The sequence below is a fragment of the Nylanderia fulva genome, unplaced genomic scaffold (assembly GCF_048542155.1).
Source record: "Nylanderia fulva isolate GAGA-0341 unplaced genomic scaffold, ASM4854215v1 Scaffold54, whole genome shotgun sequence".
In the NCBI taxonomy this organism is placed as follows: Eukaryota; Metazoa; Arthropoda; class Insecta; order Hymenoptera; family Formicidae; genus Nylanderia; species Nylanderia fulva.
Genome location: NW_028190632.1, coordinates 13650 through 74597, shown reverse-complemented (window position 1 = coordinate 74597; position 60948 = coordinate 13650). Strand labels below are relative to the sequence as shown.

Genomic DNA, 60948 nt, shown 5'->3' with positions numbered 1-60948 from the left:
TCCCTTGTCGACTTCACTCCGAGAGGGAGGAGAAGCGAAGCAGGGAAGTTATTTCCTCCTCGTTCATCGAAAAGACACGAGTTTATGCGCCGTGAACGACGCGAGTTTCGCGTTCCCGAACTATCTCAGAATCATGATTCTGCTGCGAAAAATGACCTAATAAGTGCAGCAAAATCGCATTCTTCTCTTGTAATAAAATTTTCTCGCGTTCCAAGAAAATATTTTATAAACCCTTATATCTGCTCCAGTACGTTTACACAATATGCGCAAAATGTTGACATGATTATAATAATTAATTATAAAAATCATATTTCGATCATTTTTATATAGATATTGCGTTTCTGTTCTTTTATCTAGTATAGAAGCTTATCTAAACAAATATCTAGTAATGCAATTTAAAAACTATGACTCTCGAAGAGCTGGCCAGAATCGCTTTCGCGGAAGCTTTGGGATTTTTTCCGTCACGACGATAGACGACGACGTGTCCGGCGTCGTGAAGGGATTCTCCCTCCATCATTCTCTTTTCCCGAGTCTTTTTCTCTCTCTCTCTCTCTCTCGCTCTCCTCGCACCGCTCCTTCTTACTTGCCTCGGTGAGCTTCGCCTTCATCATTTAATATTCATACCGCCGCTGTGCCGAGAGCGACATACTAGGACGCCCGTGGCTACGGCGCTCTCTCGGAGCCAGGCTTGAAAAATGGACGACGCTTTTGATAAAATACGAAAAACAGTTCTCCACTCTTCCTCCCCTTCTCCTCCACCCGTCAACCCCTGTCTATGACGCTTTGAGTCGCGCGCATCGCGCCACTCACCTCGAGATCACAAATTGGACGAAACGCGCGGCACCAACGATATATCGCTCTCGTGTCTGAGTTGCTGCGCGTTGAATCTTTCATTAGGGAACTCGCTGGAAACTGCCGCGCGCGCGGCAACTACCCACGGGATTGCTAAAACTGAAAGCGCCGTCGCTGTGTCATTATTTCATCCATTAACGACGTATAACGCGAATTCACTTGAGTCCTCTACCAGGCTCTTCCATTTGATGATGACACTACCGAGAACACGAGTTGTCTTAGTTTTCAAGTGTATAAGCGGGTTCGTCTGTACATTTTTCGCGAACTTGTTGAAAATTATTATGAGTTTTTTATGTAAGGAATTATTTCAAATTATCGTGCATTTAGGTGCCCCTCCATCCTTGGAAGCAATAAAAAAATAAACATTATTGCTCTCTTTGTGAATAAACACTTGGAATTTATTTGCAATTTTATTTAATATAAAATAATATAAAATATTAAAATAAATTAATAAAAAATAAAGAAAGAATAATAAGAAACAAAAAGAATGTAATCATGCCCCTCCCTAGAAAAATTTGTTTTGTGTATAAAATAATAAATGTATCAGTGATTTTCTCCTATGTGTGCGATAAATACCATATATGTACATGCGTAAGTCTAAAAGTTCGCTGTACCAGAGGGCAAAGATATTACGATCCTCGCACAGCAGACGTTTCGCACTTGAATTTTAATAGGCCCTAGCTATTCTCGCATGTCCGTTTCTGAGACAACCTGTATCCTATGCACGGCATGCAACTGCACAGGTAATCCAGCGTCCATCGCGTGGGCGGGAACACTCGCCGTAGCGAGTTGCGCCTCTGCGGTGAATGTGGGCTCCTCCGGTCTCCCGTTTGCATCCCGCCCCTGCAACTGCACGGAGATGCATCCTGCAGCAGGAGAGCGAGAGAGTGTATAACGAGCCGGAGAGCCTCGGACAAGCTCTCGGGTCGATGGCTCACGGTTTCGCCTTGCCCTCTCGAACGACCCACCCCTTTCCTGTCACTCTGCGCCCCTCTCGGATCCTCTCTCATTACCTCTCTTTCCAGCCGTTATCCCCTGCTCTTTTCCCACTCGCCCTAACCCACCCACCCTCGTCCACCCCCGTTGTCGACCGTTGCCCCCGTCCAGGCGGCCAGTGGCGTAACTTTAAATTCAGGGCCAGCCGCAATCGTGACGCGGATGTGTCCGGAAGAGTTGACGTCTAAAACGCGACCTACGTGCGTAAAGAGGACAGGAAGTTCTCGCGAGGGAAAACCTCGATTGCGCGACCATTTCGCTCTGGCTGCGAAGCAGCTGTCAGTTGTCAGTTGTTCGGATATCAAAGCAATGCACGCACATTTCTGTAGCAATTATTAAAATTGTAGACACCCGATTCGAAAAAAAATTATATATTAAATATTTTTTTTTTCTGGTAATCTCTCATCTACCTTTTTCACTTTTGCATCTTCGGAATTAATATATCAGCGTCGATAAAAATATTTGCAATTAGGAAAATTGAAAATTGTGTTTTATAATATGATAATACAAGTTAATCAAAAATCATCGAGAAACTAATAACTGTTGGCGCGCAGTTTAAACGATCCTCAAATACTCTTATGAATTATGAAGCCGTGCCTATTACGAGGAATTAACCTAATTCTCTCCTAATCGCTCGTAATAAAGCGCACTGGTGCAAACATCGGTAATAAATGGCGGCTGTTTCTAGCGATTTCCCAGCAGCTGTCTAGCGAAACGGATTGTCACCGAACGCTGAATACGGACCCTTCTCCGTAGGTCGAAGGCGCCGGAAGAAGGCGTCGGGACGCCTTCCTCGCGTAAATACGACGCAAATTCGATACCAGAGGCTTCTCGTCTGTCCCGATTCCTCCTAAGTTCCGACGCTCACGTCGCTGGTGAGATCCGACACGAGAGCACCTGGGAATAACCGACATCTCTCTCTCTCTCTTTCTCCATCCTCCTATGCGTTCTTCGCATATATATATATATATATATATATATATATATTTCTCACTGTACGAGGCTTTCTCCTCATCCCCTGACATCCCATTTAGCTTTCTCTCTCATTCTAAAGTATTTCTTGCATATGCCATGTTTGTTGCTCCTGCGGCTTTACCTATCCATCCACCTGTCTCTCGCAGTAGTGACGCGACCGCCAAAGCAACACCGTCGTCGACGACGCTCGTCGCTTCTCGCTGTAAGCGTCCTCAGGGAATTACATTCCTGTCTGAACGTGTACGTAAACGTAGATCACGAGAAGATTCGCTCCTCGAAACTAGGGTAACCGATGCGTTATTATAATCAGAGTCTCTCAAGCAACTTCGCGGCCAAAGGGGAAGAAATGCCGAGTACATACTGACATTGAGATTCTCTCTTTCTTCGTAAAGACTTATATATTACTTTAGATGGGCAGAAATTTTAATTGAATAAGAATTTTGAGAACAAGTCGTAAATATTATTAAACACTAAGTAACAGTAATACAGGTAACACATCGATGTTATAATTTCCTACACTCAACAATGTAACCACACTATAACATGCACTGTAATACATCAGTTATATTGTTGAGTAGAAAATTATAACATCGATGTTATATTACTGTTACTTAGTGTTTAGTGAGATATTAATTTTTATAATACATAAATATAACAGAAAGAATGAAAAAAAAAAAAGAAAAATTATGGAGAAAGATCTTTTCATCTCTCAGATGTTTTACATTTTTAATCTCAATATCGAATACAAAACTATTAATTGAATACATTTTCCACGACAGTTTGCAGAATGAAATATAAATTCGCGAGAGTCGAATGTAAATCGTCTGTTCGATCGCAGCAAATATCTCGCGAAATTCTAGCCAGCAGCTGAATGATAACGGAGATCCTTTTCATGAGGAATCCGTACTATTTATTCCACACTTTGATCACAAAGCGAGACGCGGCTCTGGTTGACAGTCGCGCGTTTGTAACTGTTTGAGATGCAAAATAATTCTTATCGCCAGTTAAATTATTTCGGCAGTAAAATGTAATTAGGATTTTCATATATTATACGTTTTCAGTCGAGACAAGGTTCGATCTCGAAAATAGTTATTGTTAAATTCTAGAATCTTCGATCGGCAATAATAAAGTCACATTTGTTTGTAATGGAATAAAAAAGAGTCGTAAATTGACAGCTGTCATATAAAAAAACGCTCAAATACACAAACAAGTAACGGTGTCGCAACCGTTCCGCCGAATAATTATATGCTATTGAGCATGCGCCACTTTAAAATCACGCAAAATTATTGGCGCTTCACGCGAGGGTGGGCTCCTCTCCGAAAATGATAAAAGAGGAGCTCACACCCGGTTTGCGGTCTTATCGCTTTCCGCCGTGTACGCATAAGAGTAAACCGCTTAGAAAAACCGCAGAACATTAAATCGACGACCACCGCCTTTTCTTTTGATTTCGAATTGTCCGCTGAAACTGATTAGATTTTGTGTTAATTTTTTGTGCGTTTAATTGTTAAGTATTGTACATTATATTTCCGTAAAGATTCGTATATTAAAAGTTTCTTTTATACTAAAAGTGACTCATCCTTTTTTTGGTGTCGTTCGATTCCTCTCACGCAGCGCGTTCGCGAACATATTTCTGGTCCTTCGAGCCGGATCTTCTCGCCGGCACCCGCAAGTTTGTGAACGTGTCGTCGTGTAGTTCGTGAGTGCTCGTAGTTCACCATGGATGTGAACACGTTGATCGATTGCCAACGTGAGATCCAGGTCCGTATTTCGCGCTCCGTGGAATACCTGAAGAAGCTGGGCACGACCAACATCACCGCCAGTGCCGTATCTACACGCACCAGAATCTTAGATCAGCTGTGGACGAAATTCGAGGCACAGCATGATCTCATTCGCGCAGCTCTGAAAGAAAAATATTGTGAGAGCGAATACTACAAGTCGGAGTTGCATGGAGATACGGAAAATCTGTACGTTGCACAACGCAGTACCTTGGATAGTTATGCCGAACATTTCCGGAAGCCGAACGTATCTCCAGCCGTCGACGTCGCATCGAAGTCTTCGCTGCCGCGCATCAAGTTGCCGCCGTTCTCTGGCGCCTACGCCGATTGGCCATCCTTTCGCGATCTTTTTCTGTCCATTGTGAGCAGCAATTCGATCTCGAACATTGAGCGGCTCCACCACCTCCGCTCGTGTCTGACAGGTCCGGCTGAAAGGTTGATAAAGTCACTACCTGTCACGAGTGACAATTACGATCGCGCTTGGGCAATCTTGGACAAGCACTACAATAACAAAAGAGAATTAATCCGCTCCAACTTTGCCACGTTTACCGCCGTGCCAAAGATGAAGGGAGATACCGCCGAGGAGCTGAGCCGCATCCACAACGCTGTCACCGCCGCAGTCAACGCACAGGAGAGCATCGGACGTCCTATCAACTCGCATGGGATGGACCTGTTCAACCACCTGGTCGTCGAACTGTTCGACGCACGCACTCGTCTCGAATGGGAGTCAACCACTTCAGACTCGACCAAACCACCACAGAACGAGGCACTTCTCGACTTTATTAATCGACGAGTATTAACGCTCAACGCCGCACGACCGAGGAGTGTCACAAAGGGACCTGGAGAAACATCACGATTCGCCAAAGCGCACGTCACGAAGCACCAAGGCGCGGATTCACCTCACTGTGCACTGTGCCGTGAAAACCATACCTTGATGACGTGCAAAAGCTTCAAGGCCAAGACTGCGGTTGAGCGGAAAACGTTCGTGGAAACCAACCGACTGTGCTTCAACTGCCTAGGCAATCATTTCTTAGCACGGTGTCAGTCAAAAAAGAATTGCCTCACCTGCAACGCACGACACCACACCATGCTGCACGGGGCATCCACATCAACACCATCCGCTGAGGCCACTTCACTTGCCACCACACTGGTCACTGCACGGCAAGCTAAGACGCACAAGGCCGCCCTTCTCGCAACCGCTCGCGTCAAGGTCGCTGATCGATACGGATCACCACACGAGGTTAGAGTCTTGATAGATCAGTGCTCCGAGGTGTCCATCATCTCTGAGGCTCTGGCTCAGCGTCTTCGGCTGCCTCGAGCTTCAACGGATCTGTCCATCTTCGGCATCGGAGGGACTCGCTCTGGATCAGCGCGTGGCAAGGTCACGATAGACATCACATCTGACGTGACCAATGCCGAGCTTCGCGTGGTGGCCTTTGTGCTGCCGCGCATCTCATTGCAACAAGGCACCGCTCAACGTGAAGATCGTAGCTGGCCTCACATCCACGGACTTCGATTGGCCGACCCGCGCTTTCTGGATGACGATCCTGCGGAGTTACTTCTGGGAGCAGAAGTCTACTCGCTGATCCTCGAGGAAGGCCTTCGCAAGGGCGGATCACGGATGCCGATCGCCCAGCAGACGAGCTTAGGATGGATCTTGTCCGGAGGCTACGACGCCGCAGCACCCGAAGGCCATCGCCGCACGTTCCAGTGCACCACAGACCACGACCTCGCTAACATGGTTCGACGCTTCTGGGAGCAGGAACGCGAGCCAGTAGCTGGGACACCGCTCACCGCCGACGAAGCCAGGTGCGAAGACTTCTACGTGCGCACGGTCACTCGCACGTCCAGTGGCAGGTACATGGTGAGGCTGCCATGTACTTCACCGCCGCCGACATCGCTCAGCGAGACTCGTCGACCCGCAGAGCGCCTCCTGGAAGCCATGGAGCGGAAGGGAGCACGAGATCCTCGCTTCGGTGACCTCTATCGAGATTTCATGGAGGAATACGAGAACCTGCAACATATGGAGGTCAGCACAACTTCAACAACCTGCAGCCCTAGGTGCTACTTACCGCATCACGGGGTCCTCAAGGAGTCAAGCACGACCACGAAGCTCAGGGTCGTGTTCAACGGCTCCCAGCGCACACGGTCCGGAGAGTCGCTGAACGCACACCTCCTCACTGGAGCCAATCTCTTGCCAACACTCGCTGATGTCTTACTTCGTTGGCGTTGGCATCGGTACGTTCTTGTCACGGATATCGAGAAGATGTACCGACAAATTCTTGTACATCCGGAGGATCGTCGCCTGCAAACCATCTTGTGGCGCCACACCAGCTCTGATGACGTCCACGAGTACGAGCTGAGGACCGTGACCTACGGGCTAGCGTGTGCACCCTTTCTCGCCATCAGGACTCTTCATCAACTCGCAGCAGACGAAGAGGCACGATATCCACGCGGAGTCAAGGCACTGCGACACGACTGCTACGTCGACGACGTGGTCACCGGCGCTGATAGCTTGGAGGACGCTATCGACCTTCAGCAGGAACTACGGAGTCTTTGCATGGCGGGCGGATTTCCTTTGAGGAAGTGGGCTGCCAACGATCAGCAGGTGCTCACCGGAGTTCCACCGGAACATCGGCATCAACGCAAACCGCACTCATGGGAGGGAGAGAGTCACGCTACCTTGGGCCTCCGATGGCATCCGCAAGGTGACTGGTTCTCCTTCACCATACGTCCGCGTGCAATCACCGACTTCACGAAGCGACGAGTTTTGGCCGAGACGGCTCGACTCTTTGACCCGATGGGGTGGCTCGCACCTGTCGTCATCAGAGCCAAAATTCTGATTCAGACGACGTGGCTTCAACGGCTGGACTGGGACTCCCCGCTGCCTGATCAGGACGCACACCGCTGGAGGCAGTTGTTGAATCAGCTTCCTCTTCTAGATGACATCCGCATAACTCGCTGGCTCAACACTGGGACCGACCATTCACAACTGCAGCTCCATGGGTTTGCCGACGCATCAGAGCGAGGGTACGCCGCCGTGGTGTACATCCGCAACGCTGCAACAGAGAAAACATCAATCAACCTGTTGATGGCAAAATCCAAGGTCGCACCTGTCAAGCAGGTGTCGTTACCTCGCTTGGAACTCTGTGCAGCAGCTCTACTTACCACGCTCATGCTCCACGTGCGCTCTACTCTCGGTTTGACAACGACGCCAGTGCATCTGTGGTCAGATTCAAAGGTCACGCTCCACTGGATTCAAGGACACAGCACCCGCTGGAAAACCTTTGTCGCCAATCGAGTGTCTCAGATCCAGACCCTGCTGCCAGACGCTCAATGGAGACACATCGCTGGACGAGAGAATCCTGCAGATTGTGCATCACGCGGTGTTACTCCTGACGAACTCATTAAGCATAAACTGTGGTGGACAGGACCTACCTGGCTGTCAGGAGACGAGACTGCATGGCCTTGTTCCGTCATCGAAGCCGCAGAGGATGACCTCCCGGAGCAGCGAGCCACCAGTTTGGTGGTCAAGGCACCGATCACGGCCGAACCTGACCTCCTCCTCCGGTTCCCGACGCTACAAAGGCTGCTGCGAGTTACTGCATGGTGTCGGCGATGGCTCAATCCGGCGAGACGCGACGTCATACTTGGCCGCACTTTGCATCCGGACGAGCTGGACGTCGCCTTATTTCGATGGCTGCGAGTGGTGCAGGCGCTCCACTTTCCTACGGACGTAGCTGCGGCCTCTGCTGGACGCACTAGTCCACCGCGAAGCCACCTAGCGAGGTTGAGTCCGGTCCTCGATGATCAAGGCGTGCTGCGCGTCGGAGGACGTCTCAAGCATGCTCAGCTACCACTCGACGAAAGACATCCAATGATCATCCCGGCGGCATCATGGTTGACTCGGCTGGTGATTGATTCCTGCCACCGACGGACACTGCACGGAGGTGTGCAACTGACTCTCGGCTTGCTCCGCCTGCGTTTCTGGGTGCCCCGAGGAAGGACCACCGTCAAACAGCAGCTACACCGATGCGTGACCTGCACTCGATGGCGCGCCGCAACACCACAGCCTCCGATGGGTAACCTTCCTCGGGACCGAGTAACGCCAACTCGACCGTTCCTCAGCACCGGTTTGGACTACGCGGGACCAATCCTCCTCCGGACCAGCAAGGGGCGTGGACACCGTGCGCACAAGGGATACATCGCCGTCTTCGTCTGCTTCTGGTCGAAGGCCATTCACTTAGAAGTTGTCTCGGACTACACCTCGGAGGCCTTCATCACCGCGCTGCGCCGCTTCATCTCCCGCCGGGGTTTGTGCGCTGAGATTTACAGCGACTGCGGCACGACTTTCATCGGGGCAGATCGGACGCTGCGAGGTCTTTTTAACGCAGCGACAGCCGAAGGTCAAAGTGTCATCCTTGCCGCCACCGCTTAAGGAATCCGCTGGCACTTCAACCCGCCAGCGGCCCCGCACTTTGGTGGTTTGTGGGAGGCCGCCGTAAAGTCGACCAAGTTTCACCTCCGTCGGGTGATCGGCGAGACCACCCTCACGTTCGAGGAGTTGAGCACACTCCTCGCCCAGATCGAAGCTTGTCTGAATTCACGTCCGTTACAGGCACTCTCAGATGATCCAGAGGACGTCTCGGCGCTGACCCCCGGTCACTTCCTCGTTGGGGCACCGCTCCTCGCTTTGCCGGAACCGTCATTGACAGAGCAGACGGTGTCCACCTTGTCACGTTGGCGTCACCTGCAGCGGATGAGGGATCACTTCTGGCAGCGATGGTCATCCGAATACGTGCACGGACTCGCCCCACGCACCAAGTGGCTCAAGGATGCACCTGCACCCCACGTCGGCGATCTCTGTCTCGTGCGCTCCGAGATCACCCCTCCGAGCCGATGGCCTCTCGCTCGCATATTGCGTTTGCACCCCGGAGACGACGGAATTACACGCGTCGTGACCATCCGAACGGCCACGTCCGAGCTCGTGCGCCCACTCGTCAAGCTCGTGTTTCTTCCGGGCGTGAACGACGCGCCTACACCGCACATTGACACATAGCATCACTCACTACACAATCATCACATCATGCACCATATCAATTGTCACACATCACTTGTTTCGCTCACCACCGCACTAAAACTTGTCTCATTTTCACCGCTCACTGCATCTCACACTCGCCGTTCACATCTGCCACATGTTTTCGCCGTTCCAGCTGATCGATTCACATCACGCGATCACCACGTGTTTTCGTCGACTCAGCTGATCGATTCGCAACACGCGATCATCACGTGAATTTCGCCGCGCCGACGCGAGCCCGCCCCACCATCAATCACCATCGGAATGTGATCCGCGCCGAAATCATCATCAACCATTTGTCACGTTGCGACAAGGCGGGCGGGATGTTTGAGATGCAAAATAATTCTTATCGCCAGTTAAATTATTTCGGCAGTAAAATGTAATTAGGATTTTCATATATTATACGTTTTCAGTCGAGACAAGGTTCGATCTCGAAAATAGTTATTGTTAAATTCTAGAATCTTCGATCGGCAATAATAAAGTCACATTTGTTTGTAATGGAATAAAAAAGAGTCGTAAATTGACAGCTGTCATATAAAAAAACGCTCAAATACACAAACAAGTAACGGTGTCGCAACCGTTCCGCCGAATAATTATATGCTATTGAGCATGCGCCACTTTAAAATCACGCAAAATTATTGGCGCTTCACGCGAGGGTGGGCTCCTCTCCGAAAATGATAAAAGAGGAGCTCACACCCGATTTGCGGTCTTATCGCTTTCCGCCGTGTACGCATAAGAGTAAACCGCTTAGAAAAACCGCAGAACATTAAATCGACGACCACCGCCTTTTCTTTTGATTTCGAATTGTCCGCTGAAACTGATTAGATTTTGTGTTAATTTTTTGTGCGTTTAATTGTTAAGTATTGTACATTATATTTCCGTAAAGATTCGTATATTAAAAGTTTCTTTATACTAAAAGTGACTCATCCTTTTTTTGGTGTCGTTCGATTCCTCTCACGCAGCGCGTTCGCGAACATATTTCTGGTCCTTCGAGCCGGATCTTCTCGCCGGCACCCGCAAGTTTGTGAACGTGTCTTCGTGTAGTTCGTGAGTGCTCGTAGTTCACCATGGATGTGAACACGTTGATCGATTGCCAACGTGAGATCCAGGTCCGTATTTCGCGCTCCGTGGAATACCTGAAGAAGCTGGGCACGACCAACATCACCGCCAGTGCCGTATCTACACGCACCAGAATCTTAGATCAGCTGTGGACGAAATTCGAGGCACAGCATGATCTCATTCGCGCAGCTCTGAAAGAAAAATATTGTGAGAGCGAATACTACAAGTCGGAGTTGCAAGATTCGTATATTAAAAGTTTCTTTATACTAAAAGTGACTCATCCTTTTTTTGGTGTCGTTCGATTCCTCTCACGCAGCGCGTTCGCGAACAGTAACTTACGACGTGATCCTCCTTCACTTCTGAAAACGCGGTACGGTCGTTGACACGACGACGCCGGGATAATATTTCTTTTTCTCCTACCCTCATCCTCCTCTTATCCTGCCAAAGCGCCATATCACACATACATATTAGGCAAAGCGTAAAAGAGTACGAAGAATTTCCTGCTCTCCGTACCGTTCTGTTCCGCCCTTTCTCTTTTTTTTTTTTTTTTTTTACGTTGTCGAGTGCGAGGGTGGATCAAAAGGATACGTCTTCTCAACATTCGTGCGTGCATATGATAGCGAAATATCATCGTAAACATCCTCTTGAAACTCGGACTGACGTAAATCCCAACAGCCGTCGTTTATTCGACGATAAAAACGTCGTTCATCGAGAAATATAAAAATCAACGACAGTATCAAAGCAGGAAAAAAAATATATTAACATTTTTTATGAACGGACTAGGAAAAATCGAGTTTCCATTAAAATTATACGATATCACGTGAATCTCCAGGGAATTATTTTCCAAGGAATTATTTCAAGGAAATACATCTTTAGAGGTAATTTTTAGCGGAGAGACTATATATATATATATCAGACCGGATATCTGCAGAAGTTACCGAAGTACTTTTTCGCTTCGATAAATCATATAACTTCAATTTCTGCTAATGGAAAGACTCAAAATTGTTTGAGTTATTATTTATAAATTATTAAACAAAAATTTTTTTAAGCAATCAAGTTTTATGCGCCTTTACTTTTTTACAATAATTAAAAATTTCATAATCAATGACTACTATGTATTAATTTGTTATTTTATTTCTTAAGAGATACTTTATCCAAATTATCTTTCGAAGATTGTGCGATTATTAATGACGAGAATTCTCTCTTGACTCTGAATCTACCGAGTGGTCAGCGCGGAAACGATGTGATCAACTATCTCCGACGTTTCGTGTCCCAACGAGCGAGATTGGAACAGTGGAAACGTCCTTTCATAAATCCTAAAGATTCACGGGAAGCTGCGGGACTGTGCCAGTACCACTGGTATCCCTCTGATCCCGCAAGAATATACGAGTCTTAGCCGCGTGCGATATAAATTTTACTTGTGAGACACAGCGCGCAATAGCGTGCTCTCCACTGTTTTTCTCCTTCAATGCATCGAGAATGAAATTTGGTGGCCTCCCAAATGCAGCGTGAGACTTTCTATGAAATATTAAAAATTTACGTCAACTCTGCGACGATAAAAGAATTGTCCCGTTTCGAGGAAAAATTCTCAATATTCTTTGCGCAAGACGTAACGTATATCTTAAGAGCCTTACAGTATATATCGGGGAAAATCACATCAGTCGAATGAAGGAAACATAACCCGAGCTTCCAATATCAAAATACCCGATATATGTCCCGCGCGACGTCGTTATTGATAAGGAACCTATCGCTGAACAAGATTCTCTTGGCAAAGGAGATAAATTTCAGAAATCTCCTAGGACGAACGAGAACGTTTGGCAGAGAAAATAAAACATCCGAACACGAAGGAGTTCGGGGCACGAAGGTGCAATATTCGTATCAATGACGAAAAACTCATGTATTAGTTTATATTTGTCTAAAACGTGTTGTAAAAAAATCTCGCGTTTTTCTTATTAAACAAATTTATTAACATTTATTTGCATCATTTAAGCTTCATCAAAAGATCTTCTCGTGTTCGAAAGTTGTTCCGATACTACGCCTAATCCTACACTTTTTAATTTAATTTGTTACACGCATAAATGGAAGAAAGAAATTTCTGTAAAGAATATTTTTTCCTTTTATTCGTTTGCCTCGGGGTATCTTTTAGGATCATCTAACCAAGATTATATCATTATGTCAGGCAACAATTTCTCATCTCGCTTTGCTGTTTGAAAAAACAAAAGAATTAGCGGATCGATCGATCGATCAACGGTATCGGAAATTCCGTTTCCTGTTTACCGCTTAAAGACGAGCAAAAGATTTCTATCTACTAGCGTTAGTCCGTTCGATCAATCGTGGATTCACCACCACGGTCGCGTCTTTGCTCGTGTAATCTTTTTATCCCGGTTCTCCCGTGCCACCGGGATAGAAGGTTGGTTGTATAGCATCTCCCGAAGCATCTCCCACCGAGAGAAAGAGCAATATCGTTCGCTTCGAGGCACCCGATCGTGTCCCGAGAGACGTTTCTTTTTTGCTTCGTTGCGATCTTTGCTTTGTCTCCTTCCGACGCTCGAATTATCTATCTTTCCTCTCTCTTTTATTTATTTTTATTAATATTAATATTACTAAATATACCTAATATATATATATAAATTCTCGTCATTTAACATTTTATATAGAAGCTTAAAAATATATAAGGTTATTTTATATAAAAGCTATTAAGTAATATTTAGTAATATATTTAGATATATATGTATATCGGTCAATAAAGCCGATTACTAAATATATTACTAAATATTATTTAATAGCTTTTATATAAAATAACTTTATATATTTTTAAGCTTTTATATAAAATGTTAAATGACGAGAATTTAGTGAAATTTAAAGTAAGAATAAAATATTTTGTTCATTATTCAATTTTATATTATAAAAAAATATTGATACTGAAAATAATCGCTTTGTTTGTTTCTTCCTTTTAATTCTTCCTGTGGACATACTCTAGCATTTCTCTCTGTTACGTGACCGTCTTTTACGAAATATTATCCTGAACCCTCTAAACCACACATCTGTTTTCATGTTCAACATCGTCGCTTATTTTTCATCTTGACGTCGCTGGACGTAGCGATCCCCCGGAAGCTGTTTCCCGATCGCACAAATGTCCATGGCAAACAAGGCAGAGCCAGCAAGAATCTCTTTGCCGGAGAAGTAGCAACAGTTTGCTGTGCGCGAAAGGATCTCGCGTTGACCTCGGTTTGTTTTCGTGGCCCACTTTGGCGTTCACTTCTCTTAAAACCTTGATCGGCCAGCTAGAGTTTGTCTTGACCTACAAGATCGATACGAGAATGATCTCGCTAGAAATACACCGATGAAAGCGAATACGACGGACCACTTGTAGCGAAAAACAAAGAGACGCCAATGATACTGTCCTAATTCAAGAAAAGCAATCGTAACTTCGCGCATCTTTCAGAGACCTCGATCTATTTTGTCGAATAATATTTTTACACTTGTAATAGTTAATGGGAGTTTTAATGAGACGTGCAGAAATCATTAATTGCAACAGTTATTTTTGTGGACTCTAAAGTAATCAATGAATTTTGTCGTAAATTAATATATACGTCTGTTTCAAAAAATTATTAAACTCCAAGGGACAAGAGAAGAAATAAGTAAAATGCTAATGAAGGAAATATTGTAATGTATGCCCATCTTCCCCTCCGAATTGTTGAATTCCCGAATATTCAAAGCTAAGACATGTGTCACATGCTGCCAATAATTTCGCGCGTCTCGCCTAACAGACAGAAGCGTATGTGTTTGTATTGGAGTCGTCGGGTGCATTAACATCGCCAATTCGCGAAGCTCGCCTGCGTATAGTACCTCCGCGTGGCGTCATTTCCGGCTGACACCGGTATTGTGCAGACTACATTGTCCCCGCGTGTATTCAATGAGACGGCCCGCGGCAACGAACCGTAAGGGATGAAAGGGGAAGAGAAGTGAGAAAGGAAAAGAGGGGAGGATGCTGTTACAACTACCGGCTCTCCGGCTCTCGTAAGCGAACGAGGTTCCTTGAAACAATGAATTGTTCTAGAAGACGTCATTGTCCGATCTTGGCAAACTCCGTCACGATTTACTTGACGAAACCGTAGACTTTTCCTTCGACTTGCGTTTTATTTCGGTGCTCTCGGCAAGAAAATCAATAGCGCGAGACGATAATTTATTAATAATAACAGGACGACATTTTTGTCGTTTTCAATAAATGATACTGGAATATATAACGATCCTTTTATGTTATCCAATTATTCGAAAATCTATATAAAAGCAAAATATCTATGAGATAAAATATAAATTTCATATTTTAATTAGATATATATTTAATACCATTGAAACTAAAAATACGTAATACCGAGCTTACAGTGCATTTAACAATTTATAAATGAGAAAAAATTTTTTAAAGCAAAAGCTTTCCTCTATATAGTTACACATCAGTATAAAATGCAAAAGCTGAAGCGAATGCGAAAGAACCTGAAACTAAGGATGTATACACAATCGCAGAACTTTTATTCTATTATATTCCCAGCAAACTCCCGCCAAGTGTACGATTTTATAACGACGTACTGATTTCTATATTGCCGATTCAACCATCACCGACGGCGAAATACTCACGTCGTTTTACCCTCCGCGCTTCACCATTCACCATTCATGGTCCTTATCACGGTGAAGGACTCAATGAACGCAGAGGAGGGTGATTTCATTGCAGATACTCGCGAAACGGACCGTTACGCGAAGTCAATAGTCAGTCGCGTCGTATTGGTTCGCGTGTAAATTTCTAAAGTCGATTTCGCTATCGGAACAATGCTCGCCGTAGTCGGATCTGTAGAATTGTCGCGCCAAGTCATATCTCGTATGTAACTATTATTTTATCCAATGTACGAATGCCAACGCGCGTCTGGCACTCTCGCACACCGCTAAAATTTCATAAGTATCCAAATTGAGATTGAAGCATTGACTATTAAAATTCACTTGAAAATTTTTTACACAAACGGCATATTTCAGCATATTCGTTAAAAAGAATACTTAAATGCATACATTTATAAAACCTGATAATATATTTTGAATATACAGATACACGACTCATATCACTTATATATGTATATATGGTAGAGAAAGAGAGAGTTTCTACATAATATATTATCATATTACATAAATATTACTATATGTATTATATTATTAATATTACATAAATATATTATAAATATAATAATTATATTACTAATAAACTATGGACCGTAACAAAAACTTTGGACAATTATTAAATTAAAACAGCATTTCACATAGAAACATCGATGTAGCAATATTCCATTTGCAAGCCGATTCATGCAAATTCACATAAATCTAGTTAATCTAATAATCTCTATATGTCAATTACTATTTCCAAATAATTATTTATTATCGTTGCGCATATTAAAATTGACTTCAATTCAATTAGAGTTTAATTTCCCGGTGGTAGAAAGATCTCGCACAAATTTCACATTTATTACTACGAGATTCTCGTCGAGACGCTTCTTCGCAAGAACATCACGATTTAAACGCGCTGCCAAAAGCACTCTCAGTGGATAGTAATATTCTGTTTCGAGAGAGCAGGACTGCGAATTAGCGCGATATTACTACCGCGAGAGCTCGACTCGATGGATAGTAATATTGTCCGACTCGAGTCCCATTTCAACCACCTTCCGTCCTTTATACAACGAGGTTTCAGGCCAAAAGCGACCGTTGTCCCATCCGGGTCTTCCGGGCTTATCCAGAGAACTTGACCATCGAAAGAGAGAGAAAATGTTTGTAGGTGTGTGTGTGTGTGTGTGCATGCGCGCGCGCCTCGGTATTCCCGTCACGGGGCTCGGCTAAATCCAAGATAGGATGAACCCTGAGAAAATGAATTTACACGATGTCGCGCCGACTCATCGAGTATCTCACCCTCCTTCACCCTTGAAACTCGCCGTACGGCTGAGTATTTCTAAGGTTGCCTCTCTCCGACGTAGATGGAGATTAAATAGGAGTATAAGAGTTTTAACAAGGCTCTGTAATATAAATATAAATTTAACGTATAAGACGGGCAACAAGAGCCAAATCGCGGATGACAATGCGTTATCCTAACGAAACTAAATAATTTTTCGTTAGAATTAAATACCGGTGCACAAGGCACCAAATTTTTACTTGGACACGGCCAAGATTTTAAATATGAAATAATCTCATATTTTGAGATTTAATTTCAACGAAAAATTATTTAGTTTCGTTAGGATAACGCATTGTCATCCGCGATTTGGCTCTTGTTGCCCGTCTTATACGTTAAATTTATATTTATATTACAGAGCCTTGTTAAAACTCTTATATTTGATACACGCTGGCTTAAAAAATGCGTTTGTTTACCAACATTAATATATATAACAGAGAAAAGTATAGAATCGAAAGGATCTGAATAGCTCAGCTGGAAGAGCAGTCGCCCGGCAAGCGAAAGGTCTCGGGTTCGATTCCCGATTCAGCGATTTTCGGATCTATATTTTTCTCTTGCATTCATTTATTTATTTTCCGTAGGGGGGTTAAAGGGGTATTGAAATTAAATCTCAAAATATGAGATTATTTCATATTTAAAATCTTGGCCGTGTCCAAGTAAAAATTTGGTGCCTTGTGCACCGGTATTTAATTCTAACGAAAAATTATTTAGTTTCGTTAGGATAACGCATTGTCATCCGCGATTTGGCTCTTGTTGCCCGTCTTATACGTTAAATTTATATTAAATAGGAGATTCCGTGATATATTTCTCCGTTGTGGAAATAACAACAAATTTTGCTCGTTGTAGATAGAAAATAAATATAGATGCAATTTCAGAAAATTACAAAAGTTTCGAGCAACATGTAGCTTTATTGAATTCGAAAACTATATTATTTTACTTGATTTATATAACTTTATAGAAAATGTACTCGAAATAAACTTAAGGTTTTTAAAGAAATGTTTCCCACGTAACAATATGAAAATAAATAATCTATTTTTTCCCATCTATTTTAAGCTCATAACAAATTTTTCTTCCAAAATATAAATAAATTTATACACGAAGAGAATTTTCTCTTAAAATTTACCCTGAAAATCATGCACGGTAATCGTGCGACAATATGATATTGGAAAAATCTTATAAGAATTTGTCTGATTAATATTTACCACAAAAAAATATTAATATGGACATAGTAAATTAGTAACTTAGTCAAATTTACTATGTACATATTAATATTTTTATTGTGATAAATATTAATCAGAGAAATTCTTATAAGATTCTTCCAATACCATATTGTCGCACGATTACCATGATTTTCAGGGTAGATTCTAAGAGAAAATTCTCTCTGTGTAATAAAATAAATTGATTTAAAAAAATGCAAACTCTTTTCTCGAAGATCATTCTATCAATACACATTGGGAGTAATAAAGAATATTTTATTTCATCCGAAATTTGTATCTAAGATCTAAAACGTTTAGTCACACGAAGACTCGCAAAACGGTAAATCTCCTCCTTCATTCTCCATCCTCCTTGTAACTACTTTTGCAAGTCGCTGCGTTCCCGTCTTTTCCGAAGCTCAACGACTCTTGCCCGGGCAATAACTCAACCGGCCGGCGTAGCCTCGTCCGGGCCGGTAAAAACTGACGCGATACAAATTGCACCTGCTCGACCTACATAAATCATCGCCCGCCCGGTTATCGCGCACCACCTCTCTCCGTTGCCAGGACTCGCATCCCTCAACCTCCGCGTTACAACCGCGTGTATCACACGCGTACGTACGTGCACGCGTGCGTACATCGATCCAATCCTCCCTTCCTCTCTCTCTCTCTTTTTCACCCACTCGCGAGACGTTTCCGAACAGTCGGCGGAGTCATTGCGGCGAATTACGCGAACCGGCCCTCATCATCATCCCTTGTCATTTCAGCGAGTAACGTGATCTCACGGTATTCAAATCGGGAGGGTGGAGTAGGTAACAGCATCAAGTACCATTAGCATAAATCTGTGTCGAGCGACGACGCGGAAAAGCGTGTAGATCGATATCGTTTCGCGGCCGACACCTTCTTCCACCTCGTTTGTCCCTATACCTGTTTGTCTTCGTCTTGTATTGCGCTCTTTGTTCTTTTCTGTCAGTGTTTTACCACTCTTTTCTGTAGAGAGAAAGAGAGGTACATTGTGCTTATGTCCTATCCTCTACAACATCAACGTTATCCAGACTGAACGTCGTTGTTAAACACTCTTAAAAGGGGCGATTAAAAGATTCATTATCCAAAAGTACCTCAAAGTTAACCAGGGTAAAAAATCTTTTTAATAAAAAAATATTCTCGCCTAATATCGATTTTAGTATGATGAAAAACATACTGAAATATAAATATGTTATCTCTTTTAAAAAATCTTCAATATTCACGGATAAAACTCGAACAAAAATATCTCTCAAAGACCATTAAAATATGATGTAAAGATATTACATATTTAAAACATATTGTTTGTAGAATTAGCATTAAAAGCTCTTTTAAGATTTTCTTTTTGAAGATAATCCGAAGTAAATATACGATACGACAATAAAATGAAAGGAGACGGAATGAATGTCTCCTTATCGAGCAAGACGAGTAAGCTTATGCGATTCTTCCGACCGAGATAAAGGTACGAACACAAGACCAATAATCTCACACTTACAGAGGACTACTAGTCCACGAGGGATCGACTTGTCGCGCCAAAGAACGTCTTTACGCGCGCGCGGCAAAAGCAATCTTGCTGCACCCAACCTAGCCTTTGTAGACCCTTGACCTCTCAACGATCACTCGAAACACTACTACAGTTTACTGCACTATATAGGCTTTCGCGAAATTATACACTGCACAGTGGGTACAGTGAGAACTAATTATATAAATTTGTCAGAGATATTATAATATAATATTATTAATTATTGGTGATATTATTGTGATATCTCTCTCTTCTGAGAATAATTAATTATTTATATCAATGCTTAAAAATAGATATTAATATTAAGTAATAATACTACACGCACAATAATAATTAAATATTTGATAAGTTTTTTTTTTGTAAAAGTACCATAATAATATTTCAGAATTGAATTTTTTTATGCGCATATTTGACTTGGCATATGATAACCTTTTCCAACGATAAGAAAAAGATAGTTTTACGAATATGGAATTTGCAGCTTTTTTATATCACTTCTTCAAGTAATAGCTATTGCGTAAATATGATATTTTATAATACAGACGCGATATAGCTGGCTCGTATAAAAAAATATAGTATCATAAAATATGAAGTATGATTAAGCTGGACGCGAGGATTGGCCGTCTCGTAGCCGTTCTGTCTGCTATTATCCGCCGTAAGAGCAACTTGAAGAGATGAAAAATGGACTGCGCTTGCTGAGCCGCGACAGAGTTGCCGGAACTTTTCTCTGTTCGTTAAAAAAAAAAAGTCTAAGAATAGAAAGAAATGGAAAGGAAAGGGGAGGAAAAGAGCTCTCCGAAAAGTGTTCTAGTTCGACAGGTGCAGGAGAGAGGAGAAAAAAGTTCGGCTCGTTAGTAGTTAAACAAGTCACTATGAAGGCTGAACAAAAAAATATATATTTTACAGAGCCCTTACATGACACCTCTACTAATGTCTGTTTTATTATATGTTATCCGCCGAAACGGCGCAGACCCTAATTTGTATCAGATAATGAGGGTTAACGAATTCTACGAGCTTCCGTTTTACGGAGCCGACAACCACGTCGATGATTAACGATCCGGCAAGACAAAATCTAACCGACATGGATCCAATTTCCGTTATATTGTGTGACGTTGGCAGCGCGCGTTATTTATGATTAACGACGGAGCAAAACGGTAAAATCTATCAACATCCAATTATGTCGCATAATAATGGGCGCTATGCCGTTATTTACGATAACAAGCGAACAAATCGGTAAAATTCCCCAATAGCGACCAGTGCAGGCTTTAATTGTACTACGTGTAACATCGGCGATATGATATTTATGACGCTGGAACAAAACAGCGGATTCTATAAACGATGTGGTTCGCGGGAGCAGAGCTCTAGACGATATAATCCAAAATATCGAGTAAGACCTAGTGTAAACATGTTATTTTATTGATATGTATACAAAATTTGATAAATCTGACTGCAATTCTTAAATATTACGACAATTAATTATATATAGGTACTTGTAAACATATGACATTAATAAAAAAAGTAAGATTATTCTCTCGACCGTACTGGCAAATATTATTTATTAAATCGCAACGTTTCGACCCTTCTTTGAGTCCTTATCAAGTGATCTAGATATACATAGAGAAGAAATACAGTACAGAGATTAATACAATAAAAAAATTACTTCACTTAACAATATTACAAAATAATTAAAAAAATAAAAAGAATTTAATCTTTTTATCTTTTTATTTTTTTATTACTTTTTTATTGTTTTTTTATTATTTTGTAATATTGTTAAGTGAAGTAATTTTTTTATTGTATTAATCTCTGTACTGTATTTCTTCTCTATGTATATCTAGATCACTTTATAAGGACTCAAAGAAGGGTCGAAACGTTGTGATTTAATAAATAATATTTGCCAGTACGATCGAGAGAATAGTCTTACTTTTTTTTTAAATTCTGTCTGGCGATTCTCAAATATCTACGTTTTTATATGACATTAATATTCACTTTTTCGTTATTATCATTTTATCGCCGATCATTGCTCATCTCGCGAAAGATTTCATTGAATTTTCATAAAAATAAGTATGTATTATTGAAACAAAGTTTGTCAGTTTGCGAATTTATTAAGAATATTTGAATATTATATGAAAATCAAATTTTCTTTTCTAAAAATAGTAAGACAGCGCTTTAGTTGCAAATAAAGAACAAATCATAGAATTTCAGACTTGTGGTTTAATAATAATTTGTTTATGATAAAAAAAATTGAGCAGATATAAGAGAAATTAAAGGGATGACGCGGCGTTTGCTGAAGAAGCCAACAATTAAAAATCTTTCTTGTTAAAGTATTTCATTTTATAATGACTTTCATTATAAATAATACAAGAATTCCTAAGTAATTCGAGGGACATCTCTCGTGTGCTTTAAAACAAGTATAATCCTTAATTGCAGATAATATTTATTCTGTTCACTACGTATAGCTAATAATAGAATAATAATTTTTCCTATATACTCTCTTAATTGTCCTTCTAATTCTTTTCTTTTTCTTTAAAAGAAAAATATATTTTATCCTCTAAAACGTTTTTATTATTACACAAGGTTATCTATAAATAAATTAATTAACAATCATACATTTAATTTTCCGCACATTAGTCGCGCACATATTCCGAATCCTCATCAAATATTCGTCAATCACTGACGGAGATATATTTTTCAACTCATTTTATTTCAAATTTATTAAATTAACTTCAATCTATAATAATTTTGCACACTGTCCTATATTACATTCCAATATTTGAATTTGATGTACGTCTCCGCAGAGAGTAGATTTATGCAGAGTCGCGTACGAGTTTGCGTAATAAATTAACGTCATGATGTCGCGATGAATCCGACATTGAATGTCGTCAATATTTACCGTCGGAGAAGCGCGATCAGTACGCCTTCGACGTAGAGAAGAGACACCGTATTATATTCCCAAAATGATGTGAATACACAATTGAATCATTATTTTCACGAAAACAATTGATCTGTTAAGTGTAATTACATCATTTTGGTAATTAAGAACATTCGTCTTACGCTTTCTTCCTAATAACTCGACATCTATATCTTAATACGTGTTGAATGAACCTAGATTCTGGTATCAGCGAATGATATTCCGAGAGAAGTTATCCGCGCGAGGTCCGGTATAAAGCTTTACGAAGCATGCGGACGTCTTCATCGTGGCATCTAGTAGCTCGAGAGCGATGCGGCTTACTCTCGAGCGAGCAGGACGAAAGGAGGTCAACAACCCCGTCTTCGATAATTACCGTGGATAGAGTGGGCGAAGTTCTCTCTCTCTCACACACACCCCTCTCTCTCTCTCTATATATATATATATATATATCTCGCCAGGGTCTTTACGCCTCGCTTGCAACGAATCGATGGAGCGCCTCGATCGCCCGATAAAAATATATCTCCTCTTCCCGGCTTGCGCGCGTTATTTTGAAAACGGGTCTCCGAGAGGCATTCTCTCGCCTCACTCGCAAATATACGGAGAACGTGTGTGTAAGTTGGAACCTTTCGCGAAAAATGTCTGAATATGGGAGAGTGTCTCTGGTCTCGGGGATGATGCGTAAGAGTGGTTCGCCGAAAGGCAGCAACAACGACGTATGGCAAGGCGCGTGCATTCTTTGATGTCGAAACCCGCCTCGGCATTTACCGACATCACAGAGATTCCAACACACGGACACAGGCATTTGCCCCAGGGATGCGTATCGCGAATCGTACCACGGACGAGAGAATGAGGATATGGGCTGGGATGCTGTAAAGAAGGAGAAGGACAGGGAAAGAGAGAAACGCGCGCATCGATATATTCGCTTGAATGGCGAAATATTTGCTCGTGATTTCCGTTGCAGCATAGGGGTCGCGGTTTCGCGCATTGCCGCGTTTTTACCCGACCCAACGAAATGCCGGATAGGAAAACATTCGCAACCCGCAATCCATGGAGTAGAATTCAAGGAGTTAAAATAAGCACTATATAATATTGAACATATTTGACATTATTACGGCTGAACGAGACGGAGAATTTCTTTTATCAGGTGCGTGTCCGATACAAGAAAAGCAATATATAATAATAAACATTGAAGTAATATATTTTATGGTACATTTATGTATGTAATAATTTTATATTATATTGTTGAATTAAATTACTGTAATAATAAAGTAAAATCTCACATTTTGATTTAAATTTAAACTTTGAGTTTGAAATCCATTAGCCCGTTTAAATAATACAGTTAATAAATACAGTTTAATTAAATTATGCCATAAAAAAAAAAGAGAGAAAAACTAGAAACGCATCGAAAAATCTGTTATTAAAATTTCATTATTGGATTATTTCTCTCATTTATGAAGAGAATTTCCGCGTTTTCCTTTTTTCAATTCTCCGAGTTTATTTTTCTTAAAATTTTACCCTAGCGAAAAAAGAAGGAAAGAGAAAGAGAGTTTGACGGTTTAAAATCGGTGGTCTCGCAAGCTGCGGATGTTCACGTGCGAGCGCGATTTTACGCTCGACCTGAGCGCTTAATTTGGCCGCTCCAGGAACAGCGCGGAGAATATACGTCAGCGGGGCAATTAGAGCAAGAGGACATCGTTTCGTGTCGCTAAAAAGGCTCGAAGCGGCGGATTTCGAGCGGTTCACTCTACCGTGAACCGTGCACACGTTCCCCCCTTCCGCCTCTCGGCCGGAATCAAAGATCGTCCAGAATTCAGCGTGAAAATGGAGTCGATCGTGTATTTTATCGAGGCGTTTCTTTTTGCAAAAAAAAAAAAAAAAAAAAAAAAATAATAAAGCAACGCGACCGTGACGTTATTTGGCCGACGCGAGACTAATGGATTTCGATATTTTATCAATCGCGCGATAGCGTGCACTCGCGAATCTTGCGATCTATTTTATATTTAACTTGGCCGCGCGAACTAACACTCGCGTATACGCGAAAAACTAATTAGCAGTAAATTTCCCGTCCGGTGTATTATTTGCACGTCGCAGACGCATGTGCGGTTTTAGAAATGGCGCCGTGCGTCCGGAAAGGGAGAGAAAAATAACTGCTCCCGGAAGTGAGATATGTGATCGTTAACCGCCCCCGAACAAGCACCCTCGGTGGAATAATTTCGAAAGACGCACGACCCAAATAATTAGCCGGCCAACTTTTAATCAGCACCGGAAATCACGACGGATTAGTTCGTTGCCGTGAGAAAAAAAAATATTCGAACGTGAACGGAATCATTATCGGTCGAAATTAACTTCTGAATTTATCGCGTTTCTCGATAATCTTTATCCTGCAATGCATTCTTATACGCGTGTGCTAGAATATTTGGATTATCATAAATCTGATTATATTTTATTCATATTATGGAAAATAAAATTATATAAATTCAACATGCACAAAATTCACATAGAAAAATATATTAAAACCAAGATTGTAATATCGCAGGATTATTAGAATATCATCATGTATTATTTATTAAATATTTTTCATAGGATCAGAGAGATCCGATATAGGTCTGACTTGTGCCAATAAAAATCGACATTTTCGCTACATCGCTGCAAGGCGTATATCGACAACGAGGTATGCGCGAACGTGAAAAACATGATTCTGAAAACCGCGTATCTCGCATTTCCCAGCATGGGGGGCAACATTGTCCCATCGCAATCGTCTCTGCTATCGGACGAGATCATAAGAAAGCGCAGCGGTCGGGGAATTGTCCGCGAAAATAAATCACGGGCTTTATCGATTACTCGCTACGGGGCAGGGTATCAAAGGAGTCGGTGGTGGCGCGGGGTTGCACGGAGCGAGATGGAAGCAGGGCAGTGATAAAAAAATCGAGAGAACGCGATGTGGGATTCTTCTCTCCGTACTCTGCGCGCGCGCGGAACGCGCCACGTTATACCTGCGGCCTTTTAAATTCTGACCGATTCGAATTCATTTCGAGCGCGGCCAAGCCGTTATCTATGCGTGTGGGGTTTGCGGTTCTCGGCCTCGGCGTGGTAAAGGGGCAGGAGAAACGAGAGGAGGGTGGTGGAAGTTCTGGCATAGCCGAGAAAGAGAGAGACGGCAAAGAGAAGTGGCTGAAAGAGGATAAAAAAATGGAGAGAGAGAGAGAGAGAGAAATGTTATAGGATGAGTAGGACAGGATACAGCTGGAGGAAAAAAAATAGAGAAGAAGCTAGAACGCGGACTGAGGTACGTACAAAGGTACAAAGCTCCGGTAATATATTTTGGATTACCTCGACCAGTGCCTATCCCACGCGCTCTCTCAATCTTTCTTTCTCTCGCGTTCGTACCTCGTTAAAAGTATTCAAGCGTACCTCTAACGAGGCCGCAGGTACAAACAAACCGGGCCACCTACGCGTAAACGAATAAAAGCATCGTCCGCCTCCACCTTCCGGAAATAGTATTCGATACGTCCTTTACAAAGGAATACGATTTGCATAATTAATGGCCGTTCGTTACTTGACGCTTCCGTTACAATCGCGATCTTCTGATTACACGCCGAGTATACCGTTTACAGCCTGTCACAGATCGAACTCTTATATCTGCGATGTCGGAATAAATTATCAGGTTTCGAGAGATCGCAGCATTTCATTATATTTTTCTTTTTTTTTAAAGAAAAAAAAAGTAAAATTTGAAAAGACGAAGAGTCAGCTCGCGCGTTAATAAATTTAATGGCATAGAATCATTTTATTAACTCTAATCGACAAGCGTGCTTAAGCGCTTACGAGCCTCGAATATGAAATTAATAACATTTGCATATAGAAACTTTCGCATGCTTGAAAAAAAAAAAAAAAAATGAGTTTCTCAAACGGCGAAATTTGCGACCTTAATAATCACACAGGAAATCTACCGGTTTACATAGCAAAGTTTTCCACGAGTTAGATTATGTCGAAAATAAATCGCCCGAAGTGAGATCTTCGAGAACTCGGAGAACCGGTTAACTAAACTGCAAACTTAAAGCCCCATTCGGATAACGAGGTTTTTCAAAGGCTTCGACTTTCTGTAACATTCATTCGAGTCTGTGAGCGCGAGACGGAAACTATGAAGAAAGTTCTCTTTTATCGGTGTGACGTCGTGAAATAAGAACCAAGAAAACTAGCGTCTCTCTTTTATTTTAGGCACCGCGTTGATTCGATATCGAATTAACCTCGCGCCGACGTTTTTTTACAGCTTCGAATAGTTTTAATCTCGCTCCTTTCTCTCGGGCCGTGGGGAAACGAATTCGCGGCAGAATCAAAGTGACGGCCGGTGGTTTATGATGTCAGCGCGTGATAATCAACCCCGGATATAGGACTTTAGCGTGTTTCACGGGCAATTACCGTGGCGTGGGTTTCACCGTTTCTGTTTCCCTCCCTTTGCTCGCGCGCGTGCTGCTATATTGATGAGCGTCGACCCGTATCCAGGTCGATTATTAAAGAGAAGGTATGTGTACAAGAGAGGAGCGGATATTCGGCTTTAATATTTGTGTATCACAACAACGCGGAGCTTTAAAATCCCGGCATCGTTTGCTCTACATGCACGTTCGGAAACTCTACGTTATATATACAAGGTGTTCGGTAATTAACGGACCAACGATCACAAATGGATTCTTTGGTCAATTTGGGAACGATTTTTCCTCAGCGAAAATGTCGAAAAAGGTCATCATTTTTTTACTATTTTCCAATATTTGTCATTATGTATCTGTGTATAACTAAGCCTCAAATTCAAATTTTATTATAGTAAATTCTACCTGAAATTAACTAAAGAATGTAATTATGTTAGACTTTTAACTCCAAAACGTTTAGTTTTCAAAAAACCCATTTTTTTTCAATCGCTTATAACTCGAAAAGTATTGACTTCTCAACATTTTTGCTAAGGAAAAATCGTCTCCAAATTGGCCAGAGAATCCGCCCTTAATTATTGGTCCGTTAGTTACCGGACACTCTGTATATATATATATATATACACGCATCCGCGGCGATTACACATCTAATATCTACATAATTCAATCCGAGTCGCTGCTCCCTATTCGCGTGGATAAACAGTCATCGACCGATAGATCGTAGAATAAACCGGTCGACGCGCGCGCGAAAAATTATTACGCCGAAAAATAACGTTACGACGCGCGCATACGTATCGACAGAACGACATTTCGAACGAAGCGAAATTTGATTAAATCGCCCGACTAACGCCTATACACCCCGATACACGGGTATAACCCGATGCAACAAAATTGCAGGGCAACAAACTCGATTCCGAGAGAACCCTCCCGACATAGCACACGGGTCGTTTGTAACGCGATTTCGCCGTTATATCTGTGATCAATCGTTATCGAGAACGCGCTAGATTATACCCGGGGTGTGTGTGCGTTAGAAGAGAAAAAAATGCTCGGCGTTCTTGCGGACGCGTTTTAAAACGTAACTACGCGTACGGCAAAATATTCTCCGCGGACATTTGAAAACAAAATACGGACGAAAAATATATATATATATAGAAACGCGAGAGACTGCAGTTCCGCTGCGTGTTGGTTACCGATTCGGATTTCTCGATGAAAATCCGGCAAAACCGCGCATACCATCAGTAAAACACAGCCAGAAGCGTTCGCGATCGCGTCAAATGCACGTACATATATATACACATATATGTATATCTGCACACGCATACGATCATCCGGAGAGAGAGAAAGATCTACGTGTAGACGTATAGAGTCGACGCGACGGTGCATCGGCTCAATACTGCAAAACATTCCCCGCCATTTTCCTCTCTTCTCCCGCACCGAACCGCAGTCCTTTTCTACATCCGGACGCGAGCGTTCGTTCGGATATATACGGAACCCATACAAATGCATCTCACGAATGCATCCCCGTCGTTTCGCCCTCGCTACGATCTTCTAACCCTTTTCCGACTCGCGCGTTCCTTTCAACCCTCGTTCTCGCGTTCATTCCTGCATTCCTCCGCATTCAGTACGCTCGTTAAACTCCCGTCTGGTAATTGATGCGACGAAGGGAGATTATTTCGCTCGACGAAAAAAAAAAAAGGAAAAAGAAGAACCAGACAAGTCTCTTTTTCTTGCAACTCCAATGTGTTAAAGAACTACGCTTTGAAAATGATACGCGTGAGAATTGTTTTTCTCGAACATTGCGGCGCGCAATCCGCAAATTCTTCGATGTTTGCTCTTTCGCGAATGACGAGTTAATTGTTCTCGACGCGTAACTTTAAACCAGAACGCGAGTAAAGTTTCAAAAAGTTCACTCTCGACTGCGCCCACATTCGCTGGTGAAGTGCGCTTCGCGTACGACCACGCAAATATAGACGCCGTTTCCTAGAGAGAGAGAGAGCTTTCTAGTTTCCGTCAAAATTGACATATAAATAAATCCCTCCGACGATTACGCAAATTTCGATTTCAAATGGCATTCACGCGCTCGCACGAATCGAGAATAATGACGCGAACGTCGTTTTCTCCTCCCTCGCGTTACGATCTATATTACGTTCATCGGCGAGAAACAATACGCGCCGACACATTTATATATTTATTGCCGTCGCGCGTCGTTATTTCGAAAACTAATATACCACACTGTACAGTCGCGCGTCGGCTTTTCGATAATAATGAAAAAAAAATAAAAATAATAATAATAAAACAAAAGAGCACTCGCCATGTGTGCGCGCAAAGTGAAATTTTTAGCTCGGCTCTTTACACGCCCGCGCTCGTGTAAAACTGAATATTTAATAATTCGTTGCTATACACGTGGAGCAACACGAATTGGATCCGCAGCATCCGCTTACGACTACACCACCATACTACTACGTCGTTTTCCGTATCTGCAATTTCGTGCGCTTTCTTTTATCTCTCCGCGGCATCTTTACTCCGCGGCCGTATTCCGGCGAGTAGTCGCCGCGCGACCAAACTCACCCCTATATGGAGACAGAGAGAGAGAGAGAGAGAGAGAGAGAGAGAGAAAGAAAGAGACCGGCGACGGCAAAGCTACGCTCGCGTGCAATCAGACAACGGAACGCCCGGCGCGTACTGCTGCGATCGTAAATTCTTTCGGCAGGCGCATACCACCTCCCGCATCGCATACGCCGGGGAACGACCGCATACGTACATACATGCATGCATGCATACATATATGCCGACGCGAAATTATTACGAATGCAACATCGGAGAGCTCGGGATGCAGCGCTAATTGCGGACGGAAAATGCAGATCGAGATAAAAGCGGCCGAAAAAAGCCGGCTCTGTACAAGCCCAAGTAAAACAGCACATGGGACAGTTACGTCGATGGTATTTTGTACTGTTATATTGGTGATTAAAAAAAAAAAGGAGGGACTATAGAGATGCGTCTCGCTCGCGAGATCGATAATGGTTTTCATCCGTTTCCGCATATGTATAGAAAACGGAGGAGCTTTCGTTAATTATCGCGAAGATGTATCGTTTTTTAACGATACTACGCGATGAGAAATTTGAAAAGGAAAGGATTTCATCCCGGAGTTCTTCCGGGATGGTTCACGCAAAGGGAATAATAGTGGTCGACGAGGAAGGGATATTGCAACAGGAGAAAAGGCGGACCCCGTCGAAATCTCTAGACGAAAACTTTCCGCGACGATTGTACGGCGGACTCTCAGTCCGGCGTGGAAGAAAGATGAGATACGAGATGAAAAGACGGGGTAAGTGGTGTGAGTGGTAGACGAGACAAGTGCGACGAAGGGCAATGAGGGGTTGAAAGCGAACGAGAAAGAGAGAGAGAGAGAGAGAGAGAAAAAGAAGGAGAGCAGCTTTTGCTGGTACATACGTCAAAGAAGCGCACATAAAGCGAGCAACGTCTACAACGTGAAAGAGAACCACCGAGGGAATTGCTTCGTCCAACCTTTCTCTCTCTCTCACTCTCTTTCTCTCTAGAGATTACCGCTAAATTTTTCTTCGTTCACCGGCCTCAATGTCGCCGGTAATATTGAACACCCTATTCAATGAAGCGCTTACTCCCTCTTGATAATTTACACGTCAATATTTAGCGATGATCCGCTTCTCAAAGTCCAGAACTTTTTATATTACTTCGTCGCGATGTTTACAAGTACTTTTTAATAGAGAAGGCGAGGGGGTAGCTAAGATCAATGACAGTTCAATTTTTCATGTTGCAGGTATATAAACTCGATGAAAAATTTAATACCTTGATGAGATCTAAATATTTGTCATCGTGCGTATTATACGCGAAAATGAATAACGAAAGAAAAATGTCTAAATAATATCTGTTGTAGGTTAATAATTCATACGAATATTACAATCAACTCGTAACAAATAGAATTTATAACAACGATTTTATAAGAGAATTATGTCTATCTCGGGCTTTCATTTTCCTTTCCATTACTTTTACGATTGTTGAAACACGATCGCGGTACTTTATATGCCTAGCATAATATCGCATAATATTTTTATACGTTATTAAAATATGTATTACGCTACGTGTGCTGTTTATTATATCAGTTTCTCTTCTTCTTACGTAGAGTACATAGAAGGTTTCAGAAAATAATCATCTATGAAATGGCAGTTCGCGCACGATTGAGATCACTTGCAATATTGAATATGAAATACATATTTTTCCGCGTCCCGAAGAGAATATCGAGGCGATAGATATTATTTTCGTGTTCATACGCGCGAGGGAAGAGAGAAATGCTTGCGCGATCGTAAATCGACGAGAATCTACTCGGCCGGGATAATGCGATCGGAATTTATAGTCGGAACGCGCCGTACAGTTACGTCTACTTCGATAGTCGACTCCTTTCGCTTTCTTCTCCTCTCATTTCGCGAAGATTGAAGCGCGATAACAAGCGCCAAACCTCGACGTTGTCGCTCAAGAACGTTCTTGTACACTTCAATGCCTCGAACAAGAATCCGCTTTGGACATTTTCATATTACCGTCGCGCCTCGTGAAATTACTTAAAGTCACGCGTAATTGCTCGATTCGTAAATATAAGTAACACCGACAATATATCGATAATTAATCACGCAGAAAAATTGTCACTGTATAAATTCAATCGAATATATGTTTCTTTTATGTTTGAGATTTCATAGTTTTTCACAATTTATGGTAACTTTGTTCCATTTTATTTAATAAATTATTTACTTAATATAAATAATATACTTGTATATATTTCAGAAATAATATATGCTTTGATAAAAATATATTTTCTGGATTTCTCATATGTAAGAAATTTGTTGCGTCACGTCGGAAAAAGAGTGACGCCATTCAGTCAAAAGAAGAAATGTCGTGCATCCAACGTGACACTTTATCTGCTTCGTGCTTTCGTTCGTTTTTATTACGACTTGGCTCATGCGTACGATTCCCACGAATCCCGATTTCGCGTCGTATATTTGTAACACATATACGCGACCGCGCGTATATTCTCAGAATGCGAACAACTCGCGCATTCGTGAATTATTCATGAATTCGCGTGTATATACAAGCGATCCGAAACGCAGGCGCTTCTTTTTTTGTTGCTGTACAGCGGAAGATACGTCGCGTCGTGCAAAACCAGACCCTCCCGATCGACATGCAAAATATAAGCGCGCGTCTGATAGACATTTGCATCTCGCGTAATCGACGTGGCTGATGATCACCGACTTCCAGATGAGGAATTCCAAATGAATGGATTCACCTGTTTCTCTAATTCACCGCGCGAAAGGAATAATTCATGCGGTGATTTTTTCTTTTTCAGTATCTCAGATGGATTAATCCTTTCAGCTCTAATGACGCATCGTGCCTTTTATCGTCAATTCTATTCGCAAACGTACAGAATTACGAACGGAATATTAATTTTATTTCCCAAGTAAAATCTAAATTAAAAATTAAATTAATTCCATTCGCATATAACGTATAAAAATAATTTTAAAACCTGATATTTTTTCCCCCGAAGCGAAACAATAGTATATATGAAAATAATCCTGTTTAATATATATATATATATATATATATATATATTTCATTTTATAACAAAATATTTCGTTTTATACGAGGATTATGTGATATTTGCTGTGCTATATTGCAGAAATAATACAAACCTGATATTTTTCTCCCCGCAGTATCATGTTACGAAAAAAACTTGTAAAAATATGTACACTTGTTATAAATAAAAAACCGACCAATTCCTTCTATTGTTTTCGTTTTCCGGCATATATATATATGATTTTTATATCGAGTATTTTGAAATTATTTTCGTTCACAGACCGCAGAGAGACGACCCGTTTGAAAGTCGAGCCAATCTCCTTTTCTATTCACAAATACACGAAAAAGTTTCGCATTTCCCGTAAACTCGATTCTTATATATATATACGAAACGGACGAATTCATGTTGCGCCAACAAAACGGGATCAAAAAGACACACTATCGTCGTCGAAGTTAGTGAAATCGCTGCAGGCAAACGAAACGGTCCATCCCCAATGCGACTCGCGCAAGCCCTTTCTTGGAAAATCATATCCCCTTCCTTTCTCGCCCGGCAGCTTTCTTCGCCGCAACATGGATTTTCTCTATCCAATCGGCGATATATACCTTGGCGTACTTCGAGAAGCAAGCCTTCAGAATTTAGATTGCGTCGTTAGGCAAGCGCGGAAACTCGCCGGTGCACGGTGCAGCGCGGATTCCGACTTTGATTGGGATGCACCGAACGATTTACATATTGTTTTCCTCCGGGCGTCGTCGCGCCCCATTATCGTTACGCCGATGAAGTTCGAGTTTACCGAGTCTTTCGAGAAAGAGCAACAAAGTTTATTCTAGGGGGAGAAAATGTTCGTAGCAACAATAAATAAACACGGCTATCTCTCGCTAGAAACATAAAATATTACAAGCAATTTAAACCCGATATAGCTGCAGAATTTCTTCACCTTTACTCTGACTGATTAGCGCTAATTATTATATATATATATATATATAATATCGTTATATAATATACCGTTGCATTGTCGTCATACGTATATAGTAAATACATGTAATTCCGTCTCATTTATCACCTAAATGGAGATAGATGAGGAAAAGAGTGGGAGTATCAGAGGAAGGAATTCCAGCCTGCTGCACCTTGTACGGGAGTTTTAACCGGGATTGGAATTCATGGCGGAACGAAACGCGGCCTGTAGCGTGTTACCTACACCGAGTGTTACCCTGGCAGCCTCCATTCACACTGCGAAATTCCGGGTCGTTTTCGGCGGACTGAAATTCCGGCGGTCGCACTCCGATACGTCGAATCGTCGTGACATATATATTTTACGTTGACATATCACTGATACGAGAATGATAATAATTATAATATATAGATATTTAATTTTCCGTCGAGTAATCTCTCGCGAGCAAAACGGAATTATTAATAAAAACGCGAGAAATAAAACTGTCGTGCGATTAACAAAAATATTCATGCAGTAATGTCGGAGTGAAGCTTTTATCGGGTCGTTCATTGATTTATAACGCGCAACATCATTGAAAAATAAATAATATACTATCTCCAATATATGAATATTACGCGAGAGTGTTAACACGCAGCCATATAAAAGTATTGTATATATATATATATATATATATATATATATATATATATATACAATACTTTTATATGGCTGCGTGTTAACACTCTCGCGTAATATTCATATATTGGAGATAGTATATTATTTATTTTTCAATATATATATATATATATATATTCCCTCTCTCGTCGGTAAAATTTCCGCCACATCGCGCACGCGAAAAAAAAAGCCGGGATTCTCTGTGCGTTCCCAATCTCTCCCTAGAAAAATAATATTTTCCCGCCAGAGAATTCGCAAAAAAAAGAAGAAAAAGTCATCTCTCTCTCTCTCTCACGAAAAACTCGCGCGCGACATATTTTTACGAGAAACATTCTCGCGATGTGTGTCGCTCTGTTTCACGTTACAAATAACGCGGACGGACAAACTCGCGGAGCTATCACTTCAGTGTCGCATTGCCTATCTCTCTGCCCGACGCACACTTTCGGAGCATCAATTCAATTGGAAAGGTATAAGCTTTTATCCCGTCCTGTCCGTCAGAGTCGTAACTTCGAAATACCAACTGTCCCGTGTGTGTCATCCGATGTCGCTGCACTTATCGGTGTGTGCGAAACGAACGCACCTACGGGCACTTGTCTTTCGAACGACCGATGTCGTCGATCGATACGATACGATACGATACGATACACGAAGCAGGAAAACGAAATAGGATTATTCTACGCGAATTCTCCGCGGAAATATATTCCCGGAAACTTTGAATAGCGTCGTTGCGATGTAAACGTTAAACAGGAGGCGAGCGCGTGTCGCGGCGAAACCTATAGGGGCAATGCCGATAAGCGGCGTTGATAAGCGAGGGATGCGAGTCTCCGCATCAATGGCCCCTCGTTGCCGCTCATCCGGGCGCCTTATTATCGAGGATCGACGTCGTTCAAACTATCGCACTGGGCCATCTACACGAGGGCAACCTTTGCACATGTTTGCTCCGCGTGTTTGTAGTAGTCTCTCTCTCTCTATTCGCGACATCTCAATTTAGATGTATAAATAAAACGGTATATAAATCGTATACACTTCGTATATTTCCGCTCTCGCCAAATTTATCAATAGACAAAATATAATTATATCGTTAAATGTATAACGTAAATCCAGATTAACTCTATGGAATATACGAAGCATTTTGCATCATACTTTTTGTTATTAAATTAAGTAAAATATTGAATACTTTGTAATAGTAAATAATATCCAAAACAAATTATTTATTTTATAAATTATTCCATGTTTGCCATCGTTAAATCCAAATTACCAAATTATTACCGCAGGACATTTGTGAACGTTATCTGCATTAACTCGAGCTCACACGGATGATTAACTTGCGAATTTACACTCCTCTCAGAGATTTAGCGAGAGCTACGAGAGAACAGGGAGATAGATAGATAGAAAGAGGGGGAAGGAAAGGGAGAGAGAGAGAGAGAGATTCACGTTAGATGCGCCTGGAGTCTCAAGATAAGCGGCAATGCAGGTGTAATGGACGAAGAAGGTACGAGAGGGCCAACTGAAAATGCAATGGCGTAGAAGGAATCGCCTGACTTCTGTGATAGTAACCGGTCTCGTCTGGAAACAAATTGCGCACGTACAGACGTGCAATGATCAAAAAAAAAAAAGCAGATAAAAAAAGAATAGTTTTTGCTCGCGCGAGAGTAAAGACTATCAATCTACATACATGGCGAAAATATCCGCATAAATAATTGAACAAAATCGCTTAGTAAGATTCGCTCCTTTCCTTTTCCCTTAGCTGCACTGCATATGTTATGTGACTCAATATACAATATGCGAAAGTAATGGCGATAGAGTTGTGCAAAAGTAATGGCGCGTGAGTGAACATCGTGCGAAATTGATACGACAGGCGCGCGAGACAGTGACCTAGATCTTAAAGATTCACCTCGGCCCGTAGTACGTCTCGTTTGTATCGAATTTCCGTCACTGGTAGTTTTTAACATTTGAGACGAGCACAGAGAGACGGACGTGAAAATATAGCGTCGAATGTAGAGGCTGCATCGCGATCGTTCAAATGTTACAAATAATTGAGTCGCATTGATCAAAGGGTAGACTCGGTGTTTAACACGTCGTATTATATTACGATAAATAAAAACTGATAAAATGAGAAAGGAATTGTTATTTTGAATGACGCGTATCAGAAGTTTTTTTGCGATAAAATTCTTTTATAAATATAAAAATATTAAAATGCATCTGAATGAAAAAAATTATACCGAGAAAAAAAATCGGAAATTATATATTGGTAAAAAAAAAAAAAAAGTGTAAAAAAGATCGATATTTACACCCAACAGGATACGATGCATATATACGAAGCGAATATCGCTTTATTGTCGCGCGGTAAAATATTCCTCCCAGCAGCTTATTTTACGTTTTACAAGAATATCGGCAATACCGGCCGCGCTTGTACGTAAATACGAGGAATAATCGAAAAGAGAGAAACAAAGAGAGAAAAATATCACGTACAAAATCGGATAGCTAAAATACACATCATATACATGGCGCATATTTTGTCGGAGCAATCATACCGACACGCAAAGCACCGGGGATGTATGCAAAATGTAAGCGAAAACCTGCTTAGAACTTTCCTCGAAATGCGCGGCATTGCATAGTGCAGATCCCCAAACAGGAGAAGGAAGAGCAAAAGGGATGAGGAGGGTGGGATGGCCCCGAGAGAACACCTCGAGGCCGCGTTGTATCCAAGATACGCGCGTGCAACTTCGAGATAAAACTCCGCAGGTGTGTGTGACGAGAGAGCGAGAGAGAGTCTTCTCGAGGAAAACGAAAAAGAACAGAGGCGCACACGGGAACGTTTTCCGTCCAAGGCGCCATAAAGCCGCGACTCCCGGGGCTAAACGGTGGCGTATGAACGAATGAGGAAGGGGTAAGAGGAAAATAAGAGGAAGGAAGAGCTGGGCGAAAAACAAATTGACGACATCGGCCGCAATTTTATGCGCTGTATAAAATATCCCGCGCGGCTCACACGCTCCCACTCGTAACCGCTCGAATTTATTCCGCCTACGTGAGCGGAAGTTATAGGTGGAAAAAGAGCGGCACGCAAACAACCGTTTCGTTGGGAAACGTTGGAAACCGAGGACGGATTGCTTAGCGTTTGTGATGGTGCTCTCCGAAAGAGCGTCCCGTATTAAATCGATCAGCTGAGCCGAGTACGAAATTTATTAATAGACTTTTAGTCGATGAAATATTAATATAACATTTTACATATCGTCAGATATGTAAAATTTTATCTCATATCGCACGCTCTTTAAATTACTTCAAAACATATTGTATAACAATATAATATTTTATATTATATAATATGATTTTATATATTATAATATAATTTTAAATTATAATATAATTTAATGGTTATATAATATTGTATTATTAAATACGTGTATATACTGTTATTCCCATTTATAATTATATATATACAATAGAATATAGGTTTATTTCTTTTCTCTTCTCGCAATTTTTTACTCTTTTTCTCTTTATATAATTTTCCACCCTCGCGGGCTTTTTTATGATATCAAAATTGGCGCAGATTAATGAAACGCGTCGATGAATCCGCGGAATAACGACCATGTTGCCCAAGATATAAGATACGCTCAAGGGAAGAAATAGCATCGAAAGGACGACGCTGACGACGACAGAGAAGGTAGACCCGACCCCCTGGGAAATCATCGGTGTCCTCTCGTGCCTGCCATAGTTCCACCTTTCTCTCGTTCTCCGATAGTCCTCTCCCTCGTAATATCTTATACGACGAGCGCTGGGAGCCCGCATGTTCCAGCCGTCGAAAACGATAAACTTCGCGGGGTTGGATCTATCGCTAATCCGATGCGCGTGACAATTCGCGTTTAAAAGACGATACGCGCTAAATTATTAAAGAAGACGATTATTATCGAACGTTTTATCGAGTGCGATGTAGGTAAGATCGGAAAGAGAGAAAGTTTGGTTTAAATTTATCTATATATACATATATCTATAGAGATAACAGTATGTATATATACTTATGTATGCGTATAGCGTGTAATTGTGTTGCATCTAAGAATATATTTCTATGCAATATATATTACAAATTAAAAAATTTACGTATCTTTTTACATTATATATTTTTATCTAGAATAAAAATAAAAGTAAATCGACAATTTATCTAAAAATCAGACTTCTAAATGTATTTTCTTCATATACGAATGCATTTAATATGTCAGATATGCGATGTGACACATATTGATTATTATTCATGTAAGTGAGATTTGAAATTCCCAATCATAAGATGAATGCGAAAATCCTATCAATGTATTCCTGACATGTAATTTCGAATTTATGCTTCCAACACAAATACTACACTGATCTCCGAGTGCACTGCATAATGATTCATCGTTAACGAGATATGTAAGCCGACGCTTCGCGCTATGATTCTAAAACGGAGCCCAGGAAACCCTTCGGATCATTACTGCGTATGTGATCAATAATGAAGTATAATTATTATACCACGGCAACACATCCGTGGATCGTGTTACTCGGCACAAACACGACCTGTCCAGCTTTAAACAAGCGCAGCGCTTCGGCGTTTCGCTGGCGCGGCATGCGGATTTGCGGAAACGTGCAAATGCATAATTGCCCCTCGCTTACGAATTGGATCAATCAATAGCGCTAATGATGAATTTACGCAACCGAGCAATTTTAAATTTCTGCACTCAAATTTAATCCGTTAATAATTTATACTCGAAGATTATATATAGCAAATACGTGTGCCGCGCGATATTTTTCGGATCATGAACTCTCTATAACGGGTATTTTTTTGGACGACTTGGTACGACAAGGATTTTAATTTTTGTCGGATGCCAAAGCACCATGATTAATGTACCAACTACCGAATTATGAACGCTACACGTTACTTGGCCGTTGCATGAATGAAGCTAGACGCAATTGTCAAGCCGGATTATTAAAGCGGCAACTGTAATGTGAGTAAGCGACGTTGGATGCCGAATATTCGCGCGGCTTTAAACTACCCTTCCTCCCTTCATTCCTGCATCCCGCGGCTGACGCGACGTTACGTCTGGCAATGGTTTCGTTGGGCGGAAACATGTCAAAGAGATACGAAGAGAGTACCATTCGTGAAATTCGTACACGCGACTGTCCTGGTCAATTAGACCCCCGGAATAGCGATATTCGACGAAGATGGATACGCGTTAAAATAAAGATGTCTAAAAATAAAAATTTGCAAAATGCAAAATTTCGAAAGAGACGATAGTTGAAAAATTCAATTTTTTTTTAATTATAAAATTGTAATAGAAATTATACACATCAAAATTAACGTCAATTAACATTAAATGAGACCGCTGTTGCGTAATAAAGAAAAAAAAAATAATTTAAATTTTTTTAATAAAAGGTTCACATGTCTCTTCTTTTTTTCTCTTTCTTTCTCATGTTTTTTAAATAATATATTTTCTCAATTACAAAGTTCAATTTTATATGTATATTCTCTCAATCACATTATTTTTATAAAAGAGTTTTTTGTTTAAAAATGAAAAAAGAACAATATACAATAGCTTGAATGATTAAAAGGGCGTGTGTTTTTAAAAAATTCAAATAATGGTCCAAAAAAAATTTCAAAATGATTAAATTACTAAAAATTCGTTTCTATACATATAATTCGTCTCACATCAGGCTCAAATATCTCGAAACTGGTATACACGTATGTGAGGGGGCATGCATGCGTGTGTGCAATTTTGGAGGTACCGACGCGACGGACGGACACGGACAGACATGCGACGGAGGGTGGACGAGGTGCGAGAATTAGCCCTCCGAAATTAGGTCGCGCACCGACCTTCTCTTCGCAATACGCGTGTTGCAACTCGGCAGGAATTCGCCACATTCGGCATGCGGCGCTCGCTTCTCTCTTTGCGCTCTCTCGAGCAACATCCTCTTTCTCTCTCCCGCATTCAATTGCTTCCGTTTAACCCTTGTACTTCCTGTTTTCCACCTCCTTTTTATCTCTTTCTTTCCATATCGCTTTTTTCCATCCTCTCTATGTCTCTCTTTCTCCCTCCCCTCTGTAGTGGCTGTAGCGAGCACTAAAGAGCGACAAAAGGCAATCGAGGCCAATGGGGTAGTATGGCGCGTACTCGGCGGCCGTTTGATTGACGTCGAAGGGGCGCAGTGCAGCATTGATTGCGCTCATTGTTCCCGGCGGGCGTATATCCTTACACCTGCCCCGATCCCACTCTCACGCCACGTTCAATTCACTGACCATCCCCAGCATTACCACCGACATCGGACAGTCGACACACCCCTCGCTTCACCCTTTCAACCCCCCCGGTCGACCGGCGCTTCGTCTAAAAAAAAAGGGCAGAGAAAACGCACACACGGATTTCTCTCGTGCGAGCGAGCATCGTGCGAGCGTAAAACGTGCCTCGCATTTTTACCAATCCTCCTAGCCGTCCGGGATCAGAATAAATCCTGGATTTATTCCCGGTTCCCGGTAAAAGTGCGTGCCATTTGCAATTTGCTAATTCTTAATCTCGCTTTAATCGTGTTTTTATCGAAGTAAAAGTTAAAATGTAAGCAGACAGATTTCGCTGAAGAATAAAATACGCTAACATATTTGTTGAGGTATTAAAACATTTAACAATAATAATAATAATAAGTACTACATGAAGGCTCTTCCCAAATTAAATAGATTTCTGTTTCGTTTAATTTGTTCGTCACAAAATATTTTACCCAAATCGCACTTTAAGATCGATACTCTCTTTAAATTTAACTTTTCAACACGAATGACAAAGTTTATTCCCAGTGACAATTTCGCGATTTCCACGATGCAGCGAAATTAAGAATTTCATTTTGCTGAATATCTGCTAGACGCAATATAGAGGTAAAGAAATTCGCGCGAGTAAAAAGTGCTGAGAATTTTGGCAAACGAACAAGAAGAGAAAAATGAGAAACAAAATCGAGCTGAGCGTAGAACCAAGGAAGACGAGTGCGTTTTTGCTCCAAAAACTCGACTGTGCGCACGCGGACTTTTAGGACGCTTTAAAATGGCGAAGAGCTTACGCTGCGAAGCACTTGCGAAGACTATATGCGAGCTAGAAGACAAGCGAGAGAGAAAAGAAGACGAAAGAGAAGACGGAGTGGAAAAAGCGAATTCGCTTTAACGACGAGAGAGGCGGAATTGCTTGCGTTTGCTTGCCGTGTGAGAGAGAGAGAAGAGAATGAGAGAAAGAAAAGAGAATGAGGGGTTGAAAGTTTCTCTCATATTTCCAACAATCATTCCGCCTGTCCTTCTCCTCGTCGCCCGTCTTCTATTCGGGAAATTGAAAGGACCAACGCCTTCGCGAAGTCGACACCATTCCTGAGGAGCCGTCCTCCTACCCCTGACAAAGGACGACGCCAAGGGTGTGAGTGGTGCGAGCACCGCCTCACACCCTTCCGGATTCGTTCTTCCGGCAAAAGTGCAACTGACGGAGAAATTTCAAAACCTCCAGAACGCGATACTGTCTCGCTGTTGACGACGGGTTGTAAATTCACGTTTCGCTCCCAGGTATCGAAGTATTATAGAAAAGGGTGCTACAAACAATTTGAAAGCAGGACTGTTATAAGTGTTCGCCCGTGAAAATTCCCCTGATAGAATTTTATAAATGCATATATACTTGTAAGTTTGAAATTGAAAAACATGTGACAACACAAACGTCATTGTAAAGAAAAGTTGTCAAATGTCTGTATAAACTACAAGGAAAAAAGTAATACAAGTAATAAAAGAAAATATTTGTGTCTCTCTCTCTCTCTCTCTCTCAAAAGTTAAATTAATTAATCTCATTTTCTTTTATTTTAATATCAAAACTAATATGTGCTCTAATAGAATTAAGATATTTACAAAAAATTGAGCCGGTGGTTTGACTTCAGAGAAGCTCATATATATATATCTATAAGAATAAAATACCCATAACAAAATGAATAGAAAGATGAAAAATATGTATATATAAAATTTATAAATAATATATGCATTTATATCTATTTAAGTACGTATGTATATATTCTTCTTTGCAGAAATGTATCAGTATTCTTCTAGAGAGATTTTTTTCGAGTTAAAAATGTGGAACATATACACAGAGCATAAAACGAGATAAAAATAATATTTTATCTTCTTTTATACCCGAGATGAACCTTAGAGATATCGCCTGCCCGACGCTCGATCTAACACGCTTATCCAAGCTGATCCGGAACTTTTCGCAGCGAATTCGCGCAAAAGTTGCAGACTCCGGTCGCTCCGCCAAAGTTTCCTATCGCGCTCTCTCGCTAGAAGCCATGAGATTAGTCGTTCAGTTTTTGAAATGGCCCGCGGAAGCGTTCCCTCGGGGACGCCATCCATGGCCATGTTGAAACTTTCTCAACTTGTTGCCCGCCGCGGAAACTTTCCGCACGAGCTGGAAAATTGCCCGTGTGTCCCTGCACGGCCATAGTTTTTCAGGAGCGATCTCCGTCTCGTTCCGAGGCGTCTAAACAACTTTCTCAACTTGTTGCAGTGTTCGACTTCGACTTGCGTTTACACGAAGGCAAGAATAACTCGTTGCGCACCTCTGTGCCCTTCCCTTTTACTCCCTCTTTTTGTGCAAACTATCACCGATTCTATCAATTTCTAAACTTCCCGTGGGCATCGATGTCGTCTTTAGTCTCTACTACTCTTGTTTGTTATGTTCTAAAAGGAAATGAAAATTCGACTACTCTGCTGGATTTTTCAAGAAAACGGCATTTTATTTTCTTAATATATGGAACAAAAATTTAATAATAATTAATTATAATATTCAAAACTAGAAAATTCGGTGTTTCTCTTTCTCAATTATTCTCTTACATATTTAACAATTGCTGCTATTTTTTAAGTTTTTCAAAGTTATTAAATTTTAGTTATTCAAGTCAATATATAGTGTAAATGGCACTTAAATGTTGAATCATTAATATTTATTATATTAAGCAAAATCACATTTTTCGAAAAAAAAATCTAGAGAGAGATCTTTCTCTCCGTATTGTATATTAAATTCCGATGATCATTCTCGAACTAGTGAACAGAAAGAAAAGCACTAAGGAAAAGATTCAAGGGATACATTTCACTAGCCGGATCAAATAATTGCCGTCTTGATAGGCAGAGCAAACATCGGGAGTTCTCTTGAGAGGAGAGGCAGAGCGAAAAAAGAGGAAAGATATGGAAGTTAGTGCGAGGAGAAAACCGCCGTCGTACGAGATCGTAAACTCTTATCAAGTCCCGATGTTGGCCTCCACCTTTTCTCCGGGATTCGCCCCTCGTCGAGAACTCTCGGAGAGGCAGTCTGCAAATTCAATCTTACCGGAGACCTCTACCCACCTACACAGTTTGTTCCGCCTATTGATTCCTGGTTCGTAGCACGAGCTCCTTTTACCGAACCCACCGATTCGAATGCTTCGTGGTGAGAGAGCAAAATCCAGGCAGATGATAGAAATCCCGCTTGTGTTCGGATTTCGGAGACTGACCGAAGAAGAACCATGAGAGAGTCTCCCAAGAGGAACGACCGCGAGCCGAGATTCCCATATCTAATAGTTCTTTCAGTGTTTTCAAATTTATACACTTCCATCTTAAGTGAAAGGTTTGTTGAAAATTTAAAAATTCTTTAAGCTCGAAACGGATACACTCATTTTGTAAAGATTAATTTCAATAAAAAGATATCTCCTTTAATCTGTATTTAAATAATAAACAAAATCTAATGAGGTGTTACCATTGTATATGAAAAAGTACAGTCATTGAATTTTATGTAATTATCAAACTAAACTACGCACTCGCATAAAATGAAATATAGGTACATTAAATAGTACATCAATCCTACATACACGCATCAATTACTTTTGCGAAAATTGAATTGTAATTGATTTTTGTGTAATAATAATATATATATATATAATAATTGAATTTTATGAGTACGTATGTAACTAGAATAAAACATCAAAGTAGTCCCGAGAGAGAGAGAACAAATGGAAATAAATCATTCGCGCTTATAAAAAAAAAAAAAAAGATACGACCAGCATTTTAAAGATAATTTATCGGTGGCTACGCAAAATTACGCAAAATTCCGCAGAGTTCGGCATCTACCATACATTATTCTCCTGAAAAATCAAACGTGTCAAACGTGATAAATACGCGACACTAAAAGCCCGTGCGACTGCGACTGGTAAACGCGGTGCGAAGTGCAAATGCCACCGCGGCATAGACGCATATAATCTACGCGCAATGTGATTAATAATTTGCCGATCGGCATAAGCGGAACCGATTAGCCGGCTTAGCTGAGCGTTATGGTAATAGGGAGCTATTACCCACCAACACCTGCATCTCCCTCATCCTCTTCATTCTCTCTCACTCTCTATTTCGTTCTCTGTCTCAACCGCGTTCATATTCCCTTCGGGTTTCCGTTTATATACCTCCTACTTGCTGACCAGCTCTATTCGTCTATCTCTGTCGCTTCGACCAGTCACTTTGAGCATCTACCGGTATGTTCAATCTTACTAGCGCTCCCTCGCTCGCGACGCGGTCTCCATCGAACTCCTCAATTTTCCACGTCAATAGGTAAATCTCTACGAGGACGCGTCATAAAAGCGGGATGTTGACGTGAATCCGACCTGTGCAGCAGCTAAGGTGCGCAGTGAGATTTGTATAGATGTTTCGAAATATCTCCATGAGGTCACACGGAGAAGCATAGAAATCGATGCTACGTTGAATTGGATAAACATGGAAAGATGTTGTGAACGAAATATCTCATCCGGCAAGAATTTTCACGTGAATATACGCTCGACGTGCATATATTACATTTTTCTATTATAAATATAAAAATAAATTCAAGTTCTTTCCCGCTCGTCGTAAATTACTAAAAGTGATAATCTCTCTCTCTCTCTCTCTCTCTCTTTGGCGCAATCCGTCCGATTGAATTTCTAGTTAACGACGTCGAATGCGTGTACACAATGTGTAATTAATTTTCTGCCAATTAAGGCGGCCGATGCGACGCCTTCGAAAATCGACGCGACGTCGCTTGGGCGAAGCGACGCGCGGAATTCCGCCCGAGAGAGAGAGCCTGCGTCAGCGTAATACTCGCGCGGAATTAGTAATTAAGTAGCGCGCGCGCGCGTGAGAGAGAGAGAGAATTCCCGGAAACTGGCCGGCGTGACGACGAACGTAATTGCCGGACACCACCGGACGATGGAGGATTTCAATTCTCTTTCTCTCTGTCTCTCTTGCGCACATCGATTTGCATACTTTGTACTTTGTATGCTGCGTGCATGCAATGCAATGCACGCGCGACAGCATTACAAAATTCGGTCGAAATACTCGCCCTGCGCGTCTCTCTCTCTCTCTCTCTCTCTCTCTCTCTCTCTCTCTCTCTCGAACGTCGTTATAAACGAATTACAATGGGCGCGAATGTCGTTACGAGTTTCGCGTTTTTCCGAACCTCGCATCTTGTCGCGATCGAGATATTCTATAGGTATAGTATTGAGAAGGGAAGAGAAGGAGAAGGAAATACCTGAGTTCCGTTTTACCCAATTTAAATTGTAAATCAGCGCAATTAGCTGCGTTTGTTTTAACGTTTATCAGTTTCTAAATTAATTGCGAGTATTGAAAGGTACAAATGCAAGTTGGCTCGCGAAAGTTTAATCGAGCTTTTAAGAATGGCGACATAAATTTAGAACAAAAAAAAATTAATACTGACTATAAATTCCAAATGTATCGGAGAATTGAATAGATAGCGCGATTATAAATTGATAGCGATTGATATAGCAACATGGATTTAGACCAAAAAATTAATACCGACTATAAATAATGCATCAAAAAATAATGTATCGGAAAATCAAATAGATAGCGCAATTATAAACTGATAGAGAAAAATAGCGACATGGATTTAAACCAAAAAATTAATACAGACTATAAATTCAAAATCAATATATCGAAGAATTAAATAGATAGCAACGTTTATAAATCGATAACGATTATATCCGAATATCGAGATAATTTATAGGAGTGCATGAATTACAAGGCCGAGACGATGATTTATCCGAATAATAGTAGTTATGAGAGTTAAGTCAATGCAGTTCAAAGTTTAAGCACACGGGCTATGTAGGCTAACTGTGCGAACGGGCCGAAATTTATCGCGACTCCTATGACTCGTAGCAAATTTCGCCATAACATTGACACGAAGGATGCAGCTTGGGTGGGCGGAGAGAGAGAGAGAGAGAGAGAGTTAATAACCGGGCGCCCGCTAACGATACAAGAGAGGAGCCTGCAAGTAGTTGCTGACTCATGCTTTCACGCCCCCGATCAAAGCATTTACGCCCGAGAAGTGGGTGTCTCTCGCCTCGCGCGCGCACCGCACTATACGAGGAGAATAACTTGCCCGACGTATTGGTTGCAACGGCACCGTTCGATCGGCGACACTAGGCACGCTAAGCACGTTGATTAATCCACTTTGGAACTTGTCAAACTGTTTTCCGCTTGATACGACTGGCCGTCAACGTGATATCCCTCACTTCCGGCCTTCCAATACTGATCCAAGTATTCTCGCACAACGTCTGTCGTGTATTACGAGTTCGTATCTCTCATATCTATCGTGTTATATTGAATCTGTCCGTTAACGTTCACCGAAGAATAGAGATAGAAATATCGAAATCTCCCCAGCTATATATGTGCGCGTGAGTGTCTGTATTTGCGTCTCGCAACTTTATAGATTCCAATCGAGGGGGTAACCACTTAATGTAATCGTGGGACAGTGTCCCCGAAATCATTATGAAATCCTTATGAAATCCCATGTAATCGTTTGCAATCAGATGTAATTGATAAAGTCAAATGAAATCATGCGGAATCATTAGAAATCATAATGAAATCATATGTAGTCAGCAGAAATCATTTTGAATTTTCGTGTAATCATTGGAATCATGTGTAATCATTATGAAATCTGTGATGAAATCATGTGTGGCACGAGCACTTTCCGTAGTAAATTGCGATCAAATTCAAGATAAAATGCTATTTATAATTGTATGTGTCACATAAAATCCTAAATGATTACATGTGCAATCACGAAAATGCATTGTGTAATCAAATGAAATCATTACTTTTATGAAATGATTTCATATGTAATGAAAAAAATCCATTTTATACTAAATTTTTTTTTCATTTTTTTTTAGGGGAATTTGGGGGGTTTTTTAAAATTTCCCCCGCGCGAACGAAATTTTGCTTTCTAAAAAAAACCTTCCTTTCAAATGAAAAAGGTTATTTTTTAACCCAAAAAAGGTTTAAATTTTTATTCATAAAAAAAAAATTTTTAAAAAACCCAAAACGGAATTTGAATTTACAAATTTTTTTAATTTTTCCCAATTTTACCAAAGTTTTTCGCCCAATTTTTTTCATTTTGTTGTGGAAAATTTTTTTCTAAATTTCGATTTTTTTTACCCCTCGCCGCGCAATTTCACGTTTTTCGAGATTTTAAAAACCCCGGTAAAATGGGAAAAAGTTATTAATTTTCCCCCTTTGGAAAATTTTTGGTTACAAATATTTAAAAACAACAGAAGGAAGTAAATGGAAACCCGGGGGGGGGGGGGGGGGCCCCTCAACCCGCATAAAAAAATGGGAACCGGTTTACAAGACATGGACCCCTTGCCGCTTCTCCCAAAAATTGTTGCCCCAAAAAAACTTATTTAAGAAAAAGCTTCTCAACCCCCCAAAAAATTTGCGCCTTCGGGAAAATTAAAAATAAAAAAAAACCCATCCATTTTTTTCCGACAAAAATTTTCAATTTAATTTTTATTTGGGGGTTTTGGGGAAAAAAAGTTTTTCACCGAAAAAGGTATTTCCCCTTTTGCCCAAAACCCTCCATGAATTAATTTCCAAAAACCCTTTAAAAAATTTTTAAATTTTTTTAACGTTCCCCAGAAAAATTTCCCAAGGTTTTTAAGGAAAAAAACTCGTCAAAACCCCTCCCAAAACAAATCCCAAGTGGAAAAGGGGGTTTAAAAGTTTCCCCAAAAAGGGGGGTGGAAAATCTTTTTTTTCCCTAATTCCCTTTAAAAAAAAAACCCATTTTTGAAATTCACTGGGGTACTCCCTTTAGGAAATTTTTCAACCCCCCCCGGGGGTTTTGGGGGGGGCCCTTAAAAAATTTACTTTGCCTTTTGGGGGAAAAAGAAATTTTTTCCCCCCTCGTGGCGGCTTTTGCCCACTTTCCCCGGGGGAAATTTTTTAAAAGGCTGGCAAAATTTTCAAAAAAAAAGGGAAAAATTTTTAAAACCCCGAAATTTTAAAATTCGGCGCCCGTTTTTAAAAAACTTTAATTCGGGTTTAAAAAAAAATTTTTTCCCTCCCCCCCCTAAAAAACCAAAATTTCAAACCCCCGGGCTAAAATTTTTTAAAAAAAAAAAATTTTCCAAAACAATAAATTTAATCCCGGGGCACCCAAAAAATTAAAAACGGGGATCACGGAAAAAAGGAAAATAAATAAAAAAAAAAAAAAAAACCGGCCACCGGGGGGTTCTTAAAAAAATTACCACGGGGGAAAATAAAAAAAAAACCCCGGGGTCGCACCCGGTTTTTAACGGACCTTTGGGGGCCGGCCCTCCCAATTTAGAAAAAACCCGAAAGAAAAGGGCAGGCTTTGGGGGAACCCGGGGGACCAGCCGCGGCGGGGGGAAAAAAAAAGGCAACGACGGGAGAAAAGGAGGGTTTTTTTGCTCCGCGTCCCCCTCCCGGCCCCCGACCCCCGGGGGCCCCCGGAAATTTCCATTTCTCAAGGTGGCGCCCCGGGATGGCTAGGACCACGGGACAACCCGCCCAAAAGACGAACGACGCGGCGGGGCGCGTTTTTAAAACGGCTGTCGGTGACTCCCGGTTTTTTTCAAATGGGAAAAAAAAAAAAGGAACCTTTGCGTTTTGGGGGGGTTCACAAAGGAACCCTTTTAGCAACCCACCCCGTGGGTTTTATGAAAAAAAAATTTTTTTTTGAGGGAAAAAATTTTTCTTCCCCCAAAAAAAAACAGGGAAAAAAAAATTCGTTTAAAATTTTGGGGGTGAATAAAAAAAATTTTTTTCCCCATAAAAATTTTTTTTTAGAAATTTATAAAATTCTATTTTTAAAAGTTTTTCCCCAACAATTGTAAAACTGGCTTTAAAAAAAAATTTTTTTTTCATTTTAAATACAACCATAGGGGGGGGAATCAGGGGGGGAAACCCCCCCGGGAAAATTCCCCATCAAACCCGCTAGCAAAATTTTCCGGGTTGTTTTGGCCCAAGCCCGTCACTTAAATTTCCCCCGAAAGGGTAAATTTTTTACCCCCCCTTGAGAATTTTTGCGAAAAGCAAACCCTATTTTTGGGAAAAAAAATAATGTAAATTTAAATTGGGGTTTTATTATAAAGGGTTTTAATAATTGGGGGAAAAAATTTTTGAAAATTAATTTTTTTATTCCCAAAAATTTAATATAATGCTCACCAAAAAAAAAAATGAAAATTTTTAAACCCCCAAAATTTAATAATTAAAACTTTTTTTCTTTCAAAAAAAAATTTTTTCAAATATAAAAATTAATTTTTATTAACTTTATTTTTAAATAATTCAAATTTTCCCATTTTAATAAAATTTAACGGCTCCCGAACTTTTAAAACCGAGCCTTTGTCCCAAAAGACTGATACAACCTAAAAAATTTTTCGGATTTTTGCTGATAACGTGGGCAATAACAAAAAAAATATAATGCGATAGGGGACAATACAGCGTTTTTAGCGGGGTCACGGGACGCGAGTTTCTCGGCCATTGGCCATTTGGCCTGCGAAACAAAATTTTTAATATCCCCGCGGAGCTCCCCGCGAAATTTAATATCCACAATTGCGGCGTCCTCCCCCGCAATGCAGGGAGCAAGATCACGAGGGGGATTGTCGGGGACGCCGACCTCCCCGAAAACACCGTTTTTTAGTAGCACGCAAATTAATAGATTTGCTGTAAACGCCGATCGTTCCCAAAAGATACAAAAAGGGACACGAGTAGAAAAAGATTTAGATGTTAATTTAAAACCTTTTGCGTTCCCAATTTTTTTAAATAGTCAAAATTTAGCAATCGTTAAGTTAAAAAAATTCAAATTAAAAACAAGAATATTGTCCCTTCCACCGTAAAAAATGCTATAAACTTTATAAGACATAGCAATCTCAAAAAGAGAGTCATCTTAATAAATTTGAAAATATTGACTCTGAAAAAAAATTTTAATTCTAAACCTTTCACAAATTTACAATACTTTGTAATTAATATAAATTTTAGATTTAAAAGTCAATGCATTAATTTTATTTTATTTTAAAAATATTTTTATATGTTCAAAAAAAATTTTTTTTATAAATTTTATCAATTAGCATTTTTTCGAGTGCAACAAAAAATTCCAAATTTTTATAATTAAACATCTTTCAAGAAAATTTTTTATTTTATGCGCGAACTTTTTCAAGTAGCAATGTCCGATTGGGGGCATACGTTAATTAGAATTCGCGATTATATATAACTGGTTATCTACGCGCACGACGTTTTACCTTTAAAGGGGAATCATGGCTTAGGCTCTTTGCAATGAAAACCCTAATACATAGACCTTCGGTCCCCTGATTTGGCGGGCAATCTTTCAAACTCCTTATTCGCAGTGCTCCTTACCTTTCATCATTTCTGGTTTTATTTAAAATATCCCGGAAGAGTAAAACCCAAAAAATTTCCCCCAAAACCCCAAAAAAATTTTTTGTCGCTCTGTTTTTTTTTTTTTTTGTTTTGAATGCATGGGATTTTTGCGCGCAAAAAAACCACAAAAATTTGTATAACAAACCGGAAATTAAAATGTTTTTTTTTAAAAAAATTTTTTCCCCAATCCCTTGCGATTTAAAAAAAAATCCAAAATTTTTGGAAAAAAAAAATTAATTTTTTCAATTTTTTTTTTAACAGCTCTTTAATTTTCATTTTAAAATTTTCTGAAATTATTTTTTCTTTTGCATTTTAGATTTCTTTTAAATTTACAAAAACTTAATTTTGAAATAAATAAAAGCAAAAAAAAAAAAAAATTTACAAAGCTACTTTAAATTTTTTGCACTTCTATTTTGCACAAAAAAATTAATAATTTTAAAAAAGGATTTTTCATTTTTTAAATTCTGATTTTATTTTTATTAAACGTTCTTAACTTGCCGTATAAATTAAGCGCGCAATCTAATCACGGATTCATAGATCTCAAAAAGATTCAAGGTTTCTAGGGCGAACTGTTAGGATAATTGTGGTCGTTAAGCGTCGTACCCGGGCTTATCTAAGGAAACCTTGAGTTTAGTTTGGGGCAAGAACGGGGTACTCCTATGTCACGTACAGATCAGACAAGGATGAAACCACGGAATTAGCGTAATTATCGTGCAAGCGAGTACAATCGTGTCCTCCAAAAATATCGTAATCCGGCAGAGTGTGGCGTTATCGCGATTGTTAAGGATAATGCTGGCGCGGTTTAATCGTGAAAATATTGATCCCAATTATTGCTGCCGCACATTCATTCGATATGAATAATACAACGGGATTAGGAAGTCGTGTATTATTCATGCACGTTGAGCGGAACTCTACCGAAACATTTCCGGCTCGCGAATTTTGCGACTAATTGCGAAACACAAAATATAATATTAAATAGAAAAAATAGGATTAATTAATAATTTAATGGAATTAAAATATATGTATAGCATAATATACAGAATGTTACACATTTGTAAAATTTTTATCAGTCAGAAATATTTTCGCGAATTTATATCTATTTTTTATCGTCAGAATAAACATTTGCCGAGAAATTACGTCTTAATATTTCAAGACAAACTATATAAGTCTCTATAAACAAAAGTTGATAGAAAATATTTTACTATTTATGTAAGTTTTCTAGGACATCCTCTATATATAACATCCTGTATACCGTGCGATCTTCTTTCGATACGTTTGACATTTCATGATGGCTTTCGATCGCTACATTTTATAGATGGCAAGTTCCACCTGCTTCCCACGGGAGAGCTTCTGGTACACAGCCTCGAGTTCAGCGACCAGCTGAACGGCTATAGATGCCGTACGATGCACCGTCTCACGAGACAAGTGGTCGTTAGCACTATGGCCAACATTAGGATAGCAGGTGAGTCTCGGTAACGTCGATAAGTTTTAAAAGAAACTACTGTGCACACATCGCTGGGAAACGCTTGTGACGCATCGAGTTTTCTGCATTCTGCTTCACAGATCACAGAGGCGTAATGCCTCCCGTGATACTCGAAAACTCCGGCGTCGTTCATGTCGCCCAAGACGAATCTACGTCATTAGTCTGCGTGGCACAAGCCTGCCCTTCGCCGGAATATCGGTAAGTGTTTGCGAAAACCTTTCACAAGCGCGATCTCACGAAAGAAAGTATTGTTATCGCTATATAAAACCTAATTGTGATTCTCAAATCGCCTCTTATTTTGTAAGTTTTATTTATTTAAAAATTTTTTTTAATTTTAGGTATCGTTTGCGAGAAATCGCGAAATATTAAATAAGCATTCATTCTGCAATCATTCTACAATTTCGCGAGAATCTGTAGTCAATATGAATACCTAATTATGCTTGTGCCTAATTGTAAGACATAATGATAATAAATACACACAGAAAATTAATTTTTTATCATAATATGTCACATTTGTGACATTGTTAATAGAGTGAATAAGAATTGCAAAAATTAATTTAAAGTATTTTTTTTTTAATATATCCTCAGTACCTTTTTTACGTGAGAAGCTTTATTTATTTTTAATAATTGACAAAATTAAAAAATTTTTAAACATAAATAAGTCTCTAACACAACAAAGATATTGAGAAAATATTCCAAAAAATACCTTTCAGTCAATTTTTTGATTAGTTCATTGATCAATCGAGTATATATAGTATATACACACGTAAATGCTTCCAAGAACTCATACGCGCATCGTAGAGACAGGTCAGTTACGCGTCGCGAACACATGACTATGCGATCAGCTGATCGCCTGTGCATCGTCAATCGACTGCCTATAATGGCCTTAGTTCTCCTGATACGAGATCAAGTTTAATACGATCGTTGATAATCTCAAATCTACAATACTGTATACATTATAGACAAGATAGACTACTATAGATAATGGAGAAAATTAAGAATTTTGTCGCATGTGACAAATATCGAAAGAATTTTTTCTATCAAAGTCGGAAAAATTAATTTATTGTTAAAAATTAATATTATGCTACGCGAAAAAATTAATTTTTTCTCTCTCAAATTATTTCTTTAAATTTAATTTTATATCTATATTATATTTAATTTTATATAATTTTATAACTTCATATTATTATTTTATATCTGTATTTTTTTACTTTTTCGCGGATTATATTTAAATTATGGAAGGATAAATATCTATTTATTATTTTGTAAAATTTTATTTCGTTATTAAATTATTAATATTGCAAATCTTTTCAATAAATTTATGCCAACAAATTTTTTTTTAAATATTTTTATTCCAATACCCTATTATAGGGTCACGTTGAATATATTCGAAAATCAGATGGCTGAAGTCATTCACTACGCAAATATTAATGACAAAAGCTTTGTTAAAATGGAATAACTATGTTAATTATATAAATTTAACGTATAAGACGGGCAACAAGAGCCAAATCGCGGATGACAATGCGTTATCCTAACGAAACTAAATAATTTTCCGTTAGAATTAAATACCGGTGCACAAGGCACCAAATTTTACTTGGACACGGCCAAGATTTTAAAATATGAAATAATCTCATATTTGAGATTTAATTTCAATACCCCCTTTAACCCCCCTACGGAAAATAAATAAATGAATGCAAGAGAAAAATATAGATCCGAAAATCGCTGAATCGGGAATCGAACCCGAGACTTTTCGCTTGCCGGGCGACTGCTCTTCCAGCTGAGCTATTCAGATCCTTTCGATTCTATACTTTTCTCTGTTATATATATTAATGTTGGTAAACAAACGCATTTTTAAGCCAGCGTGTATCAATATAAGAGTTTTAACAAGGCTCTGTAATATAAATATAAATTTAACGTATAAGACGGGCAACAAGAGCCAAATCGCGGATGACAATGCGTTATCCTAACGAAACTAAATAATTTTCCGTTAGAATTAAATACCGGTGCACAAGGCACCAAATTTTACTTGGACACGGCCAAGATTTTAAAATATGAAATAATCTCATATTTGAGATTTAATTTCAATACCCCCTTTAACCCCCCTACGGAAAATAAATAAATGAATGCAAGAAAAAAATATAGATCCGAAAATCGCTGAATCGGGAATCGAACCCGAGACTTTTCGATTGTCGGTCGAATGCTCTTCCAGCTGAGCTATTCAGATCCTTTCGATTCTATACTTTTCTCTGTTATATATATTAATGTTGGTAAACAAACGCATTTTTAAGCCAGCGTGTATCAATATAAGAGTTTTAACAAGGCTCTGTAATATAAATATAAATTTAACGTATAAGACGGGCAACAAGAGCCAAATCGCGGATGACAATGCGTTATCCTAACGAAACTAAATAATTTTCGGAAAATTATTTAGTTTCGTTAGGATAACGCATTGTCATCCGCGATTTGGCTCTTGTTGCCCGTCTTATACGTTAAATTTATATTTATATTACAGAGCCTTGTTAAAACTCTTATATTGATACACGCTGGCTTAAAAATGCGTTTGTTTACCAACATTAATATATATAACAGAGAAAAGTATAGAATCGAAAGGATCTGAATAGCTCAGCTGGAAGAGCAGTCGCCCGGCAAGCGAAAGGTCTCGGGTTCGATTCCCGATTCAGCGATTTTCGGATCTATATTTTTCTCTTGCATTCATTTATTTATTTTCCGTAGGGGGGTTAAAGGGGGTATTGAAATTAAATCTCAAATATGAGATTATTTCATATTTTAAAATCTTGGCCGTGTCCAAGTAAAATTTGGTGCCTTGTGCACCGGTATTTAATTCTAACGGAAAATTATTTAGTTTCGTTAGGATAACGCATTGTCATCCGCGATTTGGCTCTTGTTGCCCGTCTTATACGTTAAATTTATATTTATATTACAGAGCCTTGTTAAAACTCTTATATGTTAATTATAACTTTGCAGTGTGTCAAATAATGCTATCGATTGAATAAATTGTGGATCGCGAATCATTGCAAATTAAAAATTAACTAAATCAGTTTGCATACTCTCGAAATTTGCTCAATCCATTTATAATACAACACTTTTTCAATTCTCAAAACTGTTACTTTTATTTATTTCTGTGAGATTATTGATTTATTTTTCAAACTTTCGAAATTTTTGAAAAAGAACTAAAAGAGTGTCAATCAAGTTCAATTTTACAAAACCAATCATTATATTTTTAAACAAACTAAAGTATTCTTTAAATAATATAATCGAAATTTTATACATATGTATGTGCAAGATCAAAGAGAATTGCATGTTTTATTCGATTAAATTGTTAGATTTTTAAAGTTTTGTTTCAAATGGATTGAACAAAATTCGCGCGATGTCAATTATTCACATAAAATAAATAACAAGAAAAATAGACTCAACAGTCGTTGACATCAAAGGTGTCGTTTATATCCAAGCTCTTAATCCTTATCGCTTATATCCTTATCGATGTTTAATATGAGCTCAGCTTCTCACATGAAGAACACTCACACGAATTTTGAATCGATCAGAAAATTACATAATTACGATCGCGTTCACTAATTAACACGATAGCCGGATCGTTGGACGCTTCATTGGTCACTTCCGACACGTACTTATATACTCGCCAATTCCCGAAAGGCTAATTACTATCACCTCGTATGTATATACGACGAATTAAAATACACGATACTTCGACATTTCTCAAAATTTTCGTCGCAATAATTCTTTTAATATAATCGCCGACGTGATACTTCGCGTTAATTTTTGTCTACACGCAACGACCGATTTTTGTTAAAGAGGCATCTACAATGGGAATTTAAGATGTAAGACGTAAGAAATTAATTAATCACAATTCAATGAAAAGAATAATCGAATGTGATGAATTTATTTCTTACGTCGTACGTATTAAAATCTCATCGAAAACACGTTTAAAAATGTCCGTGCAACAGGCTTGAACAGGCACAAAAAACTGACGATCCTGACGAAGCCCGAGCTTTCGCCCTCACTTCACCCTAGACTTGCGTCGTGGAAAAGAACACATGCACGACGAGCATCCAAGACGCGTTTATGTGTATGTGCATGTGTGTACTATTCGAGACACACAATTTCGTCGAGACGAACGATTCTTGAAAACTGATAACTCGAGCAATACGGAAATTAGCGAGCCAGCCGATTTCTAAAATTTACTCGACAAAAACGATGCCAGTTTTACGGGTTTTTTCTAAGTCGTCGACGTTCTCGGGAAGCGTTTGTATATTGATTCCTTACAGTATCCCCATAAAAAGTAAATCAAGAGAATTAAGGTCCGGGGAATCTTGCGGGCCCAAACGTATCGGGCCATACCGACCCATCCAACGTCCAGGAAAACTGCTCGTTCAAGTAGTTTGTTACAATCCTGGCGTTGTGTGGTCAAGCACCGTCTTGTTGAAAGAACATTTTATTTCTTTCAAATAGTGGCACTTCTTCTAAAAAATCGGGCAGATTTTCTTTCAAAAGTTCCGCGATACCATAGGGTACGCCTATTTAGCAGGCTAGAGTCTCGTTCGTTATCGGAATTAACCAGACAAATCGCTCCACCAACTAAGAACGGGCCATGCACCACCACCCACCGAATCAAGAAAGAGCTATCAATCTGTCAATCCTTCCGGTGTCTGGGCCTGGTGAGGTTTCCCGTGTTGAGTCAAATTAAGCCGCAGGCTCCACTCCTGGTGGTGCCCTTCCGTCAATTCCTTTAAGTTTCAGCTTTGGCAACCATATTTCCCCCGGAACCCAAAAGCTTTGGTTTCCCGGAAGCTGCCCGCCGAGTCTATCGGAGGAACTTCGGCGGATCGCTAGCTGGGCATCGTTTATGGTTAGAACTAGGGCGGTAATCTGATCGCCTTCGAACCTCTACTTTCGTTCTTGATTAATGAAAACATTTTGGCAAATGCTTTCGCTTTCTGTCCGTCTTGGCGACGATCCAAGAATTTCACCTCTACGTCGCAATACGAATGCCCCCATCGTCCCTATTAATCATTACCCATCGGGGTTCCGAAAACCAACAAAATAGAACCGAGGTCCTATTCCATTATTCCATGCACGCAGTATTCAGGCGAAGGTAGCCTGCTTTAAGCACTCTAATTTGTTCAAGTAAACGTATAACCGGCCCCGACTCGACACTCAGTAAAGAGCACCGCGACGGGATATTAGTTGGGCCGCCCCTTCGCGAGGCTAAGCCCACCGGTAGGACGTCCCCACATCACGCCAGTTAAACACCGCGAGCGGTGAACCGACGGTGTGCGACACAGATTCAATTACGAGCTTTTTAACCGCAACAACTTTAATATACGCTATTGGAGCTGGAATTACCGCGGCTGCTGGCACCAGACTTGCCCTCCAATGGATCCTCGTTAAAGGATTTAAAGTGTACTCATTACGATTACGGGGCCTCGGATGAGTCCCGTATCGTTATTTTCGTCACTACCTCCCCGTGCCGGGAGTGGGTAATTTGCGCGCCTGCTGCCTTCCTTGGATGTGGTAGCCGTTTCTCAGGCTCCCTCTCCGGAATCGAACCCTGATTCCCCGTTACCCGTTACAACCATGGTAGGCGCAGAACCTACCATCGACAGTTGATAAGGCAGACATTTGAAAGATGCGTCGCCGGTGCTAGGACCGTGCGATCAGCACAAAGTTATTCAGAGTCACCAAAATAAACGGTGGACAAACGGCGAGCCGCCCGCCACCGATTGGTTTTGATCTAATAAAAAGCGTCACTTCCATCACTGGATCGGGACATCTGTTTTGCATGGAATTAGCTCTAGAATTAAACCAACAGTTATCCAAGTAAATGTGGGTACAAATCTACATGAAACCATAACTGAGTTAATGAAGCCATTCGCGGTTCATCACCTTAATTCCGGCATGCACTGAGACATGCCATGGCTTGAATCCGGTGAGAACAAGCATATGAGCTACTGTGCAGGATCACGCAGGGGAGCTTCGTTGTTCGGTTACTCGCAAGGAGTAACTCGCGAGCGAGCCCGAAGACTCGTCGCTAGCTCTTTTTCGCGCGCTACGCGCGCGTTCGATGCCGAAACACCGACGCGCGCGCGACACGCTCGTATGTGCCATTTTATTTGCCGCCGGTCTTGCTCAGCCGGTCGGCGACACTCTGCTGTGTTTAACGCTATTATGTAAAGCGTACGAGAGAACGACGGAGCGAGAGTAAACCCCCGACGCCGCCGCCTCTCTTCTTCCTCCTCCTCTCCGTTCAAAAAATCCACAAGATCAAAATACTCGTGTTCTTATTCTCCCAAATGTTATGATGCGCGGTCTCGAGAGACCGCGCGATTCACCCTGACGCTAGATCGACGATGGCGATGCTTAGACGTCGAGGACTGTTCTGTCTGGTTCGTACGCGTTTAACCGCACACGACCAGCAATAAGATTTTGCTACGGCGTACAAAGCGAGCGGGAAGAAGCAAACTCTTCCCGCAAACTCGTATCCGTGGAGTAGATGCTCGGTAAGCGCGACGATTCCGCTGCTGCGTACGAAACGAGAGGGAACCGCGCGGCCAACACCTAGAGGCGTGCGCGCCACATAAGAGCCATTACGGTCTTGCGACACCGACTCGTGGCAATGCTGTGCTCGTAATAAATAAGTGTGCGTTAATTTTGCGCGCGTTCGGCGACGAACGAGAAGAGCCGCACCGTAATCCCCGGCGAAGAGGAATACGAGACGACGCGAGAGTCGAACGTACGTTCTCGCGAGACACGCAACCTCCAAGCATAGAAGACTTGCGGCGGGCGCGTTCTGCGACGATCGTATATTATTTTATATATTCGTGGTTTCCAAATCAAACATTTTATATAAATGTTCTCTCCGTGTCAGAGTCGCGACTCGACAAAATCCGTATCTCGACCGTTCGGGGCGATTCTCGTTTGTCACGTCGAGAGCGCGACACGTACAATATTAATCTCTCCTACCTCTTATGTACCCAACCGACCGGCCAAGCGGGTCGGCGACGGTACGGAGAGCGGTGCGAAACACGCCGTGGTGGGCGAGGAGACTCGAGAAAAGGTACGTTTACGACTCGTCCGGACTCGCTCGACTCGTTCGACGCGCCGAGCGCGACGTATCTCTTATAGTACCCAACCGGCCGGCCAGGCGGTCGGCGACGCACGTCCTACGCACGGCCCGTATGCGAGCGCGAGCGTCGAAAGGCGCGTTCAATCGAGAACATTGTCGCGGAGAGCGAACGATCGAAAAGTCCTATTGTACGATAAAATATTATCACGATAGCCGTATGGCGAATGTCAAAACAACGATAATTAGCCATTAATTAAGAAGGAAACAAACGAAATGCCGGACAATAAGGTATAAGCACCGACGGTACCTCCGGCCGGGCGGCACCTCCGGGTCGGGCGGCACCTCCGGGCCGGGCGACACCTCCGGGCCGGGCGACACCTCCGGGAACTACGGCCGACCGGCGACAACTCCGGGACGGGCGGCACCTCCGGACGACCGAATGATCTCTCGAAGTCAGACGACCGCCGGCGGGTACCTCCGGAACACTTAACGACGATTTACGGCGCCCCGCAACGAGGAGAGCTACGTAAAAAACGTTTCGGACGAAAGTTACTTACTATTCGGCGCTCGCTCGACATGAGGGCGCTGTCCGATTACTAACTCGAAAACGTGTCTCAAAACCCACGTGTCGGAGACATATATTTCGAATTATTACGGATGATACGCAACACGCAAGCTGGCGGTGACCGCGATTACGGTACGGAACACTCGCCCGATGCGAAATCACGCGCGCGGCAACCGAGACGGCTCGTTTACGGGCGTGATTATACGTGCGGCACCACATAACGGCCGGCGTCAACTTGGGGACGGACGGCACCTCGGGACGGGCGACACCTCCGGACGACCGAATGATTTCACCAAGTCCGTCGCCGACCGCGGCGGTACCTCCGGGGCACTTGACGGCGAGTAGCGCCGCTACGAGGAGATAATAGCTACGATACGGAAATACGTTTCGGACAAAGGTTTCGTACTTTTCGACGCTCCGCACGACCGCGCGAACACGATTATTACGATATCTGTCTAATTTCCGGCTACCACTCGTCGGATGCACAATCTTCGAGATTCTACGACCGATACGTGGACGAATGCAGGCAGGATGCCGATAAGCGAAGCCGGAGTGTTTGCACGAATAAACTTTCCGATGCGTCCTCATTTAATTAATCTCATTTAGCTCGCTCGTTAGCGGTACAAGCGAGAACTCGGGAACAGGCGCAAGTTCGCTCGCGGCGCGTTGCTCTCGCCGGCAAGCGAGAAATTTTTCGCAAGGCCGCGATAGCGGGCGTGTTGCCTTGGTTAGCGGGCCGACACCGCCTCCTGGCCGCAACCGTTGCCCGTACCAAAGTCCGATTCGCAGCGTGGTTTGCTTTTGTAAGGCGGGGCGACACCTCGTGGCGGCACGCGCCGCCCGTGCCCCAACTCGCGATCGCGGCGTGTTGCTTTCCGTTGGGCGGGGCGACACCTCCGGCGGCACGCGGAGCCGCTTGTAGCGGCCCAAGTCCGTCGCGGCGTGTTGCTTCGTTGGCAGGCGACACCTCCGGCGGCACGCGCCGCCCGTACCCCAAGTCCGATTCGCGCGTGTTGCTTTGTTGGCGGCGACACCTCCGGCCGGCCACAAGCCGCTTTTTTCAAGTTCGCTCGCGGCGTGTTGCTTTCGCCGGACGAGCGACAAATTCTTCCAAGTTCGCTCGC

The 60948-nt window shown here is 41.3% G+C and overlaps 3 protein-coding genes, 1 non-coding gene and 1 pseudogene across 4 annotated transcripts; 3 read left to right on the top strand and 2 right to left on the bottom strand.

Annotated features, from left to right (window-relative positions):
• The first annotated feature begins 4539 nt into the window (after positions 1 to 4539).
• On the top strand, positions 4540 to 7690 carry LOC146721150 (uncharacterized). Its single transcript, XM_085487356.1, has 2 exons — positions 4540 to 7514; positions 7597 to 7690. The coding sequence occupies exons 1-2, from the start codon at positions 4540 to 4542 to the stop codon at positions 7688 to 7690; spliced, it is 3069 nt and encodes a 1022-aa protein (XP_085343482.1).
• Positions 7691 to 7773: 83 nt separating this feature from the next.
• LOC114939454 (uncharacterized) lies at positions 7774 to 9657 on the top strand. The gene is made up of 2 exons (XM_085487355.1): positions 7774 to 8977; positions 9038 to 9657. Exons 1-2 carry the CDS (start codon positions 7774 to 7776, stop codon positions 9655 to 9657), a joined length of 1824 nt encoding a protein of 607 aa, XP_085343481.1.
• Positions 9658 to 10742: 1085 nt separating this feature from the next.
• Positions 10743 to 52625, top strand: LOC146721149 (cell adhesion molecule Dscam2-like). Its single transcript, XM_085487354.1, has 4 exons — positions 10743 to 10941; positions 51990 to 52136; positions 52238 to 52355; positions 52496 to 52625. The coding sequence occupies exons 1-4, from the start codon at positions 10743 to 10745 to the stop codon at positions 52524 to 52526; spliced, it is 495 nt and encodes a 164-aa protein (XP_085343480.1). The 3' UTR covers positions 52527 to 52625.
• A 1681-nt stretch (positions 52626 to 54306) lies between these two features.
• Positions 54307 to 54381, bottom strand: TRNAV-GAC (transfer RNA valine (anticodon GAC)). The gene has a single exon. It is a non-coding gene; the product is annotated as a tRNA-Val (tRNA).
• Positions 54382 to 56954: 2573 nt separating this feature from the next.
• Positions 56955 to 58162, bottom strand: LOC146721147 (small subunit ribosomal RNA; annotated as a pseudogene).
• Positions 58163 to 60948: the final 2786 nt, after the last annotated feature.

Excerpts from the sequence above, each read along its gene's own strand:
- LOC146721150 (XM_085487356.1), top strand. The coding sequence starts at position 4,540 with ATGGATGTGAACACGTTGATCGATTGCCAACGTGAGATCCAGGTCCGT. Across the intron at positions 7,515-7,596 it reads GACGCACACCGCTGGAGGCA|CTCCATGGGTTTGCCGACGC; the intron begins GTTGTTGAATCA and ends TCACAACTGCAG.
- LOC114939454 (XM_085487355.1), top strand. The coding sequence starts at position 7,774 with ATGCTCCACGTGCGCTCTACTCTCGGTTTGACAACGACGCCAGTGCAT. Across the intron at positions 8,978-9,037 it reads GGCAGATCGGACGCTGCGAG|GAATCCGCTGGCACTTCAAC; the intron begins GTCTTTTTAACG and ends CCACCGCTTAAG.
- LOC146721149 (XM_085487354.1), top strand. The coding sequence starts at position 10,743 with ATGGATGTGAACACGTTGATCGATTGCCAACGTGAGATCCAGGTCCGT. Across the intron at positions 52,137-52,237 it reads GGCCAACATTAGGATAGCAG|ATCACAGAGGCGTAATGCCT; the intron begins GTGAGTCTCGGT and ends TCTGCTTCACAG. Across the intron at positions 52,356-52,495 it reads TGCCCTTCGCCGGAATATCG|GTATCGTTTGCGAGAAATCG; the intron begins GTAAGTGTTTGC and ends TTTTAATTTTAG.